This window comes from Semicossyphus pulcher, unplaced genomic scaffold, assembly GCF_022749685.1.
Source record: "Semicossyphus pulcher isolate SPU_LCO1_2020_fin unplaced genomic scaffold, fSemPul1.0.p SCAF_24, whole genome shotgun sequence".
NCBI classification, from domain to species: Eukaryota; Metazoa; Chordata; class Actinopteri; order Labriformes; family Labridae; genus Semicossyphus; species Semicossyphus pulcher.
Genome location: NW_027211698.1, coordinates 7,007,876 through 7,068,823, shown reverse-complemented (window position 1 = coordinate 7,068,823; position 60,948 = coordinate 7,007,876). Strand labels below are relative to the sequence as shown.

At 43.0% G+C, this 60,948-nt stretch overlaps 5 protein-coding genes across 5 annotated transcripts in view; 3 read left to right on the top strand and 2 right to left on the bottom strand.

Moving 5' to 3' along the window:
• Positions 1-8,078: 8,078 nt before the first annotated feature.
• On the bottom strand, positions 8,079-12,714 carry clic5a (chloride intracellular channel 5a). The gene is made up of 6 exons (XM_069675299.1): positions 12,530-12,714; positions 10,746-10,855; positions 9,286-9,411; positions 9,102-9,208; positions 8,735-8,916; positions 8,079-8,643 (listed from the first exon to the last, which is right to left on the bottom strand). The coding sequence occupies exons 1-6, from the start codon at positions 12,584-12,586 to the stop codon at positions 8,479-8,481; spliced, it is 747 nt and encodes a 248-aa protein (XP_069531400.1). The 5' UTR covers positions 12,587-12,714; the 3' UTR covers positions 8,079-8,478.
• Positions 12,715-19,381: 6,667 nt separating this feature from the next.
• Positions 19,382-26,679, top strand: LOC138603389 (bis(5'-adenosyl)-triphosphatase enpp4-like). Its single transcript, XM_069675138.1, has 8 exons — positions 19,382-19,518; positions 20,557-20,770; positions 20,924-21,217; positions 21,353-21,457; positions 22,095-22,293; positions 22,480-22,653; positions 23,708-23,983; positions 24,373-26,679. Exons 2-8 carry the CDS (start codon positions 20,558-20,560, stop codon positions 24,414-24,416), a joined length of 1,305 nt encoding a protein of 434 aa, XP_069531239.1. The 5' UTR covers positions 19,382-19,518; position 20,557; the 3' UTR covers positions 24,417-26,679.
• Positions 26,680-28,772: 2,093 nt separating this feature from the next.
• Positions 28,773-32,286, top strand: enpp4 (ectonucleotide pyrophosphatase/phosphodiesterase 4). The gene is made up of 7 exons (XM_069675701.1): positions 28,773-28,985; positions 29,133-29,426; positions 30,378-30,482; positions 30,848-31,046; positions 31,164-31,337; positions 31,724-31,993; positions 32,279-32,286. The coding sequence occupies exons 1-7, from the start codon at positions 28,773-28,775 to the stop codon at positions 32,284-32,286; spliced, it is 1,263 nt and encodes a 420-aa protein (XP_069531802.1).
• Positions 32,287-42,780: 10,494 nt separating this feature from the next.
• Positions 42,781-51,864, bottom strand: xkr6a (XK, Kell blood group complex subunit-related family, member 6a). Its single transcript, XM_069675399.1, has 4 exons — positions 51,278-51,864; positions 46,783-46,979; positions 45,778-46,195; positions 42,781-43,743 (listed from the first exon to the last, which is right to left on the bottom strand). Exons 1-4 carry the CDS (start codon positions 51,862-51,864, stop codon positions 43,239-43,241), a joined length of 1,707 nt encoding a protein of 568 aa, XP_069531500.1. The 3' UTR covers positions 42,781-43,238.
• Positions 51,865-59,407: 7,543 nt separating this feature from the next.
• The window catches only part of gckr (glucokinase (hexokinase 4) regulator), a 9,836-nt gene continuing 8,295 nt past the window's right edge, over positions 59,408-60,948 (top strand). Inside the window, 5 exon segments of the mRNA XM_069675700.1 lie at positions 59,408-59,458; positions 59,912-60,061; positions 60,151-60,219; positions 60,307-60,375; positions 60,555-60,628. Of these exon segments, the coding sequence (XP_069531801.1) occupies positions 59,408-59,458; positions 59,912-60,061; positions 60,151-60,219; positions 60,307-60,375; positions 60,555-60,628 (413 nt within the window).

The following is a 60,948-nucleotide window of genomic DNA, read 5'->3' as shown; positions in this document are numbered from 1 at the left end:
CAGAAGACAACATTTGTTTGACTGAAAGGCTGATTTAATGAACTCTGGACAATGTCCGGAGAATCAGGGGCCGGACATTCCCACTCGCTCACTGTTTATGCTCTAGACAATTACCTGCTCCGTTCACACATCGACGCAATCAGACATGACGGGGACTTTGTAATTGAGGGGCCGGCAGGGTAAAGTCGCTCAATGTCCTGCTCAGCCGATTCAGACATTTGCATTCTCACACGCAGCTCCCCCCGGGTAACGTCCAGACATGCTCAGGAGTGCAGTGCAGGTGTGAAGCAGGCCTCAACACTTCCTTACCACAACCTCAGTAACACGCTGTGAACACCTGATTTTCAAACTCAGCACCTGACAGCCCTTGACCTCCACAGGATGTAGCCCTGCTTCGTCGTTAAAGTCCATATCCAATCAAGTGTGGCCGTTCAGGAACAGGCTGATCTGATCGAGCAGATTCCCTGGAAAGCTTTAAACACCTCGAGTGCCTGAAAAGACGGGCGCCTCTCCAACACCGGTGAGAAGCAGTGAACTCTTGCTTGTACTCACAAAAAGGAATTGCCTCAGCACTTTTGGAGAAAACAAAACAGGCTGATTTTTCGCACCATTGTCGTGGAAATCTGTCAGAATCTGTCCTGCTTAAGACAAGGCTCTTTTACCACCCAGTGAATTATATCGAACGCAACACTGACTTCGCTTTAACAAGCTTGTTAAAAATACTTAAAAACACTAAGATATTACTTTCCTCAGACTAGCACTGACAGGTTTAACCTGCCGCAACATGCCATGAATGAGAGGGAGCAGACGAGACCACCTCGAACATGACCTGCATGTCGAAAACAAGCCCGGCGACAAGTGTGGGTAAGAATTGTAGATGAGGTGCTTCCTATTTCCTGTCGCCGCCACATACGAGCTGTGTGTGACGGTAACACAAGTCAGCCTCATGACAGTGGTGATAAAAACCTTCTATAACTGTAATTGTTCTCGTGTAGCCGGTGCAGCGAGGAGCTGCCATGCATGACATATATCCAAATACACACAAATATCACCGCGCCTGTGCGAGCTTTCAGTGACAACATTAAATCCAAAAACCCCTCAAAACTCATAACACTTCCCCTAACATAAACTAATCCTAATTCTGATTCCCACTCTCCAAATCCCTCAAAACCCTTTAAAGAAGTCGAGAGCGGCAAAGCGTCCTCACGTTTTTATCCCTGTGAAACTCCAGCCTGACACATGCTCTCTTCTTCTATCTGCGGGAGAAGCAGCGAAGTTTTGAATTTTAAGCGAGTCATACTAAAAGAATGACTCTAGGTAAACGCTACATTCAGGTAATAGTCTTAATAACTAAGCCTTATTGCTGCGGTTAAGCGGTACAGTGCATCTCGGCATGCTGGTGCCAGGTTCTTAAGGCTGACTGACGTTTCCATAAACAAGATGAACCACTCTTTGACAAGTTGATGAAAGAAGCTGGTGACTAGTTTAACAGCAGTACAAATTTACCTCAGAACTTTTAATGCAGTTACCTGAAAAGTAGCCCAGCTAAAGATTAATTGAAGTGGAGTAAAAAGTAAAATTTTTGCCTTTAAGGTGTCGTTGAGAGGAAGAAAATAGACGAACCCAAGCAGGATACTTCATATTTACACAGTGGTTGAGTATATGTAGGGATGCGTAATGGTTAAGCAATGATTGGTTGATAAGAATTTTGTCAAAAAGATTATCCACGATACATTTAATGGACACTCATCCTCACAGAGACGTCCGCTGGTACGTCCCTCCTGGAACGTCCCTCCTGGAAAATGCAATGATTGAGGTGTTTTCTGTTAAATACTGACCTTCTTATTCTTATTGAGCAACTTTGTGCAACACAGCTCATGGTGAATGTCATCAGATCAGAGACACATGGAAGGAAAGGGAAACCAAAAGAGCCGGCGGTGGAGAAGTATGATGCATGATGGGGTTGCGATATAACTTTCTTTAGAAAGGGTGACGTATTGTTCGCTGCTTGTTTTTGTCTTTGTGTTTATGAGGTTGAGGCTGTGAAAACGTGAAAATAAAGATTTAATATTTTCTGTCATAGGCAAAAAAGATCCTTAACCTTATTGAGTTAGGGAATCTCTTCCCTGATATGTAGCCTAGTAAGTTACTTTGCAGCACTCAACTTATAAAGTACGCTTGAGCTAGTTAAGCAAGTATTACACATCAGGAAGTTGGCGTCAAACAGTCTGGTTTAATCATTATTTGTACTGCGCTGTTATGTGAGACAGTTGTTACTGTGTTATGTCAAAGTGTGCTCCTCAGTAGTGTTTCTGGCTGCGCTGTGCTGCACTGCGTTGCGCTTTTAATTGCGCTGGCTGCAGGTATTTAAACCTGACTCATGGCACACTCTGGCATTTTACAAACGACATGTATTTCACTTTGGCCAGATCAAAGAAAGTGGCGCACTGTGGTTTACAAACACGATAGGTCCGGACACGATGACGAGGGCAATGTACGCTACCAAAACAAAGGCTTTGCCACCGAGAATCTTAACCGGATAAAAGAGGAGATAAAAGTAATGAGTGCAATTCCAGAGAAATTGAATATTGCACTTGTGTTGCAAGTTTTACGTTAATGACCTGGCAATGTTATATCACCTTCCCCTCGATTTTTCTTCTCCCGTCCGACTCGCGCTGACCGCAAATATCATTACAATCATGAAATTGACAGAAATCCATCATAGCAACAGAGAACTTGCAGTCGCCCAAAACACAGGCATATAATTGATAACGCTAGGTTACATTAAAAGCACTTTGAAAACCCTAATCATCCCTTTAATGCCTCTTCATTTTAAGTCATGAAAACTGCTTTTCAGAAGGATTTACTGTCGTGTTTGTGACTTCCAGTGCAGCACGGATATTTGAGCACTTTGCAACTGCGGAGATCCAAACAGTAGAGCGACTGTAAAGAAGCATGTGTGTTTTATGTAATAGGAAGGCCTCTTCAGAGTGGAGTGACTAGGTTGGAGTGGGGTTCTGAGGCTAAGCAGCAAACCAACATGGCGCAATCTTCTCTTAAAAAACCTGAGTTTGACCTCGAGTAAGCGAAGACGTGTATGTGTGTTTGTGCTGAGAGAACAGGAGCCCTTTAATCACAGAAAGGCCAAGTGTTTCACTTCCCTGCATGGAATCCATCACCGCGGCCCAGTTCTCCCCGATGCCTCCACATTCAATCCCCCCCCCCTTCCTCATCTCTCCACTGCTTCTACTGGCTTTCTAAGCAAGCCCCCCGAATGCATGCCCCTCACACACACACACAACCTCCAAAGATTTCTTGCCAGTGAAGCATGCCACCGAAGCAAAGCTCCTTTTCCTCAGGATTTATAATCCCAAAGGGGTCCAGCAAAAAGGTGGCTGAAAGAGCTCTTTATAAAGCCGGGGGGCAGTTGGCCGCTCACCTCGGGATGGTCAGTACGCTCAGCATACAGTTGAGGATCAAAAGTCTTTCTTGGGAAACATTAACTAAGATAATATATAATTTACTCCCCTGACCTCTGTGTTGAATCATCTTTTAAAGACCACTTGAGGAGCTCTTTGTAAAAAGACCACAGACTCGCATGTGCAGCCTGCATGATAATGACATGAGATACATCTCGTATAATTAAATTAGCATGTCATAACCTGATTACATGAGGCTACTCATGGCGCAGGCTGAAAATTATTGGACTGCGCTGGTGAGCTAAGTGCTTCTGCAATGAGCCAGAATGACCTAATACACACTAGAGCAGAAAATCACTTCTCACTCTGCCTATATGCTTGTTACTGACTGGTTAGACTCTTAAGGTTTTCAAAACATGAAGCAAGTAATCTTCACATTTAAATCAACCATAACGAATTAAGGAGCCTAAATTAGATCAAACAAAAATCCACAAGCTTTTTCTTTCCTTTTCAGCCTATGCTCGTTTTAAAAAAACAGGTGTCGAAGAGTGATACTGTGGGCTTAAGTGGCATGAATTAACATGATTAACTGCCACAGCTTCTTAGCTGGGTCCGTGTCACCAAAACGCAACATCATCTGTGAAAGCTTAAAAGGGGAAAAAACGAACAAATGATCGACCTAGCACGTGCATAACAAGGTGAAATGCCTGGTTAAAAATTTTACCGCGCTGTGTATCTTTAAAATGTTGAAGTGTAACTCTGGAAGAAGCCTGTCGTCCTTCACTGTCACAGTGAAGCTAGTAGCTTAAGTAAATGTTGCCTGCTTTCTCCTTGGTGAATATCGTACTCATAGTGTGCTAATAACCACTTGAGCTGGCGAATTACAGACAATAGCAAAGTACATAATTAACTTAAATAAATAAACAAATATAGTACATCATTAACAACAACAACAATAACAATAATAATAAGTACATAATTAACGGAGCAATACTTAAGTATGCTCCTTGAAAGAGAATGACTTGAAATTAAACGTTATTCTTAAACAACCTGTTCGAGACATGTTCCCCCATACAAGGACCCTACTCGACCAGAGACAAGCAGTGGCTACAGTGTAAATGTCTTCAATATCACACTGGGGTAGTATCATTGTTTTATAGGCTAGCTTAACCTGCCGTGTAATAACAATGGGACCCCCTGCTCGATGCGGCGATTAACGTTCGGGGTCCCTAACTGGCTGTAAAAAACGCAGCTAGCGTTGACGTTAGCCACAGAGCCCTGTTACCAACCGGGTTCGTCTCAACACAGCTAGCAGGCGTACATGCAAGCTATCGCCGTTTCTCGTTGCATTAGCTTTGTTTCGAGGCTTCTGAAGGTTAGCTGCCATGGTCGACCACCACACATTTTCACAACAAAACACGCACCGCCGCAATGACAAGTCGCCCACTCCCGAACACACACAGCTAAACACTGCGCCTCTTTCTTAGCATTATTTCCCGAAAAAATGGAGCACAAAACGTACCCCGGAGCTGGTACGCTAAAAGGGAAGAGCTTACCTTTTAAATAGTCTCTCTAGGTAGCCCCCGGTGATGTTAAAAGGTAGGAATGAGACTTAAAATCCAGGGAATGAGCGAGCGGGGATGTCGTTGTGTTGAGTAGACTGGAAAGATGAGATTCCAGCCACAGCGCACGAGCGTCTGTGTTTGCTCTGCCCACTTGCAGAGCGCGAGTGACAGTTTAGGGACCGTCTGACTGTTAATGTCCCACAGAAAACGTGCTATTCAATGGTAGAAGTACATACCCAAGTACTACAAAACAAATGTGACGTACAAGTCTACTCCCCATACAGTGTAAAGGTACAAATTGCATTGTTAACAACTACAACATTTATTTAGCTTATTTAGCCGTTATAGATTGAGATTAAGATGAATAAAATAAATGTGATATTCTATTTAATAGTCTTACACTTAACCTTATATTCTGCATTGCTTACTTTTAAAACATTAGGTATATTTTGATAACACATTTTATACAATATTTAATTCAACACGAGGCTTTGTAAGTATTGCTTTCACTGTTATTTTGTGAGTCATGGATTAAATAAAGTTCAAATAAATGTTAAATACTCATCAAGACAAAAGTTAATATAGGTTGGGAAAAAATTCTGTATTTTTAAACTAAGATTCCTTCCTTTTAAGAATCAGACACTGATTACCAGCAACGGGTCTCAAGACTTAAAACAGACTCTGTTTTATTTGATTTATTTGGCCTATTATAGAAACGTCGATTCATCAGATTAATTTTTATAAATACACTACATCATTTGCCTTCTAATGTAAAGCTTGCCGTAGTTTAATTTATCTCTACCAGAACTGTATGGTTGATACAAAGTTGACTGATATTTGTTAACTTTTGCCACATCATGGTAGCGCAATAAAAAACAGACGATCCCTCACTCTAGGGCTCATGCTGTCACACACCAATGAAAGCTTTGTGTTTACCGCCATCTGCCGGCCGGAAGACACTTGACGTTCTTGAGATTTCACATTTATGGACCCCTTGTAGTTTGAGGCTGAGCCTTTTTACACAGCTGGTAATTATTGTGGAAATAACATCTAAAGTAAGGGTGGTAATGTTTATTCAACATGTGAAAATAAACTGTGAAGTGGAAAAAAACAAAGCTTCCAGGAAAAAAGGGCGAAAGAGGCTGTAAGGAAGAGGGGAGGGCCTGCAGAGAGGAGATAACAAACACTGAAAGCAAGAGATGGAGAAAATCTCTCATTCCTTTGAGGCAATGCATCCTTCATCTTTGAGTGATCACTAAAAGTTTCATTTTGTTTATGCTCTGCTGTTATCGTGAGGAACAACTGACTGTGGGAGGTAATGAGTACTTAATGCAGTCTGTAAATGAAGTATGTATTTGATTATGTGTCTGTGCACATGTGTGGATGCTTGCGTTATCTGTGTCATAGATTAATGTCTTTAAATTCCCAAATACATATGGATCAGCATGTTTCCAGGATTCAGTAGGAGTGTATAGGAAGGATACGTATTTGTCGGCATGACACGCCTAAAATGACTTTGCCTGTATTTGCATAAACAAACAGAACTTACATGTATTCATCTTTTTTCTGGAATATTCTATGTACCCTACACTTGATCTGCTGGGAGATAAACAGCCGGTTTCTATTCTCTTGTACAGTTATAGATAATTCATGCATCAATCAGACAGTTCCTTTGGGGAAAGAAACCACAGCTCTCAAACAATGTCTCTGAGAAAATAGATTTATTATTCAAACAAGTGACGTATACACAGTGGGTTCATGGTTCTAATTATGAGAAAGAATATATGTGAGCAACAATCACTAACAGAAACATTACTTGTAGATTAATATCACAAGGCTCCATGGAGAAATAGTCCTTTGATGACAAATTCATTTTGTAATCCAACATTATTTAATGTACAGACATTAAGAGCTGCAGGCAGAGCAGAGCTTGAGTCCCACAAAGGCACTTGCGATTAAAAGTTAACAACAGTCGACATAAACTTATTTTTATGCTAATACAATGTGAGACTGTGACTATTTCAAGCATTGACAAGCTGTTATGTGAGAGAGTATAAAAAGGCATGATTTTTAAAAGAGGAGCAAGCTACAGAAGGAAATCAGACGACTAACCCAAAATTTAACGAGTCTGTCATTGCCTCATTAAGAAAGACGATACTGCATCTCTGAAGTCTGAAGGTGCCTCAATGAAAGTCAAATTTTTGTCTGAAACACACTCTGAACAAAAGGATACTTTTGTGTCTTACAAATCCATCCTGCAATGCAATTATCCAAAACAGTCCTTTGAAGAAGGTGAAATTCCCTCTTAACAAGACGTCCGTTAATCTCCATCGGCCATTCTAAGGCCTGTCAATCTTTCCATTCTCGCACAGCACAGATAAAGCACTCAATGGTAAAAGCAGCAGATTTTTTTAGCCAATTTTTTAAACAATGTGTCCTTTATTTCAGACAAAGGATTAGAAAAGCAGAATTCTCATTTCTAGCCAGCTAACGTTGATTTAGTCGCAAAGATGACTAGCTAGCAGCTTGCTATATTTTTAAGCTAGCTTTCTCTGGCTAACTTTTAACGCTCCCAGTCAATTCCCTTAAAACCACAGTGATATACAACGGGTCCTAAATGTCTACTTGATAGGAGCATACATAATATAAATCTCAAAGACTGAAGCTAATGCTGCATATCCCAGGGCTAGCTAGTTCGCCCTAGTGTTGAAAGAGTGATCGTGAAAAATGCAGAGTCATTCTATTATTTCATTTGAACACAGCCCTGTTTGGTTGTTTAGCTTATGTCCTGTACTTTTTCATGTCAGCCAACAGAAGGAGGGATTTAGTGCAAGGGTTCACTGACGTGTTTGGCAAACAAAACGCTGTCTTGGGTAACATTTTTTGGTCTTGGGGCTTGAGCTGCTATCCTCAACTCTGAGAGCATCCAGGAGCTAGTTAAAACATGCTAACATACCGCACACGCTAATATAGTTAATTAACGATGTGCTACCTAACCTGGCCTTCCAAATAATGTTTGGTGAAGTTGTTAGCTAGTTAGCAGGACATGCTAATGATTACCGCTTCCAATAAAGGAGGCTAAACACATTTGTATTAATTGTTTTGAAAAGGCTTAAATTTGACACCACCCTCCAACTGTTTAAATGCAGAAAAGCAAGCCTATAGTTACAGTGCATTTGCTAAGCTTTGATTTGACTGTTGCATTCAGGTGCAGGATTTAGCAATGGGTAATTTTTGTTTAGAAATATCACATGTATAATCACTATGGCCAATACATTTTCAGCCTGTTTCATAACTATCCAGTATTATTACATGGCTTGAGATGCTTCACAGCATCTTTAGTAAAATTAAAACATCTTTAATTTAACACCTTTCTTTACAACACCATACCACTCTGCTACAAATTCAACACATTCGTAATTAAGAGTGTATACTGTGTGTGATGTGTGATTTCATCATTTTTCCGAAAAGAGAGAAAGGTACAATAGTGACATTCATTTCCCCAACCTCTTCGCTACGTCCTTATAGGCTTGCTCGATTTCCACGTCCGCTGCGCACGTGTTGGTGAACTCATCTCGGCTGTAGGCGTTGCTAAGGTAACGCCACACCCCTCTGAATTCAGACGGTATGTCATAGTTCCTGTATTTCTTTGAAACCACCTGGCCAAAACAAGTTAATGTAAAAAAATACTGTCAAGAGCAAATTCACAAAATCAAACAAACCTAAATGCACCAATCCAAAGTAGGTTACCTTAAAAACATGAAGTTTGGGCAGAAGATTGCAGTCAGCCAGCGTCAGTTCGTCTCCGTCCAGGTATTTGCGGTCAGATTCTCCATCACCGCTGTGGCGTCCAGTCAGAACTTCATCAGGTAGTGGACTATTCAGATAGTCATCCAGCTTAGCCAGGGACTTGTCTAGACTCTTTTCTAGTGCTGAAACACACACATAGAACAATATCGAGATCTGAAGGTTATCACAGTGGATAAACCAGTGCTTCTGTTTGGATTATAATAGGTATTTCCAACATTAATCCACCTGTGTGCAACCACTTGGTTACAGTTGCAAGGAGACACTTCCTTTGAACAGGCAGAAACCATCTGCCGTGAAACACGCTTACCTCCATTTTGATCTGGTCTTATGTTTTTGACGTAAGCCGAGAACTTCGCGAATATGTCATTTCCTGCTGTGTTGGATTCGAGGTTCTTTGCTGCGAGTTTGGGATACCTACAAAACAGGAACGCAGCGTTAACGTGCCCACCATTTTTCCTATCCCTATGTGACTTTATGTGTGTGTGGCCTACTTTGGTGGAGCCAGCCTCTCCTCTAGGTACTCCTCTATTTTGTTGACGTCAGTTAGAACCTCCCCCTGGAAGGTGAGGAAGGGCGGGTGGGTCCCTGGAGCCAGGTTGTGAAGGTCAGCAGGTTTCCTAATCAGAGTGGAAAGATTTACAACTTCTAATATAAATGCGTAATGGAATACTATCACAATAAAGTAAATTATCCTCTTTTCTGTGTGTAATTAGCTCGGGTGGCTATTACTGCTAACGCTAACTACCTTGGGCCTCATTTTCCAAAAACAATTATTCTTCGAAGTGTTTTTAAATGTGATCCTCTGGGGATTTATTTTGTATTTCTCCAGGCAGCACTTGGAGCTGGAGCATAATTGAATGCATATCTGAAAGCTGCTCTAAAGCTTTGTGTTAGCTGCTTAATCAAACGATAAGTAACGACATGTTGCGTATAGGTACATGCAATACAACACATGTAAACGCAAGCAATAGATACAACTACAAAGTCCTACAATAATACAGGAGCTGTATTTTTTAAGTTCCCTTACTGAAAGTGGAAGCATTTTTTTTCCAAGGGCTATTTCAATGTAAGCTAACGGTGACTTTTTTGCCTCTATAAAGAGATTAAAATCATACTTGGCAAGAGTATAAAGATGTTATTTAGATGAGGGTTAAGCCAACTAAACACCTATTCCTAGTGATTTCACTGCACATTACAAAACGTTACTTTTAACAGTAATGCTAGCCATTAAGCGAGCCATACAGGCGTAAATCCACAACTTCTAGCATGCTAGGTTAGCATTAGGCTCAATGTGAAGTTGAGGCTGGACTTTTTCTTTAGTTTTAAAGCATAATGGCCTAGATAAACATAATGGTCAGAGAAACTAACCACTGGTATGTAATTTAAACCTGCTTTAACTAACTTTTTGGCCACTTAGGGGCAAGGAAACAAGCTAGAAATACAACTGTGACAAGCTAGCACATAAGCAGCCACAGAGCAACATTGATTTTAAGTAATGTTTCTGGCCACCTGATGTAAGTTAGTTGCATTTCCACTCTCATTTACCTCTGTTTTTAGCCTACACCAAATCTTGAGGGGATATTTCTAGCTCTTTAGCTGCTAAATGCTCCACTTTTCACCAGCTAATCGTTAGCATCATCGGCAGTTTGGTCATTTGGAGTTGGTTTATTTTAGCTTTTTCACTGAAAAAGATACCATCCTGTATATATTTTTGTTTAGGTCTTTGCAAGACCTAGCATAAAATAAATGGACACTAACCTTATATTTAATAATGAAATAACAGTTTCATCTTTCTAATACACAACATATAGATGCTGACGCAACAATTAGCATATTGAGGAGGTTTATTGGGGTCAAAAAGATCAACCTGGACTATGTCGACCTCTATTATCTACTCCTTTATTGTGCTTTACCGTTATACTACAGTGTTATATTGATATTATTATCATACCTCTTGAGGTCAACAGTGGTGACATTGAAGACGACGCCTTTCAGCCAGAGGATCATAAAAAGGCGCTGAGAGAAGGGACAGTTTCCGATGCTTTCCCCGTCAATCCCAGCCTGTAAACACACACACACACACACACACGAATATTAAAAGACAAATGGATTTAAGCACACTAAGCCTTCATTCTGAGTCACTCCTCATCTTTAACATGTACACACTTATTCATAACACGTTTATAACCGGCATATTAAAAGATACAGTCGGGTACATGTGTGTGTGCTCTTTGTGAGTGTGTGTGTGTGTGTGTGCAAAGCTGCAATAGGACACTGAAATGAGACGCCAAGTCCAACATGAATAATCCACGCGGCTTCCATTAGCCGCATCACTGCCTGCTTGGACTTCTTGTTCCCATGATACTGTAGCGGCGTATCAGTTATAGAAATCATATACCTACTGTCCTGTCAAAGCATGAGTCCTGAAATCCAAATACACTTTTTTTTTCCAGTTGCTAATACTTTTAAGTAAATAAATCTTGTCGTCTTACTCTATTTCGCATATTTGTGCTATATGTTATACACTAAACATATTTCAGCCCATATACAGAAAATAATGAGTACTTTAGCAAAGTGCTAACTAGTACGATAACCTTTTTGTTTAGCACGTGCGGCTGTATTTTATTTGCTGCTGTGCTTTAATTGTGTTTGAACAACCATAAAGCTGTTCTCATTTTTTATTGCTGTATGACAGCTATCATGCAAAGCAGTCAAGCGGTGTAACAACACCACTATAAGTCCAGATAGTCTAATTATTTGCACTGTAGCATGCACTGGTAAATGGACTGTATTTCTAGTCTTCCGACCACTCAAAGCACTTTTACACTACGTCACATTCACACACTGATGGCATTGACTTTAGTGCCAATTACTAATCAGGATCTATGCATTCATACCCGATGGCTGGATGTTTCAGTGTCTTGCCCAAGGACACTTAGACATCGAACCCCCAACCTAATGAGAGAGATGACCAACTCCACTGAGCCACAGCCGCCCCAATAATGGGGCCAATAATGGTCTGACCAAAAATGGTCTTTAAAAGTATAAATTGTGCATTATTTGTTCTTATGATGCTAAAACTTAGAGAAAAAAAACACTGTTATGGTAAAAAAAATAGACAATGATAATGACCTGAAATGTGACCTTTTCCACTCTTAAAGCTCAGGGGCTGCTGGCTGTATCGATCTATCCATTAACTCCCTGCTAAATGTCAATAAATGCCTTTTCAAACCTGTGACACTAATCCTTTAAATATTTTTAAATTCGTTTTAGAAATTAACAGATTTTTACACTTTAAATATATTTGCGTAAATTAAGGAACATACAGTAAACTCTTCAGACTGTCAACCTCCCATCCTCAAACTAACACAGTATGTTCTGGCTCTTCTTAATACATGACTATAAGAGAGAAAAATGTATAAAATGTCAAACTGCATACCAATATCATAAAATATGATCATTTCAGACCATTTAAAGCGCCTGCTCTCAATACTGAAAGGACCCCACTAATAATTCATGGAGAGAGAGAAAGAGAGAGATTGTCCCTGCACGTGGGTGTCAGGTTAACGCACGGAAAAATCAGCACACAACAACAACAACATGGCATGCACACGCTTAAAGGAGCCACCATAACATACATGCACAATATTTTATTTTAGACACTCTTTATAGCTTGAGAAAGTAAAGTTTATGCAGGGTTATCTAGACACCAAACACACACATAAAACTTCCCACCTTGACAAATAGCTCAATATCAGGGTCCTTGTCGTCCTCGGCTACAGAATCCGTCATGGTCAAGAAAAACTCTCTTTCCTCGCGTGTTTTGTGTCCCCAAATGTGTAGATGTGTTTGTCTGTGTGTGTGTGTGAGCGAGCAGTTTCAGTTTACTTCTACTCCTGGTCCACGCGTTTAAGTCCACTTGGTCCCATAGCAGCTGTGTCAGAGTGTCAGCTGAGGACGAAAGCCAACGTGAGTGTGTGAGAACAAGAGAGAGAGAGGGTGTGTGTGTGTGAGAGGTTGAAGTTGTACCCCAGGCTTCAGCAGAGGGGCGTGACAGTGCTGGGCAAAAATAACCCCCTTTGGGGCGGGGAGGGGACGGGGTGTCACTGTAGGCATTAATGTAGTCAGGAGGGAGAAGGCAGACCGTGTCACCCAAGGGTGCCCTGCTCCTCCCATCTTTAACAGTTCTGATTTGGAACACGACTTTGAATCATCAAGAGTCATCCTCTCTGTCGCCGACTCATCAGCAGTGTGTGAACTCTTTCACCCAACTGGTTGAGCACAAGGAGCAAGAAACATGGGCGATGTAGTTTTTTAAGAGTTGATGCCACACATACAAATAGTCCTCAACTAATGCACTTATTCCTCCTGTCCAATGCTAAAAACTACAGTGCCCAGCTGTTTTCAGGAAGTTCTCAAAACTCATGTGTGACCCATTTTAAAAGATTTACATCATTTGACCAGCTAAGTGTTTAAGCTCAAACATGTGCTCCTTCACAGAGTTCAAGTCAATCTAAGATTTTACCTCTCTATAGCATTCACTTTATTCAGTGTGTTATTTTAAATAAAGCTAGACTACTCTCAGGTTGCTCTTTCAGACACTCCCAAGTGGAATAGAGATTAGTCGTTTTTGAATAAGCCACCAGCAAAGGTTATTACCTCTAAAATATTAATAAATAATTATTAAAATTATCCACTAACTGATTGTAAATATTAATACAGTACCTTTCAAAAAAGGTGTAAGGGACATAATGTTGAAGGTGTCATCCCTACAAATTAAACAGCTAGCTAAAAGACAAAGGAAGTATCACAACCTGGTCAAAGACTCTTCACTTATAGTTCCACCTCATCTTTAAAGCATCACTAAAAGTTAATAAATCATTATGAAGACTTAATAAACATTACAGGTTCCTTTAAAAAGGATGCCTCTTAAGAGAACGGTACTTAGCTGATAGCTAGCTAACACTGAAATAATAAGCTGTGTCCCAATTCAGGGGCTGCATCTTTTGAAGGACATATTTGAAAGTCGATTGCGTCACAGCGGCTTGTTAAATGCTGTCCGATCTAAAGGCTTCTTCAGATGTGGCCCGACAAATACGTCCAACGTATCCCTAGATTCAAAACAAGACGGCTGACTCTAGCTAGCAAAACAAATAACGAAAAGGGGCCTTGAAACAAATCATCTTTAAAATGATAGATGAAGTAGTCTGACGTTAGTCATGCTAGCTAGTTAGCCCGCTAGCTACCTGTTGCTAGGCGAAAGGAGCTGCGTTTGGTGATGTGTCAAACCATGTCATTTCAGTTCAGCCTTAGCGGTCTACACAGGATGACTCTTCCTCCGTACACCGCGTCCTTTGAAGGATGCAGCCCCTAACTGAGACACTGCTGTAGCCAATAGCTCTAACTGTTATTAGAAAAAAATTCAGAGCTACCAGACTTTGCTGCTACCAGCACGTTAGCTCCAGCTCCATGTTAGCTCCAGGCTAACAGCTTTAATAGTTTTAAATGCACACAGATTTAGATTCTGTAGTTGTTATGTGTATGGTAAGAGTTCTAACAAGATACTTTAGTGTTTTTAAATTAGCTAGAGCTTTCTTTAAATTGAATAAACAAGCTAGTAGCTAACCAAAGCTAGCCTCCTTTGCTAACACGACGCTTATACTACAAGAAAACATGATGATAGCTTTGGTGTGCTGGCTCTCAGGTGCATGCAATGGCTGACCTCAGTCACTCTCCTGCAGTGATCTCAGGATTATATTGCTATCATTTATATGGCTGTAGTTTCAAAGTGTCAGATTTATGATCCCTGTATACTCCAGCGCAACTGGACTTTAGCTTGAAATTTGTGGATGATGTAATAGATTAAGTAAGTTTGGGTGTGGCGGTTCCATGTTTTAAGTGTTTTCAGGAAGCCCACTCACCAACATGCGAAGTGTAACACGAGCACACACACACATTCACATGTCCATGCGACAGGAACCACCCCTAACCATCCCAGCACTGAGTCAGAACATTCTTGTCAGTTCAACTTGACTTATATTTAGAACAGGAGCAACACACACGTACCCACTCATGCTCTCTCTCTCTCTCTCTCACACACACACACACACATGACATGACATAAAGCCCTATGAATAGAAGATTGTCTAAACAGCACAGTGAGGGGTTTAAAACAATAGGACATAAAGTCCATTGTGTCTATATCATGTTCCACACACACACATATGCACACACACATATAAGGAGATACTAAGTGACCTTGCTCAGGTGTTCCCAAGCAACTGATTAGGGCAGAGATTTATGGGGCCTACAAGTTGTTGGTTTGATCAGGCATGCGCCATTTCTTTCCTACCTTAACAAAAAGTGTGACATCACTTTTTTCTTTTGTATCAGGTTCCTCCTTCTCAGAGGCCGATGAAGACGATGAGGAAGACGAGGAGGAGGAGGAGGATCTGCGTGATGAGTTCCTTCTTTCCACCTCAGGTTCTGGAGACCACCTCTCCAAATCCAGCTCTCTGATGCGCTGCTCCACCAGTGTGCTCTGCTCTTCCTCTTCTTCTTTGTCCTCTTCCCTATTCCTGTCCTCTTTCTTTTCTTCCTCGTCTTCTTCGGCATTCGAGGAAGAAGATGAGGATGAGGATGAGGATGAGGACGAGGAGGAACTCCCTCGCCTCTCTTCTGTTGGAGGCTGAGGTGGGGGTAGAGAAGGGGGAGGCGGTATTTGTCCTATAACTCCAGTGTTTTCATAGTGAGCTGCGGGGGGCTCGTCGCTTGGCGTCTCGTAGGTCATGTCGTATATACCTGACGACTGGTTCTCGTAGGTGGCCTCCGGGACCTCGTACACGCTCTCCTCAGAGAAATCCATTCTGGGTGAAGAGGTCAAAGAGAGGTTGTCCAAGATGGTGAACCTATAAAGGTGTGCAGCAAAGTGACTGTGATACCAACAGTGCCTACCTTATAAACAGCATTGGACTTTGGACGGGGAAGTCAGGAAATCAATGCCAAGGGAGGACAGCGACAATCCTTAAAGGAGAATACATCTTGAATGGACATGACGTATTTTTGATGTTGAAAAAGTTCGTCCTTTAAATGTTTTAAATCTTCAACATTTTTAACGATTTATAGAAAACATTGATAGCCGCTTTTAAGGCATCGCACTGAAGGCATGGCAGGGATTTATACACTGCAGGGAATACACAGGGACAAGCAGGGATAGCTCTGTAGACTTGCTGTGTTCAAAGTAGTTTCAACGTCTCAAAATGAATAATTTGGGGAAAAAATTACTTATTAGTACCATGTTTTTTAAATTTAAACCTGAGGGGGAATAACATAAGCATGACATTAAAAATGACAATCAGGGTTATCTTTTAAAATTTAGAAAACTCCATACAGAGCCACAGAAGACGTTATAAACATACGTTCACAGGCAGATTTCCTTCCACGAAGAATTGTGAGGAACTTTCAGTTAGTGTTGATTTTGGCGCCCCCCTGTGGACAAAGAAGTACCTCTTATCTCTTCCCTGATCTTGCCCTGTACATGCGCAAGTAGAGTAATCTGGTGGAAAATCTCCTCCTGGTTTATTTTACCATTTTAAATCATTAACAGAAAAAAAAATGTAAACAAAGGCTGTTTATCTCCTCGTCTGACACCTACCTGCGGCAGCTTTAAAAATATCTATAAAGAAATAATCAATCTTGTCACTTATGGTCTTGCTTGCTTCTGTAGGTCATATAGATGCATCAGTATTAATGTCAGTCAGTTTCATAACCCCCCAAAAAACTCCTCACAGTAGCTTTAACTAACATAAAACTTTAATATCACTCACTTATCCTAAAGAAGTCTGAATCACGCTGACATGTAGAATTGCATCCCTGGCAAATTGTATACAATGCTGCGATGCAATGCTGAGAGGTATTGTGTTGTCATTGGTCATGCACTTCTAATCTAGACTCATTCACCACATCAGGATGTCTCATAGGTTTTTTTTTGTTAATTTTACAAAAACTTTCCAACTTTACATTTCCAATATTCTAACTGCAATTCAACTTTTAAAACATTTCCTCATTTTCACACCATGTGTCCGACAAGTAAAACAGTCTTACTTGTTGATCACCCCCCCCCCCCCCCATCTGATAGTTCATTCGCTGCCTGAACTGCGACTGTTAAAGCGCCAGTCGTCGGTTGCGTCAAGCGTGGCACAACGAGAGCAGCAGTTACACCGTTTTTACGTCAAAATAAAACTGATTTATTGTCAAACTCGTTCATAACAATACAAGTAATGTCGCTGGATTATTATTCATTATACTTAACGTGTTGAATTGCTGTTACATACAAAACGAACGAGCTACAGTTTAGAAAAATACCGTGCATTTGTATTACAGTGTGTGGCGTAAGGGGGAGGCGGTATTTGTCCTATAACTCCAGTGTTTTCATAGTGAGCTGCGGGGGGCTCGTCGCTTGGCGTCTCGTAGGTCATGTCGTATATACCTGACGACTGGTTCTCGTAGGTGGCCTCCGGGACCTCGTACACGCTCTCCTCAGAGAAATCCATTCTGGGTGAAGAGGTCAAAGAGAGGTTGTCCAAGATGGTGAACCTATAAAGGTGTGCAGCAAAGTGACTGTGATACCAACAGTGCCTACCTTATAAACAGCATTGGACTTTGGACGGGGAAGTCAGGAAATCAATGCCAAGGGAGGACAGCGACAATCCTTAAAGGAGAATACATCTTGAATGGACATGACGTATTTTTGATGTTGAAAAAGTTCGTCCTTTAAATGTTTTAAATCTTCAACATTTTTAACGATTTATAGAAAACATTGATAGCCGCTTTCAAGGCATCGCACTGAAGGCATGGCAGGGATTTATACACTACAGGGAATACACAGGGACAAGCAGGGATAGCTCTGTAGACTTGCTGTGTTCAAAGTAGTTTCAACGTCTCAAAATGAATAATTTGGGGAAAAAATTACTTATTAGTACCATGTTTTTTAAATTCAAACCTGAGGGGGAATAACATAAGCATGACATTAAAAATGACAATCAGGGTTATCTTTTAAAATTTAGAAAACTCCATACAGAACCACAGAAGACGTTATAAACATACGTTCACAGGCAGATTTCCTTCCACGAAGAATTGTGAGGAACTTTCAGTTATTGTCGATTTTGGCGCCCCCCTGTGGACAAAGAAGTACCTCTTATCTCTTCCCTGATCTTGCCCTGTACATGCGCAAGTAGAGTAATCTGGTGGAAAATCTCCTCCTGGTTTATTTTACCATTTTTAATCATTAACAGAAAAAAAAATGTAAACAAAGGCTGTTTATCTCCTCGTCTGACACCTACCTGCGGCAGCTTTAAAAATATCTATAAAGAAATAATCAATCTTGTCACTTATGGTCTTGCTTGCTTCTGTAGGTCATATAGATGCATCAGTATTAATGTCAGTCCGTTTCATAACCACCAAAAAAACTCCTCACAGTAGCTTTAATATCACTTATCCTAAAGAAGTCCGAATCACGCTGACAGCGCTGACTACTTGTATGTAGAATTGCATCCCTGGCAAATTGTATACAATGCTGCGATGCAATGCGGAGAGGTATTGTGTTGTCATTGGTCATGCACTTCTAATCAAGACTCATTCACCACATCAGGATGTCTCATAGGTTTTTTTTGGGTAATTTTACAAAAACTTTCCAACTTTACATTTCCAATATTCTAACTGCAATTCAACTTTTAAAACATTTCCTCATTTTCACACCATGTGTCCGACAAGTAAAACAGTCTTGCTTGTTGATCACCCCCCCCATCTGATAGTTCATTCGCTGCCTGAACTGCGACTGTTAAAGCGCCAGTCGTCGGTTGCGTCAAGCGTGGCGCAACGAGAGCAGCAGTTACACCGTTTTTACGTCAAAATAAAACTGATGTATTGTCAAACTCGTTCATAACAATACAAGTAATGTCGCTGGATTATTCTTCATTATACTTAACGTGTTGAATTGCTGTTACATACAAAACGAACGAGCTACAGTTTAGAAAAATACCGTGCATTTGTATTACAGTGTGTGGCGTGACAAAGAGGGATTTATTTTGAAATGCCATACCGGAAGTCACTGAAAGTAAACTTACTAGCTCGAAAACACGCCTTTGTTTACTCTGAGGCAGTGAAATTAAAACGTTCCTCAGAAAAGGCAAAAGTAATTCAACTGTAGTGCTTCGGAGAAAAGTGCTTATCAGCTTCGTAACAGGTAACCTTATTGAACAGACTGTTAGCAATATGTGAATAACACTACCAAGCTAATGTAATGTAGACAGTAAAGTCGCACCTGTACTGAAAGGGAAAGCTATTTTGTACATTATAAGTTACATTATCCATTTCCGTCAACATCTGCATTGTCTGTAACCATTAGTAATGCAATATGTGGTGTAATATATATGGTTGCTTGCAATTCATTAAGGTAGGACTGAGGCCGTGAGAGCCGAAGTCTATAGTCAGCGGACGTTGACCGTGACCAAGGGGTCCCGAAATCGAAAGTGCCGCTGAGCGCCAGCCACGGCACGGGCTGCATCCGCACTGAGAGCACATTAGGCACAGACTTCACTGTTTTATGCGCAATAGCAAAAGAGTTGAAGACAAGTAGAAGAATTGCATTTTTCTGCACAAAGACCAGTCGCAGTCATTCAGAGCAGTGAAAGCAGCGGGAGACACTGGCAACGTGACGACGCACAGTAAGCATTACAACTTTTTCCCAATATGAACCATCAATGAATGACCTTTATAAAGCCTACATTATACTTTACAGCGGAGCAATCTGTATAGATGCAACGCAAATAGTGTTTTACTAATTATACACCTCATGCTTTTACTGTAGTGCTGCACATCTGTCTGGGTCAAAATCATAAGGGGAGGATTATTATTACCGAATTGTTTTCCTCAAAGCATCACACTCAATATTTCCGCACTGTAAAAGTCCCAACGCGCGTGCAGAGCTGGAATACGAGGGCGTTTAATGCACTGAGTCACAGCCATGTGAGTACAGGAACGCTTCACAAACGCATACAGTGGACTTATATTGGGAGATGACTCATGGACGGTTGTTACAGTGGACAGGATACAACAGTTCTTTTTTCCTATATGTTGTCATTTATTAAAGATCCCAACAGGAACACTGTAAGCAGGCTGTTGGTCATTATAAATTAATTAATTAAACAGCATTTGTATAGAAATTATTTTGTACCACACCTAACAGCTGTTTACAGACTGGGCGGACACAGAGCGCTACAACACACAAGAGGCCTAATGCTCGTTTGAAATATTTCCCTTAGCATGAGAGAGTTAGAAGCCAAAATGTCCGTGGTGTGGAAGTTTTTCAAAGTGTCCGAAATAGATAGCAAAACTGCTATTTGCAATAACTGCTCAGCCTCGGTGATGCGAGGACGAGCCAAGGCAAGCACTGCAAACAAAACAACAATTCTGCTGTGCACAGTTCCTTTTCTTGGTTTCAGCTTCACCCTTAAATCTCGACTGATGGTTTGGTGTTTTGCAAAAGTGTTGCAGCTGTGTACAGCTATGTAATTGACAAATGCTAGCATGCTAACACCCTAAGCTAAGAGGGTAAAAATGGTAAACATTATACCGTCTAAACAGTTGCATATTAGCGTTGTCACTCAAGCATGTACATAAAACAGTTTTAGAGCTTTTTGCATTGCAGTTTGCACTTCCTTAAATGCACCATGTCTTGCCACTCCTCTTTCACTTCCTTTCAGAATGTTATTAAAAATCCTGCTGGGCTTCCTGTGTGGCGTCACAGCTCAACAGAGCCCTCCACCGCTGCTGCTGGTGTCCTTTGACGGTTTCCGAGCCGACTACCTGAAGAGGTTCCCCATGGTGAACCTGAAGCTCCTGTACAGCCAGGGCGTCTTGGTGGACGAGCTCACCAACGTCTTTGTCACCAAGACTTTTCCGAACCACTACACCATGGTAACCCTGCTGCTTGTGCTGCTCCTGTTGTGAAAGTTGATGTGTCAGATAGCCGTATGCATGATGCCTAGTTTTGAACATATTTGAACACAGAGAACAGTAGATAAAAAATAAACTCAAATAAAACCAAATGGCATTGTTTTTTCTCACCAGGTGACAGGGTTGTACCCTGAGTCTCACGGTATCCTGGCTAACAACATGTACGACCCTGTCAGCCACCAGTACTTCCACATCGGGGAAAAAAATGACCCTTGGTGGTGGAACGAGGCAGAGCCTCTCTGGGTCACCGCTCTGGACTCCGGCTACAAGACAGCGGGCATGATGTGGCCCGGCTCCGACCTGCCCATTAGAAACCGCACACCGACACATTTCTTGCACTACGACCCTGGTGTGACGTTCAAGCAACGAGTGGGGAATGTGACAAACTGGATTATAGGAGACGGAAAGGTAGAGAAGTTATTGTTACAATTACATATTTCACTGTATTTCCATTTTCCCTTTAATGTCTTCCATTTTGCTCTATTGCTGTTCTAACCACCTGTTTATGGCAATTGTCTGACATGCTTTACATCATTCCACCAGGAGGTAGGAGTGAAATTCGCAGCTCTCTACTGGGAGGAGCCAGACAAGTCAGGTCACTTTTACGGCCCTGACAACACCACCGCCATGGCCAAAGCTTTGAAGGAGGTACGGATATTTTGGATTGGAATGAAGCAGGCTTCTGAAAGGGGGCAGCGAGGAGGTGGAAGCTTTCAAAAAGCGGCATGTTAACTCGGGATGCACGATATTAGATTTTTTGCCGATACCCGATATGCCGATATTTTACAACTCATTTAGCCGATTACTGATACCGATACCGATATTTTTTTCCCGCACACCTAATTGCAGAGATCATCAACTCTCTTCTGTATTGGAATTAGCGTACAGTATAATAGTGATACTCGTATCACATTTGTTACAACACGTGACGTCATCACGCTGCGCGCAGGTCTTCTTCACGCCGGGGACATTGCGCCGAGGTCGGGCATTTAATCAAGTATGAAGCAGCCCATTATTTTATCGGTTAATTATATCGGCAGATATCGGCGTGTTGGCCGATATCCGATAGTTCATTTTTAAGCAGATATCGGCCGATACCGATAACGTGCCGATAATATCGTGCATCCCTAATGTTAACCATTCAGGCTGTTCAGACGGGGAGCACCGACTGACATTAATAATCTAAATCAGGAACAGGAATTTTCTATGGCTGTCAAAAAAAGAAGATATATGTGTGTACATGGATACACACATATGATGGCTGTGTGTCTTTGTGTGGGTTCAGGTTGACGACAATATTGGCGTGCTAGTTTCGGAGCTGAAGCGGACCGGCCTCTGGGGTCGCATCAACCTCCTGATAGCCAGTGACCATGGCATGACCCAGTGCTCCACCGAGCGCCTCATAAGGCTGGACGACTGCCTCCAACCAGACAGCTACACACTGGTGGACCTCGCCCCTGTGACAGCCATCATCCCACATACAGGTAACCAGGTTCACAACAGCTTACCTTAAAGAGTAGATCCTGCATAAAAAGACTAGAATTTATTTTTTTGTGTTAATGCTGATAAAGCTTTGTTTATTAATGATAAAAGACAAAAATATTGGTACAGGATATGGTACAGTACAGTCTCCTTTCTCTAATCTTGTGCTCACTGAATGTGCTTCGCAGATCCAAAGGCCATTGTTGACCTTCTGAATAAGTGCCACACCCATATAACAGCATATCTGAAAGAGGACATCCCTGTTAGGTTGCACTACAGGAACAACATACGCATCCAGCCCGTAATAGTGATTGCTGACGAGGGCTGGACTATAGTGCAGCGTGGGAACAAGCTTCGAAAAGGTATGTACCTTACTTTTTGTAAACAACAACTGCAATTTTATTGTCAATTGTTATACAAACACTTTTTTTTCTACTCAAAACAGCCTATGTCTTTTCAAAAAACAAATAATAAAGAAGGCCAATATAATTTTTGTTGTTTATTTTGTCCATTATATTTCACAAAAACTCCTCCAATATAAAGTAGTAGGTCACTTTTGCAGATTTAAAGGTATAATCTCGAGGATTTTCATGGAAATAAATGTCTGTTAGGTCGCTGTCTATCCCACTGAGCTTTTGCATTTGCAGTATATAGTATTATTATGGACTGGGTGTCTGTGGCGAAAAACGCGGAAAAAATCACACCTAGTTAGTGACGCGTTTTCCATCACCCAGCAGTGGTTGGTCTGCCAGAGAGGGTAGGCGGAGCTAAGTGGCTGCACTTCTGGTTTCTGGAAACGTTGTGAGGAAACGGTAATCTACTATGGCTGGACAAACAAAGAAAAGATCGACTACAATACAACTTAGAATGAGAAACAAATTCGACGCTCAGATGAAGGCAAACAGTCTAAAAAGGAAAGCGAGGAAAATGACAAAGGGAGCCAGCTGTAGACGTCTGGTTAAATTGGGTATTACCAATTATTACCAGTGGGTGGCACTCAAGAGCATAAAACTAAAATCTTAAAGATTATATCTTTTAAAAAATATTTTTGTTTTTAAGTGAAAAGTCAGTAAAATTTTTCTTGAATTTTTATGAAGCTAAGCTAGCAGTTTGACTGTAGCTCCAAGCTCGTTTTAATGCACATTGGACCAGTTTTTCAGTGGACACAGAAATGAAATTGAAGTTGATCTTCTCGTGCGACCTTGACAGAAAAAGCATACATCCCAAAATGTTGGCTTTTTCCTTCAAAATGGTATTTATATGAAATTGAGCTCCAAAAATGGTGATTGACAGTATTTTTTGAACTCACAGACATTAGTCCTGTATAGAAATATTCTTTATTTATTATGAAATGTACTTGAAATCGCTCACTGGGCCTCCAACTACCAACTTTTTCACTCTCTTTCCCTCCCTTAGTGGGCAATCATGGCTACGACAACGCCCTATCTAGCATGCACCCCTTTTTGGCAGCAACTGGGCCAAGCTTTCGTCAGGGTTACCACATCAGCAGTTTGCAGAGCGTTGACATTTACCCGCTCATGTGCCACCTTCTGTCGGTGCCCCCGCAGCCCAATAATGGCACCCTGACCAAGGCCCGGTGCCTGCTGGCTGCTGAGACCTGCTTGGATACGGGTCTGGTGATACTGCTGATGGTCCTACAGGTGGTCCTACTGGTATTGATCATGGCTGCTCGTAAGTCTGAATAATTGCAACATAAATGAATGGCTGTGCATAATAAAGCCCTAGGGGTAGCATGAATATAATAACAAGTGGAACCAGGATAGATCTCTGGGGAACCCCTTAAAAAAGTGAATAGCCTCAGTGCTGTGTAGGGCAAAAGAAAGATTACATTTTTATGTAAGATTTGATTCATCGTTGTTATTAAGGAAATTAATCACATGTAGCCCCTTTTTCTTTACAAAATGTGTATAAACAGAGATGGAGAGATTACCAAAGGTAATTAGTAAAGTAAACAAAAATAAAAGCTTAAAAAACTAAGATTTTTAATGCATTTAGCAGTAGAGTGTGTCACAGTATACTATATCTCTGTCTGATGATCAGCTCTTGTTTTTGTTTTTCAGTTTTGTACATCTTGCAGCGCAACAGACGCCGATCAGTGCTTTAATCGGTCAAATACTCTATTTGACCGATTCCTGTTAGCGTTTCAACGGAGAGACACGGCTCAGGGAATGGAGACTGACAGTGATGGAAAGCCGACACCCACCAAGGTCTCCACGCAACAGCAAGTGCAACAAGCTCTGCGAGCGAAAAGCAAATCAAAGTTGTGTAACGGGAATACAGTTCATTCAGGTAATTAAGGAAAAGCCTGCACCAAAGCAACAAACGCTGGATGATTCTTTGAAAACAAAAGGGAATGTTAGAAGGACAAAAAGCTTACAGAGAGGGGTTATTTTTTTACACTTTATCTTTTAGGAACACCTTGGATGCACACAATTTTTTACTTAACTCCAAAACTTGATTAAGACATCCCTATGTAAGTGTTGGTAAAACCCTGTTACAACCATAGACTGTATAAATAATGGACATAGTCTCAGTGACGTCACCCATTAGTTTCTGAAGGAGCGTTTTGAAGCCCGAATTGCGCCGCCGCTGTGGGTCGCCATATTGGAAATGCCAGAGACGGCTAATCCAGAGACGGGCAAAGAGGCGGAGCGCGACCGAGCTGAAGCCTATGGCTGAGCTCTGTGAGCGGGCCGCATGAATCAGCCAGCTACGGCTATGAAGCTAGGCTATATGCTCCTCAGCGTAGCTAACGGTTATTAGCCATAGACTGTATAAATAATGAATGAGCTAGTTTGACTTTGCCATGAGGAGATTCTGTTTGTGACGGTGACTGACTGCCGGTGTTTAGTTATCAGACTAAAGAAGTAGCTCCCTGCTCGCTCGCCTGTTGAGAGAGCGGCGAGCCGACACGTAACTGGAAATGTAAAATCCCCGGTCTCTTCATCACTAAGGTCCGCTGTAACTCCTAAATCCTATTTACTGGCCGACGATTAAATAAATGTTTGATAAACACTGAGCAGGCTAACAAGCTGCTAAAGCTAGCACAGCATACCTGCTACTTAGTGCCAAAATATTTCTGTACAAAAACCATAACATTTAACTCACTGAAAAGCTGGAGCTCAGACTTCTTGCACGGCCATGCTGTAATGTTATTCCTTGTTTTCTGGAGAGACCCTCAAGTGGCCACTCGAGGAACTGCAGTTTCTTGCACTTCCGCATTGGCTTCATTTTTCAACACCGGAGGTTGATGCTTGGTTACAACAGACTTTAAAATGGGATAAGAAGCCATTGATGTTTTTTTTGTGGGATATCAGTTGTCTTAAGGAAATATTGAAGATTTTATTGGTCAGAGAATAAGACTGAAATTTAATATTTTTTTATGTTTTCAATTTTATATTTTTCTGTGGGTATTGTGTTAATAGAAAACTGTATAAAAAGTTTTTATATTTTTGTGTTTGAACTGTATATTGTATGTCACTGGAAATTGAAGTTAGAATTCCTTTTATCTTTTTTATTTTACTGGTTACTATTAATGTTTTGGTTCACTTGTTACTGTAATCATGGGGTTTAAATTCAAAGATCCTTAAATACTCATTTTTATCTTTAAGTGAGGCAGAGTTTGCAAATCAGTTGAACAGCTTTTTCTCTAGGTTTGATGAGCGGGGTAATTTAGATCATGCTGCTATTGCTAATGTCCTTAATTCAGTTGTACCTGTGCAGTCAGATAGAATTGATGTTTCTGTTGAGCAGATGAGGAGCTCTTTTATAAAACTGAACTTTTGCAGATGAGCTTGCGCCTGTCTGGCAGCCTATTTTTCAGCGTTGTATTGATACTCACATAATCCCAGAAGTGTGGAAGACTTCACGTATAATACCTTTTCCTGTGGCCTTGACTCCTATTCTTATGAAGACCTTAGAAAGAAGTGTGGTTCAACATCTTACCAAGTCTGTGGATGACAAACTCGTAGCACAGAGGATGCAGTTGTAACATTAATACATCTAATATTGAAACATCGAGACATAGAATAGAGATAGTTAAAGTTAATCGGACATACTCAACTTCTATAGTTACTAATAGTTACTAATATTTTATTTGAAGAATATGAGCTTCTGCCATCAAACAGAAGATTTCCAGTCGACTGAATAGACAGTCCGTCAAGTTATTAATTCAGCGTTTGGGCTCTAAGTAGCTTGAAGGGTTCATGTATGGACTGAGCACGGGGTGTTGAAGGTGATGCACTACGGCCACTTTGTAATGTCTGATGTAATATATGTTGTAGTATTTGCCTTTGTTATGTTTTGTTATCTATGTTTGTTAACTACTGTAACTCTGGACGCCATGAGATGCAGGACACATTTCAAAAAGTCTGATAATAAAGTGAAATGTAATCTAATCGAAGTGCCATCTAAATGTCCCAATTAAATTGTAATTAATTGAGTAATGATGCTTACTATCAAATTTGAACAGGGCCATGCCAAGAAAAGCAGAAAACATATTGTTTCCACAGGGAGTGGGAAAGCAGGTTTTTATCCACGAACGTGAAGGACGAGTGTGTGTGCCTCATCTGCGGTTCCAGCATTTCTGTCGACTTCCCTGCGGGCAGAACGCTACAAACTGTAAAGGTGAACGACATACTGGCGGCTCTTCATACGTCGGGACAGATTTGAAGTTGTTAAAGCTCCTGTGAGGACCTTTCACTTTGGGTTGATTTTGGCGCCCCCTCTGGACAAAGCTGAACCTCTTAGCTCTTAGCTGATTTTGTCCTGTACATGCTGAAGCGGTGGTTTTTAACAAAAAAAACTTATCCTGCTTTCTTTAACAGCCATATGTGTCACGCATGTCAGCCAAGTCAACCAGTCTTACTTGTTGTCCCCGCCCCCCAAACAAGTAAACCAGTCATACTTGTCAGTCAATGGCTGTGTCAAGGCTTGCCTGTGCTAGCTCGACTTCATCTCTGCATGTGTTTAGTGTGAGGCAGTCGAATGATGATGGTGCACGAACTTAAGGGAAAAGTGGGCGAATTCAACTGTAATGCGTGAAGGAAAACTGCCTGTCAACTTCGTAACAGGTAAGTAACCATTCAATGCAATAGCTTGCTCGTGTATGAATATATTGACTTCAAACTGCTTCCCATGTGTCTTTGACATCCTCTACACATTACGTTCACAGCCATACAGTTCTGGAAAACTCCCTTAGAAAATCCCTTAACTCCATTATCAGTGATCTATTGTCTTAATTATAGATATTTTATTGCTGTAGGTTCAATAGCTTGATCATTAATAAATATATTGACTCCAAGCTGCTTCCTATGTGTCTTTGACATCATCTCAAATCCCTTAGAAAATCCCTTAACTCCATTACCAGTGACATGCTGTCTTAAATTTGGATATTTCCAAGTGGTGATTTCAGCAGCTAAATTACAAATATGTTGACTCCAGACTGCTTGTATTGTGTCACTGACATCCTCTCACAACTGTCACAGTGTTTAGTTTCATGAATGAGAAAGCTATTGAAATCACCACTTGGAAATATGCATGTGTAAGACAGTAGGTCAATGATGATGGAGTTAAGGAAGTTGCTAAGGGTTTTTTTCCCAGAAATGTATGGACAGTTGTGAGGGGATGTCAGTGACGCAATACAAACATGTTGGACTCAATACATACATAATGATGCAAGCTATTGAACTTACAGCATTAGAATATGGATAGTTATAATAGGTTACTGATAATGGAGTTAAGGGGTTTTCTGTGAGACCCATTCTTTGGTTGACTTCATTGTCGACAGTGATTATTGATGTAATAAGTGATGTAATGTGTAATTGTGGTTATTTACTCGACCTGACAATTGCAGAATGTTGACATTATCTCAGTTGCGTAACAGCCTTGGCTCAAATAGGCCTACGCTCGCTCGTGTTTGTGTTTATTTCTTCATCAAATTTTACTTTGAAAACTTTTTGACTTTTATCTATTTATCTATTCAATGTTTTCCACAGTGGTGTACTATGAAGCGAGACTAGAGGGTTAGAAGGGTCTGTTGAGCCTAAAGCCAAAGTTTTCCATACCATGAAGCTGACTCTCTTTTAACCTGGCTTGGTCGCCGTGGTAACTTACTGTGGACTTCTAATCTGGAAGGGACTAGGTTATTTTTAGAGTTTGGGCTTTAATTCGGCTATAAAGTGCTATCCTTTCACTCATTTTAATGATCTTTTCCGGACAACATTCCCTTGCGGCAATATTTATTCTGAGATGAGAAAGTCTGTTTCTGAAAGGTTACCTTGCTTGGCCCTGTTTGGGAGGAGCTGATTCAGTCACAGAAATTTAATGTTTTAACGTTAACCCCTATTGTGTATCTGACAGACTTTTGGGATCCCCTGAATCTACTAGCGCCACAATGAAGTTGACTTTGGTTGAAATCTTGCTAAATTTAGCTAACACTTTTCTTTCACTTCCTTTTAGGATGTTACTGAAAATCCTGCTGGGCTTCCTGTGTAGCATCACAGCTCAGCAGAGCCCTCCACCGCTGCTGCTGGTGTCATTTGATGGTTTCCGAGCGGACTACCTGAAGAGGTTCCCCATGGTGAACCTGAAGCTCCTGTACAGCCAGGGCGTCTTGGTGGACGAGCTCACCAACGTCTTTGTCACCAAGACTTTTCCGAACCACTACACCCTGGTAACCCTGCTGCTTGTGCTGCTCCTGTTGTGAAAGTTGATGTGTCAGATAGCCGTATGCATGATGCCTAGTTTTAAACATATTTGAACACAGAGAACAGTAGATGAAAAATAAACTAAAATAAAACCAAATGGCATTGTTTTTCAGGTGACAGGGTTGTACCCTGAGTCTCACGGCATCCTGGCTAACAACATGTACGACCCTGTCAGCCACAAGTACTTCCACATCGGGAAAAAAAATGACCCTTGGTGGTGGAATGAGGCAGAGCCTCTCTGGGTCACCGCTCTGGACTCCGGCTACAAGACGGCGGGCATGATGTGGCCCGGCTCCGACCTGCCCATTAGAAACCGCACACCAACACATTTCTTGCCCTACAATAGTCATGTGACGTTCAAGCAACGAGTGGGGAATGTGACAAACTGGATCATAGGAGACGGAAAGGTAGAGAAATTAAAAGCTCACTATTAGTTGAAATGTTGCTTGCTTCACCTCAGGTATATTCCTGCTTGGGCCAAAACTCCAGCTCGAGCTCGACCCCAAGCTCTCCATCATGTGTCCACACTGATGCACACTCACTCTAATACACGTAGAAACACAAGCACTCGCTTGCTCACACGCAACAAAGAGCTAAGGTTATTATAATCTTTAATAATCAAGGGACCCAATACAACGCCCTGGGCCTCACCTAGACACGCCATAATAGATTTTGCGCAATGATTGTGCGCTGTAGATCGTTTAAGTATGGCCACTTGAAGTCTATGGCGCAATAGCTTTCTGTGTTATCAAGATAGCAAGATGCCACCTGTGCGTCTGACCATGGGAACTAACGTAGGCGCAAGTTCATTTGCTATTCACACAATGTGGTCGCTGGGCATGGTTGTGGTTGCGTCCAAAAATAGCAATGGCACATAAGCTGTGCGCCATGGCGCTATGCAATGGGTCCTTACTGTGCGTTCACACCGAACGCAAAGCGAATATTCGCCTCGCGTGACTCGAGCGAGTTTGGCCGCCGGATCAAAATTTGCGTTTAAATAACAGGCGAATATCTGCCCTTCGCTTCCGGAATGGAGGAGAGGAAGTAGGGCTTATCTCCATGGTTACCAACGGCGTCAGGAGAATCTTGATGTTGATAGGCTTTCGCTACACCACGTGACACGAATTTGCAGAGGAAGCTAAATGTTTTCAACTCACGCGTCGCGATCATTTGCATTCGCGCCACCCGACGTGAATTTGCATCTACTCGCGTCATTGCATTGACTTTGCATGGAATCTTGCGTCTATTCGCGTTCGGTGTGAACGCACAGTTACTCTTAAGTTATAGAGATATTTCACTGTTTTTCTAATCCAGTTGCCCTTTAATATTTGTCTGACATATATATCTCATTCCACCAGGAGGAAGGAGTGAAGTTCGCAGCTCTCTACTGGGAGGAGCCAGACAGGTCAGGTCACTTTTACGGCCCTGACAACACCAATGCTATGGCCAAAGCTTTACAGGAGGTACAGAAATTTTGGATTGGAATGAAGCAGGACTCTTCAATAGCACTCCAAAGCTTGGCCCTCTGCCTTTGGACCCCCATGTTGACCATGGGGGTCAAAATGGACCGTGGACATAAGATACTTGAGAGGCAATCAGAAACAGGAATTTTCTATCGCTGCCCGAGTAATGATATTAATTGTGGCTAGATACCGTTTGGGTATCATACTCATATGTCCTTTGCTGGTTTTTTTCATGAAACAAGTCTTAATTTAGACCATTTTTGTTCAAGAAACCAAGTCAAACCGAGTCAAAAAAGCAAAAAAGGAAGATATATGTTTATATGGACACTGTTTGTTGATGGCTGTGTGTCTTTGTGTGGGTTCAGGTTGACGACAATATTGGCGTGCTGGTTTCGGAGCTGAAGCGGACCGGCCTCTGGGGTCGCATCAACCTCCTGATAGCCAGTGACCATGGCATGACCCAGTGCTCGACCGAGCGCCTCATAAGGCTGGACGACTGCCTCCACCCAGACAACTACACACTGGTGGACCTCGCACCTGTGACAGCCATCATCCCACATACAGGTAACCAGGTTAACAATAGCTTAGACCAAAAAGTAGATCCTGCATATACAGACAACTCCTCGAAAACTTTACAGGCTGTCACAGAAAAAAAACATAGCTTTTATTTCTTCTTCGCAGATCCAAAGGCCATGGTCGACCTGCTGAATAAGTGCCACGCCCATATAACAGCATATCTGAAAGAGGACATCCCTGTTAGGTTGCACTACAGGAACAACATACGCATCCAGCCCGTAATAGTGATTGCTGACGAGGGCTGGACTATAGTGCAGCGTGGGAACAAGCTTTTAAGTTGTAAGTATCTGGCTTTTTTCCTCAATACTATGATAGTATCAGACCGATTGAAAATTGTTATACAGCAACAACTTGTGTTTACAATAACAAATAAGTAATAATGAAGGTCAATGTTTGTCTTTATGTTTTTATCATGTCCTCTATCTTCAAGATACTTATAGGCAACTTCGGCAGACATTAAGAAACATTGTAGTCTCACATTATTTTTCTCAAATCTCATGAAGCTAAGCTAGCGGTTTCACTGTAGCTCTTTATGCTAAGCTAGTTTGGACCTGTAGACATCAATTTTCTCATGTGATGTGTTAGCTCAGCAACAAACACTGAAGGTCTTTTTGAAACTTGTGGAGCCTAGCAAAGCAATATTCATATTTATGTCCCTCCCTTAGTGGGCGATCATGGCTACGACAATGCCCTATCCAGCATGCATCCCTTGCTTGCAGCAACTGGGCCAAGCTTTCGGCAGGGTTATCGAATCAGCAGTTTGCAGAGCGTGGACATTTACCCGCTCATGTGCCACCTCCTGTCGGTGCCCCTGCAGCCCAATAATGGCACCCTGACCAAGGCTCGTTGCCTGCTGGCTGCTGAGACCTGCTGGGATGTCGGTCTGACGAGCCGGCTGGTGGTCGGTGTCCTACTGGTATTGACCATAGCTGCTAGTAAGTGTTAATAATTGAAACACTACAACATAAGTGAATGGCTATGCATAATAAAGCCCCAGGGGTAGCATAAAGATAGAGAAGTGGAACCAGGATAGAACCTTGAGGAACACCATAAAATGTTTAAATTCATTCAGCAGTGGACTTGTTACCTCTAAATGTACCTGGTGTCCTTTTTGTTCGTTTAATTTGAATTTCTGTGTTATTTTACTTTATATGTCTGCTACTGATTATCAAACTAACAGCTCTTGTTTCTTTAGTTGTGTTCAGGTTCCTGTGTCACAGACGCCTGATCCTTAGAAGACTATTGAGGCCGCTCATGGCAGTATTTGACTGATAGATGTCAGTGTTTGAACAGGGAGACACGCCTCAGGGAAGGGAGACTGACAGTGATGGAAAGCCTACAAGCACCAAGTTCTCCACGCAGCGGCAAGTGCAACAAATTCCCTGCGAATGCGAATCGAAGTTGTTCATCCAAGGGAATACAGTTGATTCAGGTAACTCAGGAAAAGCCTGCGCCAAAACAACAAACACTGGACGATTCTGTAAAAAGGAAAGGGACGGTTACGAGGCCAAAAGGTTTACAGAGAGGTGTTATTTTTTCATACTCATTTCATTGCATTTCAACTGAATTTGTTACTTCAGAAAATATTGAAGATATTATTGGTCAGAGAATAGTAATTGAATCATGATAGTGTTGGAATGAAAAAGGGGTTCTAAGCACAATTCAAAATGCAGCTGGACTTGGTTCTTAAAAAGAGAGTTCAATTTCATATTTTTCTGCAGGCACTGTGTTCAAAGAAAACTGTATACAACCTTTTTATATCTCTGGATTTGAACTGTTACTTTTTGTCAGCAGAGGGAGCCAGTAGCTCATTTAACATGTATGTTGTATCTCACTGCGATCCGGTCATTCATGAGGAGGAAAGCTGAAAAGAATTGTAGTTGGATTTCCTTTTTTTTCCTCCATCAAGTCATCTGAATAATCTTTAAATACTCCCTTTTATCCAGAACTGTTTTCTTAAAGCTCCTGTGAGGAGTTTTTAGCTGGTTATGAAACGGACTGAAAATAATACTGATGCCTCTACATGAGCTACAAAAGCAAACAAGACCATTAGCATTGATTATATCTCAATAGTTATTTTAAGGCCTGCAACCACTGCCGAGTGGTAGGTGTCAGATGAGGCCATTAACAATCAGTTTTTTTCTATATTTTCCACGGCAAAGATTCACAGCAAGTGATACGTTTGAATGTTAAAAGAAAGAAGGATGAGATTTTCTTCTTACACATGTACAGGACAGGATCAGCAAAGAGATGAGAGGTACTACTTTGTCCACAGGGGTCGCCAAAATCACAAGAACAGAAAGTTCCTCATGGGAGCTATATTATATCCATCCATTATCTAGACCGCTTATCCTGTTCAGGGTCGCGGAGGGGCTGGAGCCTATCCCAGCTGTCATTGGGCAGAGGGCGGGGTTACACCCTGGACTGGTCGCCAGTCACTCACAGGGCTGACACACAGAGACAGACAACCTTTGGCACTCACACCTATGGGCAATTTAGAGTCACCAATTAACCTGACAAGCATGTCTTTAGAGTGTGGGACGAAGCCGGAGACCCCGGAGGGAACCCACGCGGAGAAGGAGAAAGAGGAGAACATGCGCGAACGAGAACGAGGAGAACATGCACAAACGAGAACGAGGGAAACATGCACGAACGAGAACGAGGAGAACATGCACGAACGAGAACGAGGAGAACATGCACGAACGAGAACGAGGAGAACATGCACGGACGAGAACGAGGAAAACATGCACGAACGCGAACAAGGAGAACATGCACGAACGAGAACAAGGAGAACATGCACTAACGAGAACGAGGAGAACATGCAAACTCCGCACAGCAAGGCCCACCTTGTCCAAACCGAGGTTTGATTATATGAACAAGGCTATTGTCATTTATTTCGACCATCCAGCTGCTGTTAAAACTCAGTCGAGCAATGAATGCGTATTCATCCACAGCTAAAAATAGTTCCCAACCAATGGATATATTTTTTCCCTGTTTCAGTAACATTTGCTTAAACCTACAGTACAAACTATAGTACAATATATTGTTCTATTTATAGAACAGATATCAGATCTATTTATATATTTTTAAGTGTTCCTTTTGCAGTTTTAACAAGTTATGAGGAGAGATTCCCCATCCTAACTTGCCATAAGATCATCATATACCTCAGATACATGGTTACTTTGTGTCAATATATTTGCTTTTTTGGCTATATTAAGTAAATTTGTTTCAAAGTGATTACAGTGATGTTTTTCCATCTGCACCTGTGAAATTATACATTAGTGCCATAAAGCACTCTGTGTGTAAACCTCTGGCCAGTGGTGTGATATGCAGTTAAGAAGCTTCTTTTAATGATATTTAAATGCTAAATGTAATATGCTCTTCACATCTTAAATGTTACTCATATGTAAAATATCATTTTGGTAAGGTGCTCATCATGCCAGGGAGTAAAAGATTCCATTTTTACAAATGAATAAAGTTTTGTTTTGATTCAAAGCAATGTAAGAAACAAACTTTTATTGTGTAAATAAAAAAAAAAAGAAAGGAAAAGCGACACACGTTTGGAAAAATTAATTTATATTCCTTTATATTTTTTTTCTCCATCGCAGTCACAACATTACAATGTAATAAAATGGTAAATATATAAAATCAAACTCAATACTGACGCATATACATTTCTGTATCGTGTTCAAAACCAAATGAACTGTACATGTTTTTCATTTATATCTGTTCTACATCATTTAAAATCTGTCATTATTTCTATGTAGTCATCTGTTTTATTGTAAATCTTTGTCTCTTCACAGATAAATAGACTTTATTTTCTGGAGGTATTGTAACAAAAATAACACATTTCCTAACGCTGGCCACCTGGAGCCATTGAAAATATCATTCAACTCTTCGCCAGAATACTTCACTATCTTAGACACGGAGTACACAGACAAACAAGAGATACACTAATGTGCTTTCTCGTTTCTCTCCTGATTCGATTGTGGATGGGCGGAAACATTCGGTGTGAGTTTGAGGAAACCCCCAAAGACCGGAAGGTTCCTGAATGGTGTTTTTATGAGCCGATGCAGGAGTGGTTTGAACACCTTTGATGACAGCAGCCATCGTTTCTACAATGAAGTCAAGAGGTGTTGGTGAGACAGCCCCTGCTTTCATCAACTGGTTTTGGTCCTGGAGGTTAACATACGGGCAGGTCAGTCACATCCGGCGTTGACAAATATGACTCATAAATTGCTTTATCTCAAGGGGTTGCTTCTCAAAAAGCTGCTTGTTTCAAATCATTGTTCTGACCTTTGAACAGCGTTAGAAGTTTAGGGACAACTCTTATGTCCGTATGCTAAATATAAAACCACAGCCTGGAGTCGGTTAGCTTAGCTTAGCATAAGGCTGGAAACAGGGAGTAAACATGGTGCTCTGTCCAAAGGTTACAACTCTAAACTCTGAATTAACACATCATATCTTAATAATTTAATCTGTATCCGAACAGAACTGTAAAAACTTTTACAGGGAGCTAAGCGCTGGAAGTCCGTGCTGGGCACTTCCTGTTGTTTCTGCTGCTTTTCAAGCTACCTCACTGGGACAACAATACTATAAGGCTGTGTTAGAAACCAGTCCCGTTTTCACATATAATTCCCGATTAACTAGACTCAAAGTACTGTACTTAAAAGTGAAATTGAGATTTACTAACTGGTAATTTCCTCTACAAAAGGCAGGGCTAGCATTGTTGGATTGCTAGCAGAAAACCGCGCATCTGCAATCGATAGCCTACCACTTTTTTGTTCCATTGTGGAGTTTCTGAAGGCACTATTCCCTGGATGTATTTTTCAACTCTGAAATGTCTCTAAATGCGCCCTAAATTAGATTTTCTTAGAGTTTGACTTCTGTGTAGCTAACACTTTGGACAGAGCAAGCTTTAGCTAGCTAGCTGTTAGCTAGCTGTTTCCCCCCTGATTTCACTCTTTTCATAGATGAGCTAACTGGCTGTTTGCTCCTGTTTCATACTCAGCGCACAGATATTGGAGTGTTGAAAACTCTTCAGCACTTGTTTATCCTAAACAGAACCAAACCTTAGTGGGCTGTCTGACCTATCACCTCTTGAACTCCACGCTGCCTACAGATCTAATATCAGTGTGCTTATACTCAAGACAACACGATGGCACAGACTCCTACGAAAACACAGTTTCCAGTTAAACCATATTTTTCTTCTCTCGCCTTACATTCTGGATATTTATAAAGAACATTTACTATCAGTACATCTTAAAGAGCCATCTAAGCAAAGTCATCGAACATAGATCCAACTGAGGAAGAGTACCAGAAAAAGGTATTTACAATCAAAATGCCAACCACGAGAAAATAAAATATACTTTTGCACATTGAAATCTAGAGCTACTGTTTTTTTCAAGCTGAAGAACACAGTATAAAAGCATGACCCCTACAAAATAAAAGCTCATGGTACATCTTATAGATACATCCACATTAAGGTTTAGTTTGACCCTGCACTGTGCTTATAGTATCCACACCTGAGTCAAACCTCTGAAGTCCTCACAACTCGTTTTTTTCCATGATTGAATTTGAATATTTGTGCCAAAAGTAAAAAAACGAACAGAATTGTTGTTGGACTCAGATCTGGTAGAAACTGCTCTGAGATCAGAAACAGCTTCGCGTCTGGCCTCGATTTTCCACAGAACCATGATGAGTAATTTCACAGCTCTGGACCAAGCAAGTAAAACTTTGGCTAAAAAAAGCATATGAAGCACTACTGACACATACGCACGCTCATTAACACACATACACACAGCCTAACAACAGGCCTCATATGCTTGGCAGACCCTGATAGTGGAACATTTATGTGTTTATCCAGAGAACGAAAAAAATCTGGCTTTGATGTTTTAACATTCTGTCGGGAGGTTGCAGAAATTCCAAATTTAAAGATACAGTACACCTTTTTTTTTCACCCTCCCGACCAATTTCAACCCATAAACTGCAAATTAACTCAATAGAAAATATATACAGGAATATTAAATTAGCATAAATTAATACAACAAATGTATTACATGTTTGCATTGTGGCACATCAGCACGTTCTGGTTTCTTTTCTATGCAAACAAAGTTAAAAAAAAGGCAACAAAAATATAATAATAAGCAATACATTGGAACAGTGATGTGGTATTGTCTAAAGGTAATCCAAGCCCAGAACCTTTCTGTGTGTAACCTTGCATAGCTGTGGATGTGTAGCCATACAATAACACTGACTGGATCTGTATTCATACAGAGTGGGCCTGGCTAAGGCTATTGGTTTCTTTTCATTTGTAGCTAGCAGACTCAGCTTGTAGACATGATGCGAAGGGGTCATCAGAGTTCAAAAACAAAATCGCGACAATGAGAAGGTATGATACCTGCAGTTTGACTATGACGCTACAGCCGAGTCTGGAAGCCACACATGAAGGTATAAAGAAGGTACTGTAGTTTTTGGTTGTGTCAGACCTGATTTGGCTGTGTTGAACCTGATCTCTGATTGGCTGGAGCTCTGGGCGCGAAGGGGCCATGGTATGGGTCAAAAAGGTCAGAGGTCAACGCTAGTGGGAGCTGCTCTGGAGCTCCACATAAATCTCCCAGAAGCACATACTGTGACTCTTTAAACTCTCCTGCACGTGTGCCCTCATATCTAGAACATTCATGCAAGAAATTCACAAGCACGATCTGTGCGACAAACAGAAAACGTCTAACTGTGTTCTCTAAATGTCACAGATTTTTTTTCAAGGACAACGTGCTAACACAGTATTCTGTTTTCCTTTGATGTATGTGCTCTCACACACTGAACACATGCTTAATGTACAGTGCAGATCGGAGTGTACCAAAAGTGAACACCATCCTCCTCGGGGTTAATCTTTTTGTAAGAAATCATAACACGGGTATTTAAAAAGAAAAGATAAAACACAACCTCCCCTTCTGTGAAGTGTATAAGGCATTGTAGCTTTTATGTGTCACCCAGTTTCACAGAGACAGAAGGTGTTGCAGTTTTTATGTACACTCTCCACATGAGGAAACCTGGACTGATTGAATTACACAAGTCGATCGATGTGGATGTGAAACAATCAACATATTTGGCTAAATTCTTCATACAACTGTAACCACAACTATACAAAAACCATCCAACTTTAATCAATAGCACCATATGAATATTGTTCCCAAATTATAAAGGGGTAAGGGAGTATTGGAAAATAGTGTGTGTTTATGTGTGTGTTAAGCGGTGAGGTAGGGACACATCCCATATTGTTACACTACTTTACACTGTGTGTGTGCGCGTGTGTACTAATTATTTCTCCCTGCTGTGAAGGAAATGTGTGTGTGTGTGTTTGTGTGTGTGTTGTGAGCGTGTACACTAAGCACATCTCCTTGCGACGGAGACTTGCATAGCTTCTGCAGGACAGGAAGAGCAATTGTCCGTTTGGACGGAGCCTTTGGCACAGCCTTGGCCGATAAGTGAAGGCAGTACTCAAGTTGCACCATAGAATTCAAAGGGACAATCTGCCCTTATTGCACCATAAGTACATGTGTGTTTCATATTTGCACCATATGAAGAGGGGATTAGCAGCCAATTGACTTTGTAGCTTGAGCGTGTTGCACCATTTGAAGCCCAATGTTTCTGCCTCTTTTGCACAATCGCACCTACTGAATCTTTTTGCCAGTTTGCAGCAAATAAATGGGTTTCTCTTTTTTGTTTAGTCGGGTAGCACCACAGAAAAGAAATGTAGCTCACTATTCATTCATGTTGTTCAAAATTAAAGGGACGCTTCAACATTTTTTTGTTACGGTCCGTCTTTCAACCGCCATATTTGTCTACATAAGGATGAGACTGCAATAATGTGTTGGAATTTTTCTGGAACTCTTAAGACTAATCAGATAAGAACAAAAGAAAATCTTTTGCCTTAAGTGATGTCACTTGAGTCAGTGTCGCTGCCGACTTGGAAGTTTGAAAATGAATTAGGACCATAGACTGTATAAAAAGATGGACGACATCCCAGCTCCCTAAAACTGAAGCCAAAATATTTCGAGCGCCCCCTGCTGACTGGCTGCAGTATAGCTCATAAAGCCCGCCTCCTCCATGTTAACAGATGGGACATGAGTCAACCTTTAAAATCAAAATACACGCCAAATAAAGTTTTCTCAAACATGGTTTCTTTCATTATAGTTACTTATTATCATGCTGATTTACGTCCAAGTGTTTTTTCTGACAAGTTTAGTTTTAATTTGATGCTGTAAAAAGGATGATTGACAGCTCTGTTGACAAATGCGGCTCCTGCAGCCCATCTGTTCCTGATTAGCAGAGTGGAGGAGAATCTGCGAGATTTTTTTCCAATAATTTAAGACTATCGCAAGATGGCAGCACCTATCACGGAGGCTGTTTTGGCATCAATTTCGCACAATGAGAGCAGATGGAGACGCGTCGTCCATCTATATACAGACCTTATAAGCCCAATTCCTAATTCTAGTAGAGGCCAGCAGCTCCACATTAGCTGTTACTAGCTGAGCGCACTCAAATCTCTGACTGAACCATTAATGGATGATTTGCATTGTGGGTAATGTAGTCTAGTCTAATTAAAAAGGCAAAATGTTTCTCTCTAATGCATCTATTTCTAACCTTTTGTTTTTAATCGGTACTTTTTACTAAGACAGAAAATATAAGACGTAAAATTCCCCCCAAAATGTTGAAGCATCCCTTTAATTTCCTAATGTGCTCTAAAATGTTTGTCATTTAACTGCTTCATCCTCTTGAGCAGCAGCATTAAGAAGCATATGTGGGTTTGTGTTCATATTTTCTGATTGCACCATCCGAAATTGCTCACCTGCTCTACCACAGACACGGGAAGGGAGAAAAAGGTGTGACGTGTTGCACCGAGGGAACACTTTTACCACCTTCCAGACCCTTGTTTTACCCGCCACCATGTGGTGTTAAGGCAGCCCCCTGACGGCGTGTGATTTCAGGAGCAACGTTCCTGTCAACAGGCTCGTGACTGATATCTCGGCTCGTTTTTTGCCGCCTGCCAATGTAACAGCTTGGATTACAGGCATAAACAAACCAAAAAATAAATAATGAGCCATACATCACAGCTCAGCCGTGGGTGGCTTTGGAGGAGTTGATGTTGGACACTTTTCAGGGGAAGACAAGTCATCGAGAGGGTTGTGATGATTGAAGTCCAAAACTGTTTTATACAAGCTTCAGTGGCAGCACCCTGTTAGCGTGGGACCGACATAATTAAGACATCACACACTGGTGGGTGCTGGTAGACAAAGATCAGAAATAATTAGTCTTGCATTTGTTCTTTCTGTTGAAAATTTAGAGATGATTTATCCTTTTTTACATCGTCTAGCAAGATGTTTACTGAACAACTAAATAAACCTACGTCAACCCCTCGAAGCGTAACAGGAAGTCTTCTTTTTAATTTGTAATGGCTAGCTTAAATACTTTTGGTTTCAGTTGCCTACACTGGTCTGTTAAGTTGAATAAGCAATAAAGATCTAAAGGGAGATTGGCATAAGGACTTAGCTATGCCAACATGTTTAGCAATAACACAAGTAATCCATCTTATTTTGAGCTGCTTCACTTTCCTATGTTCTCACATTTAGAGCTAATGTTGCTAACTGTTGCGTAACATATATGTTTTGCATTTTTGAAGGAATAGTTTGACATTTTTTGAAATGCATCTGCTTTCCGGCTGAGGGGCAGCCTACCGGAGAACTTCCGGTATTTTCCCAGCATGCACTGGGGCGGACTCCAAATGTTATATAGAATTGAGCTAATAAGCCTTGCTGAAATTTAAGTTATGTTACTTAATTTATGCTTTGTTTGTTGATGCCTTTGTGTTTAGACATCATTAATTTCACATGCATGTTACTAATTTTAGTGCGTACCATAAGTGAAGGTTCCATCTCCAGTCTTGATTCCCTCCCTTGGACAAGGGAGCCATTGCTAATGTAGATTACTGTTCTAAAGAAGGCATACGTCCTATTCATCATTGCAAAACGCATAGCTCGCGACAGTATGGAGATAAAGCCAGATAATCATCTTAAACTTAATTAGCATAATCATTATAAGGCTAACACAGCTAACCATCTCCACCCATCAGCACTTAATTGGTAGCTAATAGTGTTGGGAATTCCGGCTCTTTGAAGGGATCTTATGGCTCCGTTCCTTTCTGAGAGCCGGCTACAGAGATGACAACAAAAAAATCAACAAATTTGTCGGAGGGTTATATTGTTTGCTGTCGGCACTATGTTGTGGTGACATGCTTCCACTGCAGTTGAAAAAAGCTGCCTGTGGTAATCCGGCATAAAGGGGAGTGGATCTAGGCACACCTACAACTTGGGTCCCATCGTTCGCACCAAAGAGCCGTTCAAAAGAATCGGATCGTTCGCTAACGTAACAACACTATTGGGAATTATGGCTCTTTGAAGAGAGCCGGACCTTTTGGCTCCATTTCTTTCCGAGTCATTTTTTTCTGTATTTTTTTCTCACTTAAGCCCACTCTCGAGATAGAGAGTGGAAAAAGCAGAATAACGTAGGAACAATTCATCAACATGATTGATTTGCCAATAATTTATGACACAACTCTGTATGACTACAAAGATGTCAACAAAAAAACAAAAAACTTGGCGGAGGGTTATAATGTTGCTTACCGTCGGCACTATTCCACTGCAGTTAAAAAAGCTGCCTGTGGTAATTCGGCATAAGGGGAGCGGATCTAGACACACCTGCGACTTGGGTCCCATCGTTCGCACCAAAGAGCCGTTCAAAAGATTCGGATCGTTCGCAAACGTCACAACACTATTGGGAATTACGGCTCTATGAAGGGAGCTGGACCTTTTGGCTCCGCTCCTTTCCGAGAGCCGTTTTTTTCGTTCTTTTCTCACTTAAGCCCGCTCTCGAGGTAGAGAGTGGAAACAGACATACGTCATTGATTAGCCAATAATTTATGATACAACTTTGTATGACGGAGGGTTATGATGTTGCTCTCCGTCTGCACTATGTTGTGGTGACATGATTCCGTAATCTACTGTAGTGAAATTGCTTTTGAAAAAAAGCTGCCTGTGGTAATTTGAAATTTGGGCACAACTATAAAAAAGAATGACTCTCACCTACGACTCGGTTCCCGACGTTCGCGCCAAAGAGCCGTTCAAAAGAATCGGATCGTTTGTGAACGTCACAACACTAGTAGCTAACTATTTTTGACTTTGACAGACTCGATGGCCCTGCCAAAAAATAGTGTCAGCAAAAAACTCTGTGAGCTTTAGAGGTGCTGGTAAGGAGATTTATAAACTTTGACTTAACTTCTTTAATTGTAACGCTAAGCTAAGCTAATTGACGCCTAGCTCTAGCTCCATATTAAGTGTACAGACAAGAGAGTGGAATTTGGTTTCTCATCCAGCTCTGGCAAGAAAACAAAACGTGTATTTCGCAAAGTGTCAAACTATTCCTTAAAGAAAGAGCAGCGCAAACTTTAAGTGGGATTTTGAAACTGTTTATGTGTTCATTAGAGGCCAATATCCTCACTGTCTCCTTCTTTCCCATCACGCTCCACTAATTGCCCCTGCAACTTCAAAAACTGATGTGTCCAACTGCTCTGTCCCGAGTTGACAAGGATGCTATGGTACATAAAAAACCTCCCTTCGGTACATAGAAAATATATACACTGCCTTTACGCTAACAACAGCAACATTTGTTCTTTCTCTGTGTTATTCTACTGAGACCCATGAGAGTGTGAGCGACACTATGTAAACGGCATGTGGTGGTCATCGACTCCGGTATGAAACTCTGATGCTCATTTATCGATTTTTTCGGTGTGAAATTAAATGAATGAAAACAGAAGAAGAGTGCTTAGAGGAGTTGGGAAGAGAGAGACAGAATGATGACGAGAGACGGAGATGGACTCGGGCTGAAGCAGCTTGTTGAGTCATGGCCGTGGGACTCGCAGGTCAAAGGTCCCCGCAAGGAATGTACGTGTGTTTGTGTGTGTGTGCGCGTAGTGTGACGGATTGCTTTTGTGTCTGTGTGCTTACATCAAGTGCCACATTGTGCCTGTGAGAGTGTGTTTCTTAATCTTCTCTATCCATGTGTACACACACGTCTTATTGTGGTGCATATGTGCTTATGTGTATGTGTCAACATGTTTGTGTGTCAGAGTGAGGACTCATACTGCAACAGTTCATACAGCAGGGGTCCGTCACGGTAGCGGATGCCCACAGCAGCCGGCGTGATGTACTGCAGGATGTTTATAGTCCTCCGCAGGCGCCTGTCTACGTAGTGGGCGTCCCATGCTGGGTAACGCTTCCTGGGCATGTCGATCTTTATAAGGGGACCTTCGGGCTTGGCCATTGGGGGCGCTGACCTCACCTGGAAGACGGGGAGACACGTCTCGGCCACATCCTCTTCTGTTTGCGACTTGGCCATGTGGGCTGGAGTGGGTGGCGCGGTGGGCGGGGCTGACGGCGGGAGCGGGAGACCCCAGAGCAGCTGGGCGCAGCAGGACGACGCGGGACTCGGCTGGAGGTGGGCGGTGGCCGGGTGCAGGAAGCCGTAGTAGAGCAGCATGACCAGGACGCCACAGGCGAACGTCAGGTAGACGCTGCACAGCGCTGGGACGGCGTAGGAGTCGGTCAACACTGGGTCCCTGTAGGCGTACCTGCAGGACGGTGGTGACACAAGGGGTTAAACTTATTGTGTTTTAAGTGTTAATATATAAAATATGTTTACTTGTTCTTACTTTATAGTTTGAATTAAACACTTTCCAGCAGGCCCCCGCCTTCTACACACTATGGGAACACTGTTTTAACAATGTCTGCCTCTTTATACTTTATGACATCTCTGTGACTCTCAGCCCCAAGTTAATTGGACCATTCTGAAGGAGTATATCTTAAAAAATGCGCCACAAACACATCGTTTAAATCTCTTAAAAGGCTATAATGTTTCCCGAAGCAAGTGGCCGCTGTGTTTTTCAACCAAAGTGTCTCAAACTGAGGTAAACAGTGTATTTATTCAGGACTATTTTCAGCACGATATGAATCCACATTTGTTGTTGTAGCGAGCACTTGGGGCAGAAGGCCAGTGCATGCAGGGTTGAGTCAAAACAAACTACAGCGTGTGTTCAAGGTAATGAAAGAACAGTGCAATAATGCGGCTCACTGGTGTGTTTTTAATAGTATTTGGACAAATATTGAGCTCTATGGCGCAGAGGTATACGATATATCAGGCTTCAGATACACACAAAATACTTGTCAGGAGGATACTTTTGTTGGTTTTTGTCTTTACACAGGACAAGAGGAACATTATATACTGTTAGAGACGTATCCTTGGAGGGGTTTTCATACGTGTGTAGGAGGCTGAAACAGTGTTTTCATACTATTTAGAGGAGGAAGACTAAACATCAGAGGTTGAAAAGGGTTGTTAGTCATGGGGAAGCAACATGATTGACATTTAATTAACATTAAATTATTCCCTTGATAAGAAGTTGAGTCCACCTACACAACATTTAGAGTTTTAATTTAAATATTTTATTTGGATTTAACTCACCAATATGTAACATGGACAGGTACTGCAGTCCAAGCATAGGGGGGGGACTTATTGGTCTGCCCCAGGGCTGAAGCGGCCGCTAGCTTCGGGGCTAACTCTCCGTCGCTTTACACACACAGCAGCGAGCGGGACGCACGACAGTACGTGGCTTTATTACACACACAGCCTTACTATACAGTCGTTCTGTTATTTTCAGTGACCGATAACACTCTCCGCGGATACGCTGCGATTCACGTTCACTTTCGTAGCTCATGCGCACACACGCACTTCCGGTCTCTCTCACTCACTTGCTCCGCCACCCACACTCACGCACACAGCTAAACATCGCTTCTAGTACAAATGGACTGTACTTATATAGCTCTTTTCTAGTCTTTGCGACCACTCAAAGCTGCTAGACCACACTAACACTACATGTCAGGAGCTGGGGATCTGATTGAAAGACCGACTCTACCGCAGAGCTACAGCCGCCCCACAACACAAAGCGCAAGCGGGTTGCCAGGTTGGGGACACTGAACCTACTCGAGTGCAAGACGTGCGCTTTGACAATGACGAGCCTTGTTGCTTGTCACCTGTGAGCCAATTTGTTTCATATCTGTGAACACGGGGTGACTGAAATGGGCAGTGCCAAAACCATAGACTGTGGCTGTGTCCGAAACCGCAGACTAACGTACTGCCTACATACTCAAACAGTATGTACTGCATACTGCCTACTAACCTGACTATTAGGATGCCGTTCGCATCATACTCAGAGCTGTCTTCTCTGTATCAAGTGACTTAATCGTCTACGTATGTCCGGTCTGACCTCCGGTCCATCTCCGCCATAGCAGAAGCTGAATAGCCGCAATGCATTTTGGGGCGGTTGAGTACAACCAGTGAGCTCCCGTCTCATACTCAAACATCCGGGCCGATCTAGTATACATCCTGATGACATATCATGGCCATTTTATGATGAATTCCAGTAAGTATTTTACATATTATTCCTTTAACTGTGAGACGAAACAGCACAGATCAGGCTCAGCTCACTTCTTCTTCTACAAGCCAATATAGTCAAGATTTCCTACCTGATATTAAATTACTTGAATCCACTTAAAAGATTAAAGGAAATGCCAATAGTAATAAAATATCACTTGTAGCAACTGTAACTCACCAAAGCCCGGTGAGGATGGTGTTCTCTGCCAGCACCACGATGTAGTACGCCACCATCCTGTACCGCGTCCGGCCCTCCTTCACGTTAAACCAGCAGAAGATGTAGACGATGCCGACCACCATATTGAAGAGCACCTCCTCCCACTTGGACATGCAGAAGTCCGTGCCTCCGTGCACCACCCAGAAGGCCATGGCGCACCAGTGGACCACCACAAAGATGCCGAAGTAGATGTGGAAGAGGGACGCGAAGAGGGCGAGCGAGAGGACGCGGGACGAGATGGTGAAGAGGCGCCAGAAGAGGTGCAGCAGCGCCCCGCGGTAGCTCATGCTGCGCTGGTCGTCGCGGGAATCTCGCAGAAGCTTGTGGTAGGAGGCCAGGACCCAGGCGAGAGACAAGAGGGAGCCCAGGGAGGAGATGCCTACAAAAGGAGACGGAGAAGTTTAATCAAAGTTTCAAGGCTCGTGAGGTACATCAGCACAACAATTTCATGACTCATTGGAGGTGGTTTGTGTCATAATGTGAGTATATTCTTAAGTAAGAAGCGGCGTGTGACACGACTGAAACATTTGGTAATGACTCTGAAATATAAAGTTATTTTTAATAGCCCAGCTGCTGTGTGCATCCACCCCCCTACGCTAGTCACATATTTGCTTTAAAGGAAAAGGTGTCCCAAAACCCAAGAGTGATAGGCATGAATAACAGCAGTGGGTGGCCGCCAAGATGATGCATTTCCTGGATGAATAAGGGACAGGAGGCTGGTGGATCCTGGCTGTCACATCCCCCAAAACACCTATGATTGTGCTCACTTTCTGGGACTACCTTAAAAAACACAGTGTGACAATCCAAAAGCAGCACCATCTGCAGCCACAAATTACCGAGCATGATGTGTGCAAATTGCTAATTACTGTTTGTGCAGCTGTTGGTTTGTATGTGCTTTGTGGGCTACATGAAAACACGGTGTTGTGTTTGTAAATGTGGCAGGAAGTTGGTTTAATGTACACGTACACTGCAGCGTCTCGGCCCGGTTCTCCTGGATCATGATGCAGAGCTGCAGGACCAGCTGCGGCGCGGACTCCAGGAACGTCTCCAGCAGCCGCAGCATGTTGACGTCGGCGTACTCGAACATCATGGCCCAGTACCAGCGCCGCTGGTGCTCCTTCTGGCGACGCGACATGACGCCCAGGTACAGCGTCCTGATGTACCTGAAGGAGGTCAGAGGTAGGAGGTGTCATTAATACATTAAAAATATCTCATCATATTTCAGATTCTGTCCCGCTCTGAGCCACTGCCTGCAGCGATTAATGTCCTTGACTGGAAAACAGTTCTCTCTCGCTGGGCCGTGCAATGCACGCTGGTAGTTGTAGGAATGTAGAATGGGCAGAACCACGAGCTGTTTGTACGACTTTCTCCACAGCTGTGGCACTAATTCCAAATATTATTACTTCTATCGATTACAGAGGACACCAGCTTTGACTGACAGTGGCTTTTTCCAGGGGCAGACTGCTCCTTTAAGAGCCTTTATTGACGGGACAGCCGAAGATAGACAGGAATATTGGGAGGAGAGAGAGAGGGGGGTGACATGCAGCAAAGGGCCAAGGGCGGGAGTTGAACCTTTGACCGCTGCGTCAAGGACTGCAGCCTCTGTATATGGGGCGCTTGCTCTACCCACTACCAGCTCCCCATAGTGATTCAAATCTGAGCTGAAACGATTCATTCATCTGTTACTCATTCAACATTTAATTCATGGTATTAAATAAGCTTTTCTGACATTTTCTTAAACAAAAATGCCAAACATTTGCTCTTTTTTATGACCTACTTATTGGTTTGGTATGTTGGATGGATGAAAAGTTATTTTGGCTGTTATATTCCCCGTGCCGGCTGTACAGTGACAGACACCAATATGAAAAAAAACCTGCTAAAGAAAATCCAAATTAGCACGAGATAGATAGATAGGAAAGTATAGAGGATGTACTATTGTTATGTCGTGTTAAAGGGTCGTCTGTACGTTCCTGGTAAATATGGCAGAACACATTGTATACTGGGACTAAAAGTCAGGTATATAAAGATGGATGATGTGTCGAGCTCTGCCATCTCAGGTGGAGCTGCCGGAGCCACTTCCACTAACCAAAACACACACCTAACTTACCGGGAAAAAAACCTGCACGGCAGAACAGCTTCTTGTGTTGGTTCACAGATATGGAAACTTCAATGACTGTAGTGATTGTTTTAGTTACGTTTCCTCTCACCGTTCCTCCTCTACTCTGCTAATCGGGAACAGATCGGCTGCAGGAGCCGGATTTGTCAACAGAGCTGTCAATCATCCTTTTTTACAGCATCAAATAACTAATTAAAAATAAACTTGTTAGAAAAATGAACACTTGGACGTAAATACGCATGATAAGAACTAACTATAATGACAGAAAACATGTATTTGACGTGTATTTTGGTTTTATAGTTTGACTCATGTCCCATTTGTTAACATGGTGGAGGCGGGCTTTATGACATATACTGCAGCCAGTCAGCAGGGGGCGCTCAAGTCCCCAAATTTATAGAAATATCATAATTAACCTGTTTTATACTATTAATGCACCTTCCTTTACGGGACAGCTATGTATAATAATCTGATTTGAAGCTCTTCAAAGTGAATTGTTGTTAGCTGGTTATGAAAGAAATAATACAGATGCCTCTTTATGACCTACAAAAGCTTCTTCTATATGGTTTTCTATAAAGCCAAAATGTTCCACAGCGTGTGATGCGTTCGACTGTTCAAAGACAGAATGTCCCGTCATTTCTTTAATTAGATAAATAAAACCTGGAGAGCTACGCCCTTTAGCCCGACTGAACGTGTGCTATAAATATTCCAAGCTTTCATTATGTTCTGATTGTTAATAGAATCTCTTTATTAGGACACATTTTTTCATCCACATAAACCGAGAGATTTTCTACATCTGGGAAAGTACAGAGCATGTGGGCGGGATGTAGGCAGAGATTTCAATTAAAAATGCCTCAGGGCACTCACGAGTGTGCGTGTGTGTATGCACATGTGTTGACGTATTGATCCCCGCGCGTGCATTACAACTGAACCCTATGCGCATCGGTATCATCGCGTGTGTGTGTGTGCTCCTACATTATGAATGTCTCCGCATGTATGCAGGGATATTACAGCCATCTGGTTCGGGGAACTTACAGGCTTAATTCACAAAACATAAATAATGCACCGGGATCCTTTGGAAAAGACGCCTACGTGTGCACGCATGCCGCTCGTATACACACATCAGGTCGGATGCAGGGGCCAGGCATGTGAAGGCACTTAAGCTGCCAATCACGGGAGCACTCCCGGCTAATTAATGATGTAGCAGCAGAGTGATGAGAGAGGACGGAGAACTTATCTTTCCAACTCTGGGCATTGAACACCCCTCTATGTGTGCTCTGATGACGGAGAAAGGTGTCAGTCCTGTTAATAATGCTCTTAAGCTGATAGGCTGATTAGCCAACCAGCTTCCTGTAAGACTGTGAAGGTCTGATTGACAGTCTTGTGCATCTATATGTTAAATTCCAGGTATTAGCTTGACACCTTTTGCTTAGACTGAAGGTTATTATTGACCGACTCTGGAGCAAGGGTCATCCTACATATCCGAACCACTTCTATTCTTCATATATTGATGTTTATGTTGCTAACCGATTAATTTAAAGCTGAATTTATTGATTAAATAAGATACAAACACCAAACTGCTGTTTGCCCTTGACTCAAGAACAGTGAAGGATAAATAAGCGGCATCATTTCTTCGGCTTTCTAACAACCTGCAAACAGGAAGTCCTCGTGTTTTCACTCAGGTTGAAGATTGAGGCGCTGCCGTGCAGCGTGTCAGGCGACCCCAGCAGCCAATTAATGCCTTTATATATAAGCCATATGTGCCGATTACAGTACATCTTCCACCCAACCCCCACCACTCTCGCTCTCTTTTTACTCCCCTCCCCCCTTTTTTACTCCCATTGTGAATGTGCAACCTTTCCTCCTTCCTCCGTCTCCGACCTCACCCCTCCTCCTCTCCACAGCCTCTCCCTCTCTGAGGCAATCTGTCTCAATCAGGCCATACCATTTCCCCACCTCCCTCCTTTTCCTCTGCTTCTTCTTCCTCCTTCTCCTACTTCCTCCAGGTGGGTGAGTCCATTTTATAGGCCGAGGGGGGGTGATCACTGGGTGGGGTGAATGGAGTTATATGTGCGTGAGGGGGTTGAGTTAACCCTACAACCGCAGAGCGACCAAAGCAGTGGAGCTGAGTAGCACAACAGGGTGTAAACACACACACACACACTTTCTTTACTCTCCCTGCTGCCCGCCCGGAGGCAAGTGGACAACATTAAGAAGTCTTCTTGGAGAGAGGGGTGGGGAGGGAATTGCAGCGAGCGCTGTCTTTGTGCAGAGCGCTGGGAGGCTGGAGATAAGCTAGATGATAGTACTGCTGCTTCAAAAGCACACACACTTGTATTAAACAAGAACAGCGAAGAACCTACAGTTGCAATCGCCAGACATATGCGCGTATACGAGCAAATGGTTGGCTGTGTGTTTGTTTTTTCCTCGCCAATGCTTTTAGCACTACAATTAGCACCTACCCATGTCCAACTGTGTCTATATGTGTGTGTATGTGTGTGTGTGTGTGAGAGAGGGCGAGAGAGATCAGAAGTCACTGTTGCCAGAAGCACAGATGCTTTTCCTCTTTGTACTCTCCATGCATGCTGACACTCACGGGAAGAGCCGTGACACCGTTTTTCCACTGGTCACACACGCCGCCACGCATGAACACGCTCGCACACACACACACACGCACGTGCGCACACCCACACAAAAAACGCAGCCCTTACTCATCGTAAAGTGAAGAACCCTGAGTGAGATGCTGTCCACGGTGCTGAAAGTGTGTTCAGCGCCACCGCTGTCCTGAATGCACTTTCAGCACCACTGCTGTCCATGGTGCTGAAAGTGTACTCAACACCACAACTGTTCATGGTGCTGAAAGTGTGTTCAGCACCTTGGACAGCGTTTCCCTCAGTACACACCCAAAGTTGTTGTACGTTAAGCGTCCATGGCTTCCCCCTACCGTAAATTCTGCTGATTTCAGCTGGAGATTAGAAGTCTGTGCTTCAGAATGAACTTTCCACAAGTTGACCCAGAACTCAAAGACTTTTTCTGTGAGAGTGGGATCACTATCTATGTCTCCCTCAGCCTTCCTGGCTGTCTCTCTTAATATATCTGCCTGTTATTCCCAGATACGAGCTGAAGCGCCGAGGAGGTCGCAGAGAGCCTTTTCCTGTCCTCCTGCTCTTCCTGTCCTGCCTGTCACTGTGGAGCAAGCTTTGCTTTCTTCAAGCTACATCGAGTAGACACCCCACTCTACCCATTAGCGACATTAAGTGTGTGAAAAATGCTGTGAGAAAGGCACTGTTGTGACAGGTTGGGATCAGGTGTGTGTTGTTGTTTGTGTCCCCACCCTCCCATCCCTACCTCCACACTTGTCCCAGCTGGAGGATGTGTATGGTGGCCTGCCACAGCCAGATGGTGGCCAGCTGCAGGCGGTCCCTGCCGGGATACAGGCACCCCAGAGCCACCGCGCCCCGCTTGGTCAGCCCCTCAACCTCCCCGAGCCCCCCGCCGGTGTAGTCCTGAACAAACCAGCGGAAACTCAGGATCTGGACCAGCACTGACGGCACTAGCACAAAGAAGAGAGTGAGGCCAAACCAGAGGTAGTCCTGCCTCTGATAGTAGTCCATGGCCAGACACAGGTCCGTGCCAACGTCCCAGAAGAAGACGAGGAGGGCGAGGATGATCCAGAGGCAGTCCAGCCAGAGCTGCTCCCGGGGCGGGCAGTGAGTCTCCCGGATGCCGACCCCTCCGGCAGGCTGGCCCCCGCCGAGCAGAGAGCCGAGGCAGGCGGAGCGGCAGCCCCAATAGCAAGCGGAGGAGCGGCAGCACTGACAGATGTGGATCGCGGCAGAGTCCAGCGGCTCCTCAGCGTCAACATCGTACAGCTGGGCGAAACCGCCGCCGCCGTACCCGACCCCGGCTTTGCCGCCGTCCGACTGCGCGGCCATGTTCCCCTTCCCGCTCCTGCCCTCCTGCGAAACGCACGACAACCGCACCGTTTTGCTTGCTGGCGGGGCGCGGATACCACGTCACTTCCCAGATACCTGCTGTCCCCTTCCCTCTCGCGCCGCGGCGACTGCTGTGTCTCTTTCCCGCCCGGGGCGCGAGGAGCCATCAGAGCCGGCGGCCGCGCGAAGGCGGCTCCCCTTCTTCCTCGTGCGGTCGAGACACCGCCACCGGGCGCTTGCGAGAGGCGGCAGCAGCGGAATCGGTTCTAGTCCAGCAGCCCTGCATCATCCCGTCCTGCGCGCGCGGTCATCTAGGGCGATGGGAGGCTATGACGTAATGCATCTCCTGCTGTTCTTAAGACGTGTGAGGGTGATAATGTGTGCCTGTGTGTGTGTAGATGTGCGCGCACCGAACACCCGACTATTCTCTCAAACAGCGACTCGTGCGAATACACCTTCCTCTTCAGTCAACCGGAAGACCCCCCGACTTCTGCCTCTCATCCCTCCCGCACTCAGGCTGCAGGTACCCGGCGTCAGCTCCTGCCCATGTCCGCTCCGCTCCTTTCCGCAGCTCCAGCCCTCTGCAGCTCCTGCTTCCCCACTCCTCACTTTCTCTCTTACTCCGCCCTCTACCGGATAACAACTTCAACCCCGAATTCACATCTGCACGCGGGCGCGCGATCGTGCACGCGCATCAATGTATAAGACTCGTGCAATAGCCCACTGCGCTGTATAGAAAGAGGGCGATTGTTTCTTAATGAAAACAGCTAGTTTCCCTTTTTCTACAGGAGTGAGGACAGATTTATCTCTGCACTCTTTCTTCCCTTCATCCCCTCATCTCTGCACTTCCCACCTTTCTCCCTCACACTCTCCATCCATCCCTCCATCATCCCCTCCCATGGGCTGACTGGCCCTTGGCTCTGCCAGCCTAATCAGGCATAACAAACAGTGTGTGTGTGTGTGTGCAAGTGTGAGCGCGTGCGTGTGTGATCTATACTAGGCAAGCATTTAGGATTTAGGAATGTGAGAAACTGGGATGGACAGTGTGAGAGAGGAGCTATAGGGAGCTGGAAAGCTGGAAGGCTGATGGAGAAAGAGGGATGGATGGAATTAGAGGAGGGATGAAAGGAGTGTGTGACAGAAAGAGAGCAAAAGAGAGAAACGATTCCGGCTGAGGCCGTTCCGAAGGATAAGAAGATTGAAAATAAGAATGCTACAGAGAGGATGATTGTCGGAGGAAACAAAAAAGGGGAGGGATAGAGCCGTAAGAAAAGGAAATATGGCTTTATAAAAGGTGTAAAATAAGAGGCTTAGGAGAGGAGCCGATGAAGGAGAGCTAGATAAGGGATTTTTTGAGGAGGATGAAGGTCAGGAGAAGGTTTGAAGATGAAGCAGACAGAAAATGAAAGTGAAAACGTCGCTTCAGTAACGAGCCCTCTTTTCAGCATGTATGTACTGAGGTTGAATGCAAATGCAAAGGCTACATGAAACAAACACAAACGCACACTTAATTTATTTTCCCTTAACGCACACACTCAGAAATATGCACCGCATCTCTTTATCACACACTTCCCGTTCTCAGGAGCACGTTTCTCTGCAAGCACTTGCACTTTCTCTCCCTCTCCGTCTCTCTCTCTCTCTCTCTGTCCACTGGAGATTAGCCTCAGTGTTGTCATGACAACAGAGGCTGAAGGACAGGGAAGAGGGAGTGGATGGTTGTACTGCTGTGCGTGTTTGTGTGCGAGCAGGAGACAATGAGAGATAGTGGCAGAAACACTGGAGTTACTCAGCCAAAGCTTGGAGGGTTGTCGTTTTTTCGCCCCGATACCCGGACTTCAGGCTCAGAGCTGTCAGAGAAATATGACCTGAGCACCTGAGAGAGGCACGTGCAAAATGGGCTGTGTGGTGCAGAAAAGATTCCTCTGAAGAAGAACTTTTCCCCGGTTTTCCTGCGAGTAAAAGTATGCAAATGTAGCTTTAAAAGGACGCGTGTGCGTTTGAAACCTCATACATGAATGATAGGTTGCAGCTGCAGTCCCACCCTCCGCCATGCAGTATTTATCCAAATGAATTAGCAAGAACGCCGGAGGACCCGAGATCAAATGCTCCTCGTGCGATTTTTGTCGTCCTATTCAAGACAACAGTTAGGCGGCGGCTCCTGGATCAGCAGGAAACCTCAATAGATCAAAACAATTACCTTGCGCCGAGTTGATGGGAACGTGGAAGAAACAAAATCAGTCCAGATAAGAAAAGCTCAATCTGCAGGAAAGGCTTTGTGAAAGCTAAAGAAAAACGCAATAAAATCATACAATTAACTACAATAGAGGACCCAAGAACAACCTTTTGTCTGTCAGAGATAAATCGTGGGAGACAAGTGAAAGAGGAAGGTTAACCGGGACTCTAAATAGAGATGCCACGTTGAAGATTACACGAGCACAGTAGGAAGGACGACTTGGCAGGGACAGTGGCTGCTTCAAACTCCTAAACAGAGTCTGACAGTGCTGGAAAAAAGTATTCAGATACAAGAGAAATGACACTTTCAGATGTTAGCAGTTGTTTCTTAACTGCACAACTTTTAGGCCTCTCTTATAGGAAACAGTACAATAATGCTTTAGTACAATGGAGCCTAACAGAGCTGCATGAATACAGCAATGTGCAGGGGCGTGTCCAGACTTGGCGTGGCCCAACTGCGGCTCTAACTTATGCAGGCATAGGCCTCTGAGCAATGGAGCAACAGGAGCAAATGCAACCACATTATTCAATTAGGGGGAGCAAAGTTCTGGTTTTGCTACCATACTTTCTGTCTTTTTAAAAATAAACCTACCATCATCAGCTAAAGGTAGGATTTTACTGTCGTTAGCTAACTTTGCCAGCCCGCCCGCCTCACGTTAGCTTGCTGGTCCAATATAATAGACCTGCGGCGGCCCACCGCTAAAACAGTGGGTCTGCTCATCAAGAAGTGTAGGGCGATGTTTCTCGGCTGCTCTCGGCTGTGGGGACGGGAGCCGAAAGCCGACTTAAAAGTTAGCTATTCTAGACATTTGTTGGGCTCTCAGACCCCCTGCCACCCAGGGGCGGATCCAGTGGCGTTGGCCAGGGGTGGCCTGGGCCCCCCTTGAAATCTGATTGGCCACCCCAAGTGCCACCCCAAAATCCTAAACCAGGATTGGCTATTTGTCAGAGGCAGGACTTGTGTTATTATACTATTTGGACTGGGTTGCAACAGGCTGCTAGTAGCTTTCTCTCCATTTCCATGTGGCACATTTCCTCTAGTACTTTAAATTGTTACTCTGACCACACGTTCTGTTTGAGTCCTTAAAGAATTAAGCTTAGAGGACACACATTTGCATGTGTGTGTGGACACACACTTCACGCCACCCGATTTGGGCCCCCCCAGTCAAAAGAGTCTGGCTCCGCCCCTGCTGCCACCTGTATGTATCTTTCCAAGTTTGCGCCCCAATTTTGAAAGATAACCAGGCGCCCATGTGTGCAGGCAGACATTTCCAAATATTTCTGTCCCCACTTATCATATTGACTTCAACTACTTACATTAATGTGCAAGAATTTCAATAGGAAAAATATCGCAACGGAGTGGCAACATATAAATATTTGACGCTTACCAGTCACAAGACAATTTGTCCCGCCTCTGACCAGGAGTATAGCGAATCATAGTTTAGGGAAGAGGCGCCTGGGGTGGCCAATCAAATTTTAGCGTGGGGCCATGCCACCCGAGGCCACTCCCTTGGACATACCCCTGGTGTTGAGATACTGAAGACATACAGTGTGTTACAGCTTAGAGGTGTTATCAGCAGAACACTCGGCCTTGTGCACCCACAAAGCTGATTTCTCTTAATTTGGCCGATTAGACATCACACCTCCTCTAATCTCCTCTAAGCGTTGTTGCGCCGGCTGTAGTCGCACTAATTGAATCTTTATCATTCTTATTAGTTCATGCAGGCCGGTGACCTTAACTTTATATATCATATGTATAATTTTATACAATAGAGTGGGTTTTCTTTGGGGTGTTTTTAGGCACATAAATGTAGACAATGATGAGGAAGAATCAGTGACCTTCAATGTTTGAGTGCTTCCACAGCATCAAACGTGTTGGTCTGAAGAAAAGGTCTTTTCCCTCAGCTCCCTAAACGAACAGTTTTCCGTTCCAGCGTTTTATGACTGATTATGTAAAGAACCACTTAAGCGTTGATGGCTTTTTTCCTCCTTTGGGGGGCGATTTGTGAGGAATTAAGAACAATGGGACTGAGGAAGAATGGGAAGGAGGACCTGCAGCCTCCTCAAAATCGAAGGACCTTTTATGGTTTGGTGCCAAGGTCGTTGTGCAGTGCAGCGCTGCAGCAGGCTCGACTTGACTTGAGACTATCAGGGGCACGAGGATCAACTCGGGTCACGTAGAATTTAATTATTTATAAGGAGTTGTTATGAGCCGAGTTCAAAACACGTTGATTACAGCTAAACACATTTACTGAGAGGCTAAAGGAACCAACGAAGAATATTTTAAAAACTATTTCCACTAAATAAATCATGAAGAGAATAAAACACTTTTAGCTTGGCTCCATCCTAATGTAATATGTATAATTTCATACACTGTCACAGTCTGCTGCTGCATCATTCAGTGCGGGTGGTGTGTGCAGTTGCAGCTGGTCTGCTTTACGAGTCGGAGTCGTCACAGACACAGATGTTGAGCATCCACAAATCAATCCAGCTTGGACCAACTGAACTCATACCCACAAAGTCTGCCCGGAAACGGGTATCAAAATTGACGACCACATTGTTCAGTGATGTCGATTCGCCCTGTACAACATGAGAAAAATCAGACCCCACCTGTCAGAGCATACAACACACCTGCTGCTACAGGCTCTCTTGATATCGCGCATTGACTACTGCAACTCCCTACTGGCAGGCCTCCCTGCATGCACATTCAAACCTCTGCAGACGATCCAGAACGCAGCAGCGCGACCCAAAAACAGCATGTGCCTCTCCGCTGTTCCTATCCCTCCACTGGCTCCAGTCGCAGCTCACAATCGGAGTCAGTTTTATTGGCTAATTACTCAAATTGAGTATCATGACATTATATTATTTATCCACCCATCCATTATCTATACCGCTTACCCTGTTCAGGGTCGAGGGGGGACTGGAGCCAATCCCCAGTTGTCATTTGGACTGATCAGCAGTTAATCACAGGACTGACACATAGAGACAGACAACCTTTCCCGCTCTAACTCACACCTACGGGCAATTTAAGAGTCACCAATGAACCCAACAAGCATGTCTTTGGACTGTGGGAGGAAGTAAAGGTAGAACATGTAAACGCCACACAGGAATTGGGACCCCAACTGGGAACCTTCTCGCGGAGCGGAGCCCGTTTCCTTTCGGCGCCCATGTTAACCGATTGTGTCGTTCACAACAAACGCGCCGCGGCGCGCACCTCCGCGGCCGGCTCGCGCCCTGCAGCGATCGTTTCGGCGTCTGGTCTATTTTTTGCGCGAGCCGCGAGCGATCGCGTCAATCCTGGCAGGAAGTTACACATGAAACAACGAGAGAATCCGGTCAATTTTCGAAATTAAAACAATTTTCAAAATAAAACACCGCGATTGACAAATGCGATGTTATATTTGTGTGCTTTTATATATTTGTCAGTATCTAGACAGAGCGCGAGAGAGACGAAGATACACACAGACACAGGCACACACACACACAAGAAAGAGAGAGACACAAAGTGGACTGGCTATAGGGGATGCGGGCGGGGTGTCAAAACACACACGCAAACAGAGAGAGAGAGCAAGAGAGCGAGAACATGATGAAAAAACAGCTCCAAATGTGAGTAAATGACAGCTGAGAAGCAGAGACGCTTGTCGACCAGCGCCTAGAAATGCGAGTCTGGTGTGAACGGAAGTGCTCCGGCTCGTGCGCGATTTTCGTACGCCGCGCTTCGGCATCCGGTGTGTCCCCTGCGTTATGCTATTTATATATATATAAATGTATAATTGTTATAGTTGTAAAATATATTGACAATTATGTGGACTAAAAACGCAAATCAAAAAACTGAAATCAATCTAGAAGGCGAAATACAATGTATTTAGGGAGTCCACGTTTAGGCAACAGTTAGCTAACATGTTAGCCATAGCAACTTTGTTTTCAGCTGTGGTTTGTCAATTAGCCAATGTAACGATTTAATAACTAAATAAGCTTCTTATTTTCCTAAATATGGTGGTGTTATGTTAGGTATAGCAGCAGGACAGTGCTGAGTATCAATATCTAGACCTGGTGTGCTAGCTTTACTGCATTTTAGCTTAGCTGTGGCAAATGTAGCAACAGTTTGAAAACCTCTTTAAAGTAAGACAGAAAATAGCCTCATCTTCAAGTTTAATTTCTCAGTAATAAAAGTCAACAAGCCTTTGCTAACGTTAGAGTAAGCTAGCAAAGCTTTTACACGGTAGCTAACATGAGTGACTCTGCTAGCTGTCTTTGTTTAATAGCTCAATAAGGCTCTCATAGTTGCCTTTAAAATACTGTAACCACTTTAGTTCTAAAAGCATTCCATTATGGCACTTGTGCGTTGCTACGGCCAACAAACTTTGCAGGCACTTCATCCCGGCTCTGACTTCTCACACAGACCTACGCTCTGGTATTTGAATGACTCATAGAGGTTTACAGCACAGCAAACTGTTCTTCAGAAGTCTGATATCAGTAATAATCAGCGTGAGCCAGATATGACTTGTGCCTTGCCTTTTAGCAAACTGTACTCAAAATTCCCTTTGTGTAAAAAAAAGTAGGTGACAGAAGTTATGAAGTGTGAGGAGAAATATTTGCCTTTTCTTTGTTGATGGAATATAAATTGCTGTTGTGTCACTGACAGCAATTAGACAGCAGTTATGAGAGACACTCGTGGGAGTTCGGAGGAGTGAGGCAATCTGCAGCAAACAGTTTGTTGGAGTCCACTGAGTGATGAAATGTATTAGACTCCACAATCTGCTCGGTGTAAATATAATCATACTACTATGAATCAGTCGAATCTTTTGTATACGGTAGAGCTGAACAGCATGTTTGAAAGCGATGAAACACATTGCACAGTTGGAGGTTTTTACTGATCAGCTCTCTGAGAGCTAAGATCAAGGATGATGTTTTTTTATCAGCCTCATGCTGAGCTTTCAGTTTGATCTCTATGTTGAAAATTATTTTGCTATGATAGCTACTTTCTGTGATTTAGGCATGTCCCATTTTTCATGATGACAGTGGAGAAAATTCTCTTTACTTAAAGTAAGTGCAGTTTATGTCCCTCTTGTTTCCCATAAAGAGAGTTATTTCAGCGATAAATCAACAGGCATTTCTAGTTGGTGTGTATGGCTGCAAATCTATGCTTCCTTTTCCTGCTCAGTCTCAAAGGTCCTTAAGTGAACTTTGTCACTTCAGATTGAGGGTTTTTTTATTTGAAATCCCTGCAGCTAGGAAAAGGAAACAGGCTACACGGAAAGGACATCTTGTGACATACTGTTGTTGGCAGAAAAGGATAAACTCTTGCAGAATGGCAGGAAAGGACTGGACGTGCAGTCGTGCTACAATGCATGAATGGGAGGTAAGAAGAGTCAGAAGATCACGTCTGTACTGCACAGCTAGGATGATTAGCTTAGCTAGCATAAAGCAGCCGTTTTATGCACATAACTCTGATGTCTGTAAAAGAGCAACTTGACGTTTTAGAACAACTATCTTTATGTGGAGTTAAGGGCAGAGAAATAAGTAGCTAAAGAGCCGTAGAGGTGCTTGTTTATTCATATGTTAAACTACTGGCACAGCTAGCTTAATGTTACTTTAGTCTTTATGCTAGCTAAGCTAACTGTCTCCAAGCTTTAGTGTGAAGACATGCCAGTGCCCAGTGGTATAAATCTGTCAAACTCTAAGTATGTTTCCCAAAATATTAAGCTAGTTCTCTATAAGTAAAGATTAATTTACATTATTTAAGGTTTCCACAAAACTAGCATCCAAAATAAATCAACTGCTGTTAAAAAGTTGAAATGTTCCTGTTCCTCAGTCCCCAGATTATGAGAAGTCACTTCCTGTGTCAGAGAAATCAAATCCCCTGACACGTGACATCGACCGCGCTTCGTCCAGCTGTATCGTGAGGATGTTACAGGCCTGTGACGCCCAGATGTTTCAAGAAGACACAGGAGGCACCTACCAGGTACAGACATTCAATAACAATAGAGCAGCCTTCATCAACTTTATTGTGAGAAAAATCCAAGGAAATGATTGTTTAATTGTCATTTTTAGAGGCTTTTAAGTAAGCAAGTGGTGGAAACATTAATGGAGGTCGCTAAAAGGGTGGAGCTCGTCCTCAAGGTATCTTTTCTCCGTCTCTCTGTCAGTCTGTGTCTCTGATGGTCAGTCAGGCATGTTTTTAAAGCCTGTCTTCTGTTTCTTCAACAGGATCCTGAGGACAGCCTTGTTGTACTGAGTGGTTGTGGGACTTCTGGTCGACTGGCTTTCCTCATTGCGGTAAAAGTTGTCCTGAAACGCTCCCAGTGTGATTTAGCCCAAGAATAGATAATGATGTTACTGTATAAAGCAAGGCAGAACAGGCCATGTCAAGATAACGACATTAAATGAACTTGTCTTATCAAATTTAGCTTGTTTTTATGTTAAAATTACTTCCTTCTGTTTGTGTGTGTTCTTAGTCAGGTTTCAACAAAGCGCTGAGTGAGTTGAGCTGCAGTTCAGTCTATACTTACATCATAGCTGGGGGAGACAGGTATGTTGTTGTTTTTTCATTGAGCAAGATACACACTTGAATTGACTTAAGTTACACAACCAATACTATTTGTTTACATTGCGCATTGCAGCAACACAAAGTAGCTTAAAGTGAGCAACAGAAAAGTTGCTCGGCGACATGTAGCTAGCTTGTCTGTGAAGGCTCTCAGTGATCCAGGTCTTGCTAATTCCTTAGCTTGGAAGTAGCTAACTTCCTATTTTCCGAGGATATGGTGTTATGTTAGGTGAAGCAATGGGAGAGTGGTGGGTTATGCTATCTGGAGCCGCTGTGCTGCCTCTTGCTAGCTGTCACACCTCTCT

Coding starts and splice junctions, on each gene's coding strand:
- clic5a (XM_069675299.1), bottom strand. CDS start 12,586: ATGACGGATTCTGTAGCCGAGGACGACAAGGACCCTGATATTGAGCTA. Junction 9,412..10,745: donor ACCACTGTTGACCTCAAGAG/GTATGATAATAA, acceptor CACTCTGATTAG/GAAACCTGCTGACCTTCACA. Junction 9,209..9,285: donor GAGAGGCTGGCTCCACCAAA/GTAGGCCACACA, acceptor CCTGTTTTGTAG/GTATCCCAAACTCGCAGCAA.
- xkr6a (XM_069675399.1), bottom strand. CDS start 51,864: ATGGCCGCGCAGTCGGACGGCGGCAAAGCCGGGGTCGGGTACGGCGGC. Junction 46,980..51,277: donor CAGCTGGGACAAGTGTGGAG/GTAGGGATGGGA, acceptor GACCTCCTTCAG/GTACATCAGGACGCTGTACC. Junction 43,744..45,777: donor ACCATCCTCACCGGGCTTTG/GTGAGTTACAGT, acceptor ACCGTCCTGCAG/GTACGCCTACAGGGACCCAG.
- enpp4 (XM_069675701.1), top strand. CDS start 28,773: ATGTTACTGAAAATCCTGCTGGGCTTCCTGTGTAGCATCACAGCTCAG. Junction 30,483..30,847: donor TGGCCAAAGCTTTACAGGAG/GTACAGAAATTT, acceptor GTGTGGGTTCAG/GTTGACGACAATATTGGCGT. Junction 31,338..31,723: donor TGGGAACAAGCTTTTAAGTT/GTAAGTATCTGG, acceptor TCCCTCCCTTAG/TGGGCGATCATGGCTACGAC.
- LOC138603389 (XM_069675138.1), top strand. CDS start 20,558: ATGTTATTAAAAATCCTGCTGGGCTTCCTGTGTGGCGTCACAGCTCAA. Junction 20,771..20,923: donor TTCCGAACCACTACACCATG/GTAACCCTGCTG, acceptor TTTTCTCACCAG/GTGACAGGGTTGTACCCTGA. Junction 21,458..22,094: donor TGGCCAAAGCTTTGAAGGAG/GTACGGATATTT, acceptor GTGTGGGTTCAG/GTTGACGACAATATTGGCGT.